This window comes from Haemaphysalis longicornis, unplaced genomic scaffold (genome assembly GCF_048455015.1).
Source record: "Haemaphysalis longicornis isolate Haplotype H1 unplaced genomic scaffold, Haemaphysalis longicornis Haplotype H1 scaffold_10, whole genome shotgun sequence".
Classification (NCBI taxonomy): Eukaryota; Metazoa; Arthropoda; class Arachnida; order Ixodida; family Ixodidae; genus Haemaphysalis; species Haemaphysalis longicornis.
In genome coordinates, this window is record NW_027526204.1 from 145,824,787 (window position 1) to 145,889,807 (window position 65,021).

The following is a 65,021-nucleotide window of genomic DNA, read 5'->3' on the forward strand; positions in this document are numbered from 1 at the left end:
AATAACGTTAGTTTCTTCGGTGCCTTGCAGTCACGCCCGCAGGCAATTTTACCCAGGCTGTTTGTTATACGCCTCAGGTTAGGTTGTTCCCCCCATAGGCTGTTCTGTGTGCTGCCAATAGAGGCAGCTGTGAGGTTTTGTTCGCGCCCTGCGCTCAATGGTTAGGCGGAAACTCGGCTGACTCGTCTTCCGCCATTCTTGCAAGGTTGTTTTCTAACAATGTTGATTCTTTTCCACAGTCAGGATACTGCTTCTTTACGCATTCTACCGCCAGTTCACTTTACAAGGGAACAAATTCATGAGATGGTAGCAATGAGGCGTAATAAAGGCAAAAGTGGGGAATAAGCAACCACCCAAAGTCGCGCGTTAGGTGGAGGTTAGACCTAGCGCCGACCAAGGCAAGCGAGGCTTCCTATCTAGCGTAACTCATCCTTAGAAAGCAAGGAAAAAAAAAGAAGACTTATTAGTCTGGCGGCAGGCTTAAGAAAATGTTGGGGAATACGAGACCGGTCATTGTTGCAGATTTTGTTCTTGTGTTGTTTTGGCAGCTCACCATCATACAAAAGAAGCTTGTAAGCTTGGATAGCCTTGCTTTATTTATTGACTTTCTTCATCTGAACCAGTTATATGCAAAGTAACGGTGACTCATAGATGCAAAGAATAAAAACGTTAGCACGCAACGTGGGAAAATAATCCCCTCTTAGAGCAACCGCTCTGCGCAATGAATAGACAGCTTTCATAAACAGCGCTAGAATCATACATACAAGCCCAGCATCGCAAATTTACATTGTGTCCCAGCTATTATGCACCAATATTAAAAAAAAAGAAGCATCAGTAGCATTACTCGTAGAGTACGTTATGTGCCCGGTCCCGTGGACTAGCGGCAAGTACTGTTTTCTTTGATGATATTTACTTAGTTCATTGTAAATAATTATCTAACACGCGAAGTACTGTTTTAATGTGGCATTGAAGCACATGTAGTTACCCACGAGAGGCACCCGACCACGGTGTTTTTAGCGGTGAACTAATGCGTACTCATGTGTTTGGACTGATAGAGAAACCGCGCGAAACATGAAAAATACCACGTGACAGTGGTCCTGCCCGCTTCATAAACCAGTGCCCTCAAGTCAGCTGATTGAAAGCGACTACCTTGCTTGTCCCACGCCCGAAGAGACAGCGCATCACCTTGATTACAGGATGTATGGGGAAGAGCAGCCATAGAGTTTTTTAATAAGTATACTAGAAAGGAAACTGCACCTGCCAATCCATTTCGTTGTGGGGGTTTATGGGAAGACCCCCCTTTTGGCTTATGCTTGGCTTGACAATTGCATTCTTAAGCGGTTTTGGGGATTGGCTCTCTTCACTATGTATTAGCGCATCTACGAGCTACGAGGAAGCCGAAATCGTCCCTGTTCTGTGGTAGCCCTGTTCGGTAAATAGCCAGGCAGTGCGTGATCGTACCTGACGTTGGTTGTGCCGCAGTCGAAGGACGTACGACCGAGCGCGTAATATGCCGCCGCGAAAGTTGTAGCTGACTGAAAAAAAAAATAAACAAAATGTACTTCGAAGAAGACGCGACAGATACGGGCGCCTGTATCTGTTTTATTCTGGCTTCGTCCGCGACTGTTTAACGTTACGTTTTCTTTTTTCTTCAAGTATGAACCAACTCGTCCAGCAACAAGTTTTGTTAAACTGTCTCTGACAGTCGGTGCACCGGTTCACCACGAAGACAACGTTTTCGCAGGCACGCTCACAAATCTTTCCAAACTCTTCAAACAAACAAAATTAACGATATAAAAGTCTTTAATGAGTTTCCCACAAAATATTGACATTGTTGTTGACTACCAACCTGGCCTGCAGAATAGTCGGCAAAACCACTCCTGCGAAAGTACGCGCTTTACTTTGTTTAGATGCGAAGCATCTCATGCTCGGGGCTGTGTCCCTCCCTCCCTTGTTGTTGTCCGCCGTCCGCACTCTACTGCGCATGCGCGTCTCTTCAGCCTCGTCAGCGCGTCAGCGTTTGGGCTGACGTCAGCGCAGTCCACTAAAAAAAGAAATATTTAGGCGGCGCTCTTCCCACTGCGCTAAAAGCTTTTCTTAGGTTATACTATCAGCCAGTAAGTGAGTAAGCCAATCAATAAATTGCCACTGAAATGGCTGTTGGTTAAAGTGTATCTATTGCTGAATGATAAAGGTAAATAAAATGCCGGATTCGGCAACGATTTTCTCCGAGCCGCAACAATATATTCGCAGTGCTGCTAAGCACGGAAGTCTCACGCAGAAGCGGTCTCTCACGTTTCATTAGCGAGAACATTCATTGTTGTCAGTTGGTTAAATTATTTAGGTGAGTGATTCACCCAAAGAACCTTAAAACAAGGACTTTGATGCGACATCATCCATGAGTAGGCCTCCTGTACAAACACAGCTTCAGTTTTATTGGTTCCGGCTTGACCAAACAGCGAGAACACTGAGGTGACAACATTCTGCTGATGTTTCTTTTTTTTTTACCTTAGTGCTCGCTGCTAGTACCACTTACCTGTAACTTCGGGGACCTGTCACGGCATAGCAACCGTGCGGAGGCACAGCGTCCTTGCCGAATAAATGAAGGGATAAGATCACGTGCAAAAATCTTCTTATACTTTCCAGTACTCCATAGAATTACGGAGATAGGCAAAGACCCATGTACGTTGGTAATATTCCATACACCAGGAAGCATTCTACAGCGCAGGTCTCCAAGGCAACTCATTCTACTATTATTCTTAGTGTTGGAACATAGATCAGAGAAGAACGATTTATATTATCAAAAGTAAAACGTTTGGTAAGAAGTAATGATTTGTGGGCTGCTTCGCAGGGCGTGTTGGGCCGTACCGTCATGAGTAGCAGTTGAAGATTCTAACAATACCTGGGAGAGATGCAAATGGTAAAGCAGGCTTTCAGTATGCCGTGATATGGACAGATCATCGAAATATGGAGGAGTTATCCTCTTGAAATATAGTGGTTTGCACCTTAAAACCAGTTCTATGCTTCAGAATGAGGGCTTTTAGCGACCGTTGCGAACTTGTCAATAAGCATCTGTGGGACGCCTACTTTGGCACTAATGGGCTTCCGTGATGATTTTATGTGCACACGTGACAACAAATCTTCGATAATGATCGATTGTAGAGGTTAGCACGCCAGCGGAACGCAGGCGATTGGGCGTGCGTATTAGGGGGCTCCGAATTAATTTCGAACACCTAGGGATCTTTACCATGCGCCGAATACTCCAACACACGGGCGTTTTTGCTTTTCCCTTCCATGTGAATAGCGGTCGTGGCCGGGAATCGAACTCGCAACTTCTGGCTCAGCAGCACAACGCCTTAGCCACCGAGGCACCGCGGCGTGTTAATCTTACAGAATTCAATGGCGAGAGCGCTTTTTGTTCCGTGAATCATGAGTAAAACAAAGAGGAACAATGTGATCCCAGATGGGTTTGAAGAAATAAGAATTTCAAGCGACAAAATACAATATAAAAACGACTTTTTGGCATAATTGTTATCATCTATTAAATGCTCTTTAAAAAAAATAGAAAAAAGTTGCAATTTTGTCTCTTAACAATTATGGCAAAAATTGTTGTTCCTCTATCTTTCATCCACCTGAAAAAAAGAACTTCACTTTACACTGTCGTTCGTTCCTGAAGCCTTTCATAATTTTTGAGAACTACTTTCATTAGGCTCATTTATATTAATTTGGCCGCCATGCTTTCCCCAGCTAGCTTGGTCGCACACCAGCATTTACGGAAATTAAACCGTGTTTTCTATAAGCACACATTCCCACCTACTTTAAAAAATCGGAATCACACAGAGGGCTCACTTCTAACCTCACTGATGTGTACAAAAGCTTAGTCGCCCGCAACGCTCAGTATCCTGTGATTACCCGTTTTGTACCGTTCAAACGAAACCCTAAACGGCTTCTTCATAAAGTATGGCGAAAATCTCTCCAAACAGCACCCGCGTGCGTTCTCCTCGCCGCCCTCACTGCTGGCGCTACGTTAACAATCCAGATTAAAACCCAATCCAGTTTGGTCGCTTGAATGCTAAGCATTTACTACTCTGAATTATAAGCGTAAGTAAATTTATGCTATACAGATATAAAAAACTCCGTTCCATGTTCCCGTGTATTCTGTGCCACGATAAGAATACGCTGCATGGCCGGAATAAAGCCGAAAGCGTCGTAGGTGATATAAAATTTTAAACAAATAATTGGCGCACTGTACTCTGTTGACTGATTCAGCAGTTTTGTGATGAATGGAAGCTGGATACAGTGCGTATAACGGAGTAAAACTCTGACACCGAAAACCGCTAGACTCAAGCACACACGGGAGCACCTTTTCTCAATCTCTGCTTCGGAGTAAAAGTCATTACTCGCGTGTAGGAACCGTTAGAGAGTGCATAATCGTTCTTTCCTGCAGTTCACTTCTGAACGTGTACAGTATTCCAGAAGAGACGCGTATGCATCGTTCTTTTATTCTAAAGCGGCTATTTATGCATCGCACGTCCTCGCCCCGTCCACAAACAGAGGAAGCCCTGTTGAAGGCAAAAAAAAAAAAAAAACAGCGCAAAAAAGCGGCACGGAAGACGAGAAAGAGACAAACAGCGTCCGTGTTTGCCTCTTTCTCTTCTTCCGTGCCGTTTCTTTGCGCTGTTTTTTGTCTTCAGTATGAACCAACTAGCCCGTGTTCAAACCCTGTTGTCACCTGACCAGTGATGCAGTGATGTGGGGCGACAACCAATTCGTTTGGCACCGAACAACTCATGCGCCACAAATCGTTTCAAGCGTCACAGACGCAACCACAGGTTTTAGGACAAAGCGGACAAAGTTCATGAATCACAAATAAATGAAAAAAAAATCCTCTAGGGTTTTTATTCTGTAGTGCTGTATCCCATATCACGCGTTATGAATAACTTAAGACAGATATTACTAGCGGGAGACGCCTATGAATGCTCAAGCATCAAAACCAACCATTTTTCTCGGCAACCTTGCGCGAACTTACGAGGCCTAATACACGACAAAGTCTGGCTTGTAGCAAAATTTTGAGCCCTCCTGCGAACACACTTATTTCACACCGCAGTGATCAGTCATGCAGGCGCCAATGTAAAGTGTAATTAGTGCTAGAGTTGGTCAACATTTACTCGGGGTGGGTAGGGCCGGCCAAGCCTGGAGCCAGCGTTCTACGCCTTGTGACGCTCCCGGCAATGTCACCTGTACATCTTCATTCAGCCGTATTTGCGTTCCTAGAACGACCAATAGCTGCTCTGGCAAATAGTCAGACCATCCGAGCCTTTCTGGGTGTGGTCGAAGCCCACATGATGTCAGTAGCTCAGCCGGAATTCTATTTAGAGGGTCGTAGTACGGATACGAACATTTTAAACTTTCTTCTATGCCCTTTAACTGTGTAGATGACGAAAAAATAGTGTATTTTGGCGGTAGTGTTGAATAATAATGCACCAACTTGCCTAACATTTGCTGTTTCAATAATAAACACCAACTTGCTGTTTAATGAAGTTCCTTTCACCAGTGCGCACATCCTCCGAAAACATAACAACATCACCGGAGCATGAATCGATAGTTAAGTCCGCGGATTACGGTGATAGAAAGCCCCAAAACCAACGAAAGTGGAGACACGTGCAAGAAGCCCTTTGTAGTGTGGGCGTCCTCGGGAGCGGCCATGCTTCAGCGCACCCATTCTAACACAGCAACTCTTTTATTCCGCATTCTACGTTGAGCCTTGCAATATGTCAGCTGGTGCAGCCGGGGCAATCGATTAAACTCTCCTATGTAACGAAAGCCGGGAAAGAGGATTAATTATCCCGTCCAAGAACAGTCTTATCAGGGGAGAATATTTGGGTGCCAACACAAATCCAATGGGCAATAAAGCGAGTGCGCACTGCGTGAGTTAATAGAGGACATATTGTGCGCCGGGTTGCGCATCAGATCGATTTCCCGAACCTAAATTGGGGCACCTTGTGGGACTCAGCGGCGCGACTGGACGGTGCATGCATTCGGGTGATATTGATCGCTAGCGGGAGTCGAAAGCGCACTTAGCCAAATTACTGCGTAGCGGAGGAGCCTGCTTTCAATTATCTGATCGCACAGGACGCGAAGAATTTGCAGCATTAGGAAGTGCTTGTTGCTATCAACCTGCTAATGGTGCCGTGACAGTCGCATAAAACTTCCGCTTCCCTCTCTTCTTGGTTCTGGTGAATGCTAACCATTTCTCAGCTAGTCAGACCATGGTCATTTCAGGAACGTTTTTACTGAATACCAGGCGGAACGCTGTTTATTGTCAAGGGAGACACTTCTAGTCTTTTACAACCAAACGAAAAGGGCATAAATACAAAATGGTAAAAGGTTATTCAAGGCTCCACCATGGTCCTTAGCGTTACAAGGTATTGGTTTTTGGCAGTGTCGTTCTCCCTTATGGGGTTTAACTTAAGAAATGTGACTGGCTGAGGCATTGTAAACACGCGTAGGAACAACTTTCATGTGTTGCAGAGTGCGGCATCACGATTGTTATAGTATATTACAGTTCTTAATATGCTCTTTCTGCAATAATAGACGCTGTTTCCCTAATTGTTGCAGTTGTTATTGGTGTCAGCTTCAATGAACCTTATTTTATTAGCTTTAAAGGAGCCATGAAGAGAAAACACAAGTTTGGTTCATTCGAAAGATTGCCTCGTTAGAACCATAACGACACCACTTATAACGCAAACTTCGCTCAAATAAGCTACATAATTAGGAAAAAAGGAAATGACCATGCGACCCACCAGCTCATTTTCCGCAACAGGACCTGTGATGTCACTTGGGAACGCTCTGCGATTGGCGGAGGCCGGCAAAAGCAAACGCATGTTAGGCAGGGCTTACAGTTTGCATAGCGAGCTAAATGCCCGTGAAACATACTGCACATTCTTTTTATGACAAAGAACGGTGGAGTAAACGGTTGAAGGTCCGAACGAACTCGCAAGCGTGTGCGCCAATGCGTACGAAACTAGCGCCGGCCGAGCTCGACATCTCGCCGTCGCGCAGACGAATTTTCGGGTTCGAGGCTCTTCGGGGCCAACGAACCGTTCCAGCACGCACAGCCGCGACCTTGCTTCGTATCGTAATCCCTTCACAGGAGGTTGGCCGTCATATCGCCAACCAGCAAAGGTAAAAATAGAAACGAGGGGAGTAAGGAACAGCAAGAAGCGACGAGATAGTGCCAGTCGTCGCGTAAGTTTGGAATGGTGTTGGGTTGCTGCTGTCGTTACGAGCTCGTTTCCAGTTTACAACCACTGAAAACTTCAGTTTGTTCGAGTACTTTACAATGAAATTTCGTTGCTGCGTTTTGAAATGCCCATGTAGTACGGGAAAATCGTCGAGGGAGTGCGACATCCCCGCCGGTGAGGAGATCTCCTTTCATGTGCTGCCCAACGACGAACCTAGGCGAAGCAAGTGGCTACGTTTTGTGAACTTTGCAAACGGAGGAGAAAGAGAGCTAAAGGAAGTACGAGTTTGCTCGCTTCATTTCCGACCACGTGATTACGGCAGGGACCCTTACGTTAGCTCACTCCTGGGACATGCTGGCGCTCGTCGCCGACTTCGTCAAATCGCTCTGACCTTGGGGAAAAAAATGCCGTAAACACCGCGCATTGACGCTCGTATCTTTCTGGTCGAAGCAGAGAGCTCGCGCGAACGGCTTTCCATACACGACACCGGCCAACTGGCATAAGTGATACTGCTACTGAAATTGAACTATTATTAACCGTAATCAAAATACGGCACATACGTACCAGTCTATATTCGTCCGTCGCAACGGGGCTGACGAGGCAGCGGTGCCGACGGCTGGGCGTTCGTCTGTTGTGGCTATCGCGGAATGGTCGCTTTCCCGTCCACCGCGTATCCCACAACTCTTGCCGCTCGTGCACTTAGAAGCATTGAGCGTTTTTGTGGTGTGAGGTTGTTAAATGCAAGCCCGAGCTCCTAAGCGAGAGTTTTGTTCTCCGGATCAGGCGATTCCATGACTAGGGCTGCGGGTGCACTAGGTTTTACTAGTATTTTTAAAATGGCCGCCGTCTCGATCGACTCCCGCGTGTGGGTGCTATATGGAGTCGACATACTAAGTATCTGTTTCATGGACCGGCTCTATGACGCCATTGTACACGTCACGGAATGTTCAATTTTAGCGGGGGATATAAAATTTTGGCTTAAATTGCCTTATTTCTCAGTGAATAAAGCATCATTTGCTTCCGGGAAAGCGCTTGGGGTACTATGAAACACCTAATCTTTCGAATAAAACAAGCTTTTGTTTTCTCTTCATGGCTCCTTTAAGGTCGTAGTTGTTGGCTGTATATTCCTACCTTATTGCCCAACTATGAAAGAGAGCTGGTCGTCATGCCTCTGTTTTTCTTTTCCACTATTCAGATCTTCTTCACTCCTAAGTGCGGGTTTCTATTTCACGATTTGCTGCGTATTGTGCTTAAGCGGGAACTTTTCCCCTGGCTTCAATTTATATTGTTACAAGGCATGGTTATGTTGTTGGCGAGCAGGACCCATGATGCAAGGTGGACAATCTACGCACCTAACTGCGATCATCATCATTTGACCCTGTCATTATCATCACGGCTCGCTCTCTCGCACTCGACCTTGTTCGCCTAGCCCGGTGCTTGCATCTCGCTGTACCAAGCCTCCAAATACAGCCTTTTCCCCGTAACATTTTGGTGGAGGTGCTGGGTAACGCTTTACGCACAACGGAGCTTCGCAGCGGACGTCACCTTGCTCAACTACCAACGACCATGGCCAACAATGGGGCCACCGGCTCAACCACCCCCCTTATCGTGGTTTCTCAACAACCCCGTGAAACTCGTAAGTTCACCGGAGCCGACGACTTGGACGTTGAGGACTGGATCGACTCGTTCGAGCGCGTCAGCGCCTATAATCGGTGGGATCCAACCATCATGCTGGCCAACGTCGATTACAGTCTGGACGGACCAGCCAGGACCTGGTTCCGAACTTATGAGGCGGAGGTAACAAGCTGGGACATCTGCAAGGAAAGGCTGCGCAAATTGTTCGGCAACCCGGCTGGTCACCAACTTGCAGCCAAGAACGCGCTAGCCACACGCGCACAGACCTCCACTGAGTCATACGTGGCCTACATTCAGGACGTCCTGTCCCTTTGCAAAAAAGCTGACGCCCAGATGAGTGAGTCCGATAAGGTGGGACATGTACTTAAAGGGATAGCCGATGACGCTTTCCACCTGCTCATCTGCAAAGACTGTGCTACGGTCGAGGCTATCATTACCGAGTGCCGCCGGTTCGAGCAGGTGAAGAGCCGCCGAATTACGTCGCAGTTCACCCGGCTCCCAAACACTGCCGCCACATCATCTTGCGAAGACATTCCGCCACAAACCCAAACCCGTTCGCCTCCAATTTCATATGGCGTGACCACGGCCACGGCACCACCTGACGGTTTGACAAGGATAGTACGTAGAGAGCTCGAGGCCATGGCCCCCGCCGCTCTGCCCCAATACGTTGCCGAAGACAGCAGGCCTCCCGTCCCGCTAATTCAAGCGGTCGTGCGCGAAGAACTTGCTAAGCTAGGCGTTCAATCCGTCTGCGCCATTAGCCGCGGTAGCTTCCCATCTGGTCTCTTTCCACCTACCAGTGATGGGCGAGCCCCCTATACTCGTACTTTGAACTACCCGATCAGAAACCCTGCGTATTGGAGAACGCCTGACGACCGACCCATATGCTTCCACTGTCATCGTGTTGGCCACGTGGCGCGATACTGCCGGAGTCGTCGATTTATGCCTCCCCGACCCCGATTTCCTGCCTATAACAACCCGGAAGAAGGCCCTGCTCGCTTCTCTCCCCGTCCTCAGACGCCTTCCCGAGACGACGACGCCCGTCCACGCCTCAACAATCGCTCGCCGTCCACGCACCGCCGCCAGTCCCGTTCGCCGCAGCCCCGCCGCTTCCTGTCGCTGACCCCGTATGACCGCTCCTCCCCGGAAAACTAGGCAGTGCAGCTCCCGGAGGTGACGCTGCATCTATGACCCGGCCACCAAATCCTCTGCTAACTTTGCCCACCAGACGAAATTTACTAGACGTTACTGTCGATGGTATTCCAGTAAGTGCTCTCATTGACACCGGCGCCCATATTTCAGTTATGAGCTCAGACCTCCGCCGCCGCCTGCGCAAAGTTCTCACTCCGGCGGTGCCCAGTGTCGTACAGGTCGCCGATGGAGGGACGTCTGCCGTCGCCGGAATGTGTGCTGCCCGAATTCACATTGGGGATCACGACACTGTTGTTCTATTTGCCGTATTGGAGCGATGCCCTCATGACCTTATATTAGGCCATGATTTCCTGTCCGAGCATTCAGCTCTTATCGATTGCTCCACCGGTGTCCTCCGCCTTCACTTGCCTTCTCCCAATTCGTCCCCTGAAGAACCCGTCCAGATGCCTTCAGATGTACTCCACGCCGAAGAACCTTTATGCCGTATTGTCTCCACTCATGATGTTCGCTTACGGCCCCAAGCAGCAACCTCCGTTGCCTTGTTGTCCAGCCCTCCGGTACCTAACGGTGACTACGTGCTTTCGCCTGTTCTGGAGTTGTTGCTATCGCGTGATGTGGCTGTGCCACACACTGTTGTGACAGTTGTGGACAGCAGCATTCACCTACCAGTCCTCAACTTTGGATCATCCCCCCAACTTTTACCGAAGGGTATATCTCTGGCTACACTGCGGCCGATAGGTGACCACCAAGTTTTAGCTTTGTGCGTGGACCCACCTCAACATTCCGATACCCAAACCACTTCAATTCCTTCTGTCGAGGATTTCGCCAACATGATCGCCTCCGACCTTCCCACAGACCAAGCTGCCGCTCTTTTTGAGCGGCAGCTTGAACGCCAACTTTTGAACGCCAACTTTTGAGCACCTACCGAGACATTTTCGACTTCGATAATCGTCCTTTGGGTCAGACTACTGCTGTTCAACATCGTATAAACACCGGTGATGCCAGCCCTGTCCACAGCCGTCCATACCGTGTGTCCCATGCTGAACGACTGGTCATTCAGCAGGAAGTCGAAACCATGCTCCGCAAGGACATCATCGAACCTTCGTCGAGCCCCTGGGCTTCCCCTGTCGTTTTAGTAAAAAAGAAAGATGGCAGCTGGCGGTTCTGCGTTGACTACCGACGCCTTAACCAGATCACAAAGAAGGACGTCTATCCATTGCCGCGCATTGATGACGCACTGGACTGCCTGCATGGCGCCAAATACTTTTCATCTATAGACCTCCGGTCTGGATATTGGCAAATTTCTGTTGACGAATCCGACCGCGAAAATACGGCGTTTGTTACACCCGACGGCCTCTACCAGTTTAAGGTAATGCCTTTTGGCCTCTGCAACGCGCCTGCTACCTTTGAGAGGATGATGGACTCGCTACTACATGGGTTCAAGTGGTCGACGTGCTTATGCTACCTCGATGATGTGATTGTTTTTTCCCCTACATTCGACACCCACCTCAAGAGGCTTTCGGCTGTCTTGGAAGTGTTCCGACGTGCAGGCCTTCAGTTAAACGCAAAAAAATGTCACTTCGGTCGCCGCCAAATTAAGCTTCTTGGACACCTTGTCGACGCCAACGGCGTTCAACCCGACCCCGATAAAGTTCACGCTGTGCAGAACTTCCCAAAACCACAGTCGTCAAAAGATGTCCGGAGCTTCGTAGGCCTCTGTTCCTACTTTCGTCGCTTTATTGCGAATTTCGCCGACATTGCCCGTCCTCTGACAGACCTTCTTAAAAAGAACGTCCCCTACGCATGGGGCCCCAAACAGGATGAAGCCTTCACTACGCTTATCGCTCTCCTTACGTCGCCACCAGTTCTGGGCCACTTCGATCCATCGGCACCAACCGAAGTCCGCACTGACGCAAGCGGCCATGGTATAGGGGCGGTTTTGGCACAACAACAGGCCGGCCAGAACCGCGTCATCGCCTACGCCAGCCGTCTCCTGTCTCCAGCCGAACGCAATTACTCCATCACGGAACGGGAGTGTCTTGCGCTTGTCTGGGCCGTCGGCAAATTCCGCCCATACCTATACGGTAGGCCATTTAGTGTTATTACAGACCACCACGCTCTCTGCTGGCTTTCGTCTTTGAAAGACCCCACGGGCAGGCTTGGTCGATGGGCTCTCCGCCTTCAAGAGTATACTTTCTCTGTGCTCTACAAATCTGGTCGCCTACACCAGGACGGCGACAGCCTGTCACGGCATCCTGTGGACCGTCCAGACCTGAGTGGAGCAAGTTCTGATGTCTCCCTTTTTGCCATCTCCGACCTCCTGAACATTGCTGAAGAACAGCGCCGTGATGCATCATTACGCCTAATCTTTGACGGTCTCGAATCCGCAACACCTGACCCTTCTCTATGTGCCTATGCAATTCGTGATGGCACCCTCTATTATCGCAACTTCCGCGCCGATGGTCCCGAATTGCTCCTTGTTATACCTCAGCACTTGCGTGCGGCCATCTTGCACCAGCTTCACGATGTCCCTACGGCTGGCCATCTCGGGATAACCCGCACGTACGACCGTGTGCGACGTCGCTTCTTTTGGCCCGGGCTATACAAATCCGTGCGACGATACGTCACCGCCTGCGACCTCTGCCAACGGCGGAAAACACCGACCACGCTCCCCACCGGTCAGCTTCAACCGATCGAAATTCCCCTTGAGCCATTTTTCCGTGTAGGTTTGGACTTACTGGGCCCTTTTCCTCTATCCAAGTCTGGAAACAAGTGGGTGGCCGTCGCGACGGACTATGCCACACGTTTTGCCATCACCCGTGCCCTGCCTACGTGTTGCGCGACCGATGTTGCCGATTTTCTCCTTGCCAACGTCATTCTGCACCACGGAGCTCCCCGTCAATTGCTCACCGATCGTGGCCGATACTTTTTATCCAAAGTTGTTGACGACCTTCTGCGCTCATGCTCTACACAGCACAAATTTTCCACAGCATATCATCCGCAAACAAACGGACTCACCGAAAGACTCAACCGGACCCTTACGGACATGCTGTCTGCCTACGTCTCAGCGGACCATCACGATTGGGACGTCGCCCTTCCATACGTTACATTCGCCTACAATTCTTCGCGCCACGACACCATGGGATTTTCCCCTTTCTACCTTCTTTACGGCCGTGAGCCTGCATTGCCCCTGGACACCTTACTGCCCTCTTCTGCCCCCTTGTCCACCGAATACGCTCAAGATGCGATCACCCGAGCTACTTTTGCAAGGCAGATCGCCCGCGACCGTCTTCACGACTCACAAGCCTCCCAGAAGAACATATATGACCAGCGCCACCGGCCAGTACACTTCCCTCCGGGATCATTGGTCCTTCTCTGGACACCATCCCGTCGCGTGGGACTTTCAGAAAAACTGCTCGCGCCTTATACCGGTCCTTACCGCGTTCTCCGCTCGGTTACGGACGTAACATATGAGATCACCCCCGTCCTTCCTTCACCTTCCGAGAGAACGCCGCCTACTAACATTGTGCATGTGTCCCGCCTCAAGCCATACTGTGCGCCTTCGTCGACTACAAGTTAGCGTCAGGACGACGCTTTTCCAGCGGGGAGTCATGTTACAAGGCATGGTTATGTTGTTGGCGAGCAGGACCCATTATACAAGGTGGACAATCTACGCACCTAACTGCGATCATCATCATTTGACCCTGTCATTATCATCACGGCTCGCTCTCTCGCACTCGGCCTTGTTCGCCTAGCCCGGTGCTTGCATCTCGCTGTACCAAGCCTCCAAATACAGCCTTTTCCCCGTAACAATATAGACACTTTCGTATCCTATAAAATTGGGGAAGCAATGCCATTTGCACTGCCGCCGGAAAGGATATGTCTCAACCATTTGTGTGTATTTGGTTCTATAGCAATTTGTTCCAAAACAGCCTGGATATACATGTTCCAGCTAGAGACGCTATCCTGGAAATACCGTGCGAGTTTTTGTTTCTCTTATTTCGGCTGTTTTTGTCATTTCTCTCGCTCTATGGTCATCGCGACGGCTGTGTCCTCCTGCCGCAAGAGGCCTCTTTTCAGTCAAAATGTGATCAAAAAAGGCCTGAATGATCACTCAACAAGGAGATGTCCTTTTAACGACCTACGTTGCGGCCCATGAAACTGAATCACCCTGTAGCTTGAAACTCCTACGCTTCAAATCTTGAGGGCGAGACCTACGGTAATCTCAGGAAATCTCCGGCAATCTCGGAAATGGCAGAGCGCAGCTAACGCTTGCTACGAGTGAGTTTCTCGGAGTGCTATGCTTGTAATGGCACGGTGCTTTAGCTAGGCAGAGTTTTATGGCTCATTTCAGGCGCAAGTCTAGCAGGGAAAAGTAACGGGCTTGAGCTGGACGAGAAAGTTTCGAGTTCTTGTTTTTTTGCAAAGTTGTTGTGGTTTTGTTTTCCAAATCAGCAGAAACACTCGGGAGTAAGTAGGAACAATACCGCTTCTTAACATCGAAGAATACAGTTGTTGGATTCGTGGTACTGCTTAATGGCTTTTTAAGACAAATGTTTACAGCCGGTGCAAAAGTTACGATTTACATTACTATGACGTGTTCCCTCATAATGACTGCATGTGTGAACCCTTAGCCATCTTTCCTCGCCGTTATCATTCATGCAACGTAAAACGCTTCTGGTATCATTCTGTTGGATTTTCTCAAATATTCATAACTCCATCCACGATAGAATGAAATGATCTAACATCGCATATTGTTACAGAGATACGCCTGACAATTTACAGATTCTCTGCAGAGTAACATTTATACCTAGTACATACCATCTAACTACCTCACTTGGAACTTTATCTTTTGCCCTCCTTTTCATTTTTCCCGTCTGCCAGTGAACGTCGCTGTTTGCTGTGTGTGCGTTCTTACGTAATGTACTGTAGCTTATTTAAACCTCATTTTGTTTTGTTTTTTATTTAGATTATTCATTGTAATGCGCTTTAATAATGGATACGTGCACCTTATTTAATAACCTTCCGAGAGGGCATCAGAGTATCGTGGAATAAATAATTAATAGATTAATAATCAACAGAGGCTTAATACCATACCGTTTCTCCAAAACTCATACACTGCGTTTCTGTTGGGCGCATACCCCACGCAATGTTTGTGGTGGTGGTGGACCGTGGTTTTAAATGTGTAAAAGCTTTTTCGCAATTTTATTGAAGGGCAGATGCTGGAAGGTGGGCATAAACATATAAACCTAGCCAAGTATTGCCTATTGCCACAAGAAGTATAAAAATGATTCTCCCGAGCTCTTATGACCATGTAGTTTTTTATAATCTGTTATCTAGCTGAAATATTTTGATTTTAATAAATTCAGTCTAGTCTCTTGTTCAAACTACCTTCGTTGAGCTAATTCCCGATGCAGTACGGAGATTATCGACATTGGAAAGTGTGGGAATAGGCGGTATCCGAGAATGACCTCGGATACTTTTTATCGGTGCTCTGGTGAGAACAAATAATTCTTACAGCTCATGCTGTAAGACGTTTGAACCTAGCGCCTTCCACCCTGAATACGGGTGAGGCTTCTGGTTAAAGGGTTCTAGATTCAAACTTCGCCCTTATACTTCCAGCTTCAGAAACCTACACGTCAATTGGGAGTTAGGAAAGGAGGCCCCAATAAACGATATCGAAATGCTTGCATATCACTTTGCACGACGGGCAACTGGCGCCGACTGCCCAATGCAGTTCAACATGCCGGAAAATGAACGCGTCTGCGAAGGCGCGAATGGTTCCGTAGAAGTGCGGGCTGAACTAGAATGAACGCGAACTTCAGAGTGGCGCTTGTTTTTGCATGTGGAATACGGACTTCGCTACAAGATCCTTCCCTAGTACCTCCCACTATACGGCTCTGCCAAAGTTCCTCCGCCAAGTTCCCTTAAAAAGGGTAGTGCAGGATTCATCGGGATTTCTCGAGGATCCTGCGGACACGTTTTGAGCGAAAACGGTTTAAAGTCCCACGTGGTCTATTACTGAGGCCTAGTGGATGGTGGGGCACATTTGAAGACAATTTCCCGATTCCCCAAAGCCAAGAGAATGCAGGTTAGAGGGCTGCCATGGACACGTTCAAGAAATGGACTACCCTGATATGGCGACACGTCTTATTTGCGTCATTTAAAGAGCGGCGCTGAGAATCGCACAATTAGTTTATTATGCTTTCGAGTTTTCCAAAATGTCGATGGCGTATGCAGATAGTGAATGCCTAAGTCCAGCTCAGTCAAAAATTAGACGAAGATTTATTAAACCGTAACCTATGTGGTTATCCAGTGCTTTATTGGACCTCAATTTGGCTTTCTCATTTACGATTCGCACTCTTAGACCTGTAATTCCTCACTATGGGCAGAACGTTCGTCCCAATTAAGGTCAAAAGTGTACTGACGCGAAATTTTTGTGTTACGTTTTTGTCGCTGCTATGGTGCCCTTTAGCCCACTAATCATAGAATGGACCATTAGATTGTCGATTGCAGCGTAAACAATCATTTAGGGCGTCGTTTATTCGTGTCAGTTTCGGTTTCGACAAAAAGAACGCCGAGCGGCCGCCATGACAGGAGGTAGCACCTGACGTAACCATTCTTATCATACCGGTGCGGGTCTGGGCGCGCGCGCGAGCGAGCGCACACGCTCGCCCAGACCGGCCGAGTTCTTCACCATTCCCGCGCGCCCGGGCAGCATGACGTCCCAAAACCATGACATGTAAACACGGTGTAGCAGCGTGCGCCAACCGCAGTCAGTGCGACGGCTACGTCACGGGAGCCCCGACGTCGGCAGTCTGGGGCAAATAGCAGATGATGTCATGCTGGCCCGCTCTGGGCTTTGTCTTGCGGGCAGAGATTAAAATGGATTTAAAATATGTTATACTGAACGGCTAATGTTGAGACTTGCTGGGAGATATATCCTGATAAAAAGGAAGCATTTTATACAGTTATCTCAACTTTCAAATTTTGTGTCACTACTGGGCAAGACCCGGCCGTTATATCACCATCCTAACAGGCGTTTAACTATCGTAACAGTGCCACAACCACAATGACCCCTCTGTCGCGGTAAGGGGAGTGTGTACAACGTCTTTTTTCCTACCGGCCCTTCTTCAGCTTCAGCAGACTATGCTTACGCAGCAACTGCCACCTTGCTGCACTGCGCCACTCTGACTAAGTTATCGCCAATGACGTCATTATGACAGCGGACCTGAAGAGCGGCTACCTTATTTTTCCCAGAAGCGTCATTGCAATCTGAGATTTAAAATCTTATGGCGTCTACAATATGAAAAGTTGGTGTAATGATCTTTTCTGGCCAGGGGCCGAACCATCCGTCATGTGGTTAGCTTCACCCAGCACGAGGCCTACCTGCCCTCCATCAGCAGAACTCTGCAGGAACCTCCTTCCCGATAAAGGAAACTATTAGAGCAGGTGAACTTGGGTGATCGTGACGGGGCCTCAGTGTTTTCTTTGTAGAACTGACTGACGTTGTAGTCCCACACAAGGGCTGAGCGCCAGGCCGGGAAGCCGCTTGTACCTGTTTTACCGGTAGGTGCCAGGCACCACCAAGGCACTTCAATGCACAAGGTGGCTTCAACAGTCACGGTGAACGCTGAACTCGCCACCGCCTGTGGCAGGACATGCCGCCAGACTCTACCCCCATCCCCCCCCCCCCCCCCCCCAAGTAATGGCGCAACGCGGCATGATGGCCGGGGGCGCCAACAGGTGGACAAGGGTCAGGGGCCCCTCGCAAGGGTAAAGGCAGCTGACCTTTAAATAAATAAATAAAGGTCGGAGTCTTTATTTGATGAAGGATGTGACGTTCATTTGGTGGCTATTAAATGACTTGAGCAGGATGGAGTTTTCCACTGTGTCCACGAACGAAAGGGCCTTTGTACTTCTGCAGTTTCGGATGCCGGAGGGTTTCTCCGAGTAGCTTCACAGCCTTCTGGTCAAATATTTCTACGTTATATGAGATATCGCGCGCGGCTCACGGTTTCAGTTTCGTTATAAATGAATAAATGGCATTGAAATAAAGCGCGATCAACCAAAGGTCGTGTTTAGTTCGCTATAGCCAATAATTCGCTATATAAGTGTTCATTCTAAAAAGTTTCAACTGTACTATTGCTATCCGGACAAATCAGTTTTATTTATGACCGTAACGTGCAGTTTGTCTTTATGGCCCCCTGAAAACATGTGCTGCTTTGCAAAAGTTTGTTGTTCAGCTCTTCTGTGGTGTTGTTATTTTGTCTAACGCAATTTATCGCCACGGCCTTTGACCTGTTTTAACATATGCAAAAGTTTACGAGCGCCAAAAAAAAAGAACAAAAACCAAACTAGAAGCTGCCGGCTTCATTAGATGGGATACATCCGAACTTGTCAAGGAGTAGAGCCCGCGAAGTTTATGGGGAAATCGCATGCACGGGCGGAAATTGGGAGCCGGCCAATGTTCCTCCTTCGTATATTCCTTTCATCGTTTCCATTTTATATTTGTAACAGTGAAACGTGTATGTAATGAAATATTGGCTACGACCTATGTGACGCTAAACTAAGTGCAGCTTAATGTTTGTGTCCACAAAGCTAGAAAAAGAAGACTGCCGACCAAGGAGAAATAGGTAGACAAAAATGGGCGCCTTTTCAAAAGCAACAACGCATAAAAGTCCGCGACTGCTGCTGCTTTTTGCAGCACTCCTTTCTCTGCTCTGAGGCCTCGCTAACGGATGTTCTTCTGCAGCATTCAGCAGTTCGTGTTTCTCCAAAAGCTCTTTTGTTATAAGCTGCCGCCAGTTCCGTTCATGCCTAAAGACAACATCATTTGTCTTTCCTATTATAAAGCTTTTCCGTTGCCTTTTTTTCTGTTTCTTTCGTCGGTAATTTGCTTTACTAACTTCAGAGGTTGCGAACAGAAAAAAGCCTGTTCTTCCTTTTTGTTTTTTCCGATCAACATTGTGATCCCTCTCGTTGAAGGAGGCTTGGTAATGAGATTCGTTTGTAGTGTGGAAACGTTCGTTGTACCAAACTTTCAGGTCACGCATCAAGGCTGAAATGAAGGCTCCATTCACTCGTCTATCACGCAAAGGTTACGTTATTTTTAGCCTCGTCAGACACTCGGTAATGAGGTTCTTTTGTAGCTCGCAAACTTTTGTGTTGCATCCTTGCAACATGTCTTTCGAGCGCTGGCATGTGGGCTGTACGGCTGGGTTCTTTTGTCGACAGCCGGGCGTCTCCGCTGAGATTGGACATCTGAGTAATTAGGTGCTTTCGTAGCCTAGAATCCTTTATGGTTCAGCGCTTACGCCTCGCACGTTGGCACTGGCTTGGGCGCTGTTTACTCTTTCGTGACCAATTGAGTGCAGGGCATATACACTGCACCCTAGGTGTTTTGATGTTGTCGAAGGGGTGTGCTTTCAAAACGGTTGACCAAGTTCGCTTCTATGGAACTTGAAATCGAATATTCAACGTTTTTTTTTTCTCTTAGGCAGATGAGATAATTCCTTTGTCGTCTTTTAAAATCCGAAATTCAATAGGCAACGCGCCGGTAAACGTAGGTGCAACCAAACCGAGAAGTTGCGGCAAGCCTCGCGTTAGTTCGCACTCTCAAAAGTAGGCCCAATAAAGCCGCTGCGTTTAAAATTATTGCAATATTCGGCAATGAAATCATTTCAACCGTGGGTCGCTGTCCACTGCAAGGACAGCAATGAAGGCCATAAGTTTCCATTGCACCCAAAACCACATCTACTAATTCACGAATATTTTTACGGCAATCTTACACTTACCTTTGAGCCACTCGCACACTGGTCTATACGCATATACCTTCGGTACGTTATCACCTTGAAAATCAATCTGTTTTCGCACTTTTTGCAAAGGCAGTTGTATCATGTGTGGGTGGCAGTAAGACGACACATGAAGTGGGTGAGCCAAAGCAGCCCCACGCAGCTTTATTGGTCTTGCTTATATAGACGCATGCGCTGCCAAGGAAGGAAGAGGGGATGACAGCGGGACTCGTTATCGGCTAGAGGGCCGCGATATCCAAGTACGATAGAGAACTCACCTGTTATCTCTCCTCGAGATCAACTTCCCGTCAAATGTTTTTTTACTCAGCATAAAATGTGGAAATTGCTGGGTATTTTCTTCCAATGACGCTATCGAAACACCCTGCGAGGTTCTTAAAAGAAATACAAGCTCACGTCTTCTAAGGGGCACTTACTGCGCTGAGCAGAACTTTAGGTGCCCCTTCTCATATAAACTTCGCCGTAAAAGCGCTGGTGTTTTCGAGCCTTTCCAGCGCTTGCGGATTAAGCTAATAAACGACAATGTTTCGCGCTTTATGCGCGTGGAGGTGGTACAGGGCCAACCGTGAAATTCCGATATCATAAAACTAAGTTTGTAATGACAACGTGCTGTTTTTAATTGCCTTTTTATAGCAACCAGTTACAGGGGCAGGCAAATGATGTCATAACAAGTTCAAGATTAAGTTCCGCCTTTTTTTTGAAAGGGTGCATTTTTTGGGGGGAAACTCTTCCCGAGAAAGTTTTAAGGCGCCCTCGAGGCAGTTCTGTAACATAGCGAGGTTGTGTTGTGAGGTTGCGCAAACTTTCGGTTTGCATCATTACAGATTTCCTGTATTTATAAAAAAGAGGGAATGTATGCATAATGTTAGAGATATATTAGGGTAGGATCTACAACTTGACTACATTCACTGTGGAAGGACAAAAAAATCTGGTTACTGCCCTGTATGGCCTGCGAAAGAATTACTGGCGGAAGTATTCACTGACAAAAACGGAAGCAAGATTGGACAGCCTTTTCACCGGAAACACCAATGACGCTAAGGACTGGAACGGAAACAGAGAGAAAAGATTGGAAACGACATGATGAACAACCAAGAGACGCACAAATCGTATAAAACGAACAGCCGGAGAACGGATGAGAACCAAGCAGAACAAAATAATATTCGGGCAAGGAACCGCCAGCTCCATAGTCAATTCTCTTCCGGGACGCCGTCAATGCCAGGTCAGGATGTCAATCCTTGTTAGAGGTCTCTTAGAAAAACCCAGGGGAAGCACGAACGTAATAGGCTTGATGATGGTTGGATGATAATGGCGCAATGCTAACGGGGGCAAAGAGCGCCAAAACAATGGTAATATATGAGAGATGAAGAGGTAAACAATAAAATCGGTGAGAACAAAAGTAAAATGATTCAAGGACAATGAGGATGGCTAGTGCAGAAGGCCAGGTTGCGAATATGCGTGGTAAGAAATTAGGTCTAAAAATGCTAGTCGCTTACATGTACGCAAGCTTCACGACCATCACGACGGTTTAAGTCTACGATTGCAGCCGATTCTGCTTCTTCTTCGCTGCCGCAACGGCATTTACTCCATCTTTGTTGCTATAACAACGATTGATTGATTGTAGGGTTTAACGCGCCGACGCAACGCAGGCGATGAGGCGCGCCGTAGTGGAGGGCTACGGATTAATTTTGACCACCTGGGGATCTCAATCGTGCGCCGAAATCTCGTACACACGGGCGTTTTTGCTTTTCGCCTCCATCAGAAAAGCGTCCGCCACGGCCGGGAATCGAACCCGCGACCTCGTGCTCAGCAGCAGAACGCCTTAGCCACTGAGCCACCGCGGCGGGTGCTATAACAACGAAGAAGAAGCAAATAGGCTGCAATCGTGGACTACGCGAGGAGGGGATCTTGTTCCACGAAGAACAAACAGAACGCGCACACTTAAGCTAGGCGCCGCAGGTGCAACGTGTACACTATCAGGTGTTCTGGCCCGAACAGGTGGCGTCATTGCTCTGCCCACAGTTGTGGCCGTGTTATTAGGGCGTTGGAGTCTCAGGTATTACCTCACAATCATGGCTGAGTGTCGTCGACGGCGAACGCTGGAGTTTTTTTGGCCAATCTTCGCCAACCTCCATAAGTGGCTATACTTTGCTTGACGAACTTGCGCTCGAGGCACGTGTGCACGAGCGATCGGCATTTTTTTATTATTTTTAACTGGACACCATACACAAACAATTTGCTCAACAGCTCGCTGTTATAATTTCACTTCTGCTAAATCGTAACAGACGTACTTGACAGAAAACATGTGATCGTCAGACAGGAAAAACACTGCATGTAGTGGGACGTGTTGTCTCTAGAGTTGGGCGAAGTGTTTTTGTCGTGTTGTGTGGAGTGCTTTGCATTAGAGTGGTACATGAATTACGGATAGGCCCTCCACACATCTGCTACACAGGGGCCTTGGACACGTCCTGAGGATGTGGAAGTGTGCTACAGGGGTGTGGCCCATTCGTAACCTAGAAAAGGTAACTTCAGTGTGTCTGTTGTTTTGTCAGTAGCGTATGACCCCAAGAGTGGCTTTATTACATGTAGTTTGTTCTGTGTCTGTTCATTCCAACGTGCGTGCAATGACTTGCGAAGCTGCGCTGTCTGATGCGTGTCTGGAGGTCAGTGTAGGGTACTGTTGTTTTGTCCGGTATATATTAAGTGCCGCATCGGCGGCCATTTGATCCGTGGTATTATTTACGGTGATCCCAGTGTGGCCCGGAATGCAGCACACGGTCACTTCGAGATTTAACGTTTATGCTGATATAATGGTTATATATTCTAGAATAACAATACGGTGTTTATCAGAATTCCTGGGCACGTACACGTACATCGGCTTTCCTTTTCGATCCACATGATGCTCCTAGAGCCCGATTCCCACGCCAGAGCAGTACTTGTCAACACCCCTTTAGCCAACTTCAGGTCTATAGTGCTCGGTGCGTAGCGCGCGGTATATACGTCGATTGGCTGCTGCGGTGGTAAATTGCGACACGGGTTTTGTGATGTCGGTAATTTCAGTGCACATGTAATGGAACAACCATTGTTCACAGACACTACTTTTCACTGGACAATCACTGTAGAGGGGCTACATGAGACTAGATATGCAGAAATGTTCGTCGGAATCTGAAACCGAAATTACACCAACTCCTTGTTTGCCTCAAAAATTATGCGGCGAGATCAGTGGGAGAGTCGAAAGTGGCCTGCCGTGCAGCCCACAGCCGACGAATTGTTTAGAATTGCGACATCTGCTTTGTGTAGGTAATTGTAAATATCGAACAGTAATATTGCCTGAACGTTTTTGTATCATAATGTCATAAGCCTAATATCTTGAATGTTGCCTGCCGTGCCTCTCTTTCATCACTGAATGACCGGCATCATCGCGATCATGATCATCATCACCATCATATATTTAAGTCCCCTGCAAGATTAAAGCCTCTTCTATTAACGTGCAGTGACAACTTCATCATGGCCTTTATCAGCGCCATTTTCATCAGTAGTACCAGCCACTTCGCACATAAAACACCCTCTGCACCGGTCCGGAACGCGTATTTTCAAACGCTTCGCTGCACAGCGCCCACAGTGGCACGTGTCTTCACGCGACACAGCACCTTAAATAAACGTGGTAATGGCCTTCGCCCCGGAACTAAAGCGACCGAAAACATACCGGATCACTATTTACAGCAAAAAGAAGATGTAGAATGGAGTTCTTTCGCAATACAAAAATTGAGTTTAGAATTTTTTTGGATTCAAAAACCTTTATTTGTGCCTGCCGTGAGCCCTCGCGAGCTCCGCGGGGGACTACGCCGTCTTCGGGGTGGCTGCCGCAGGGCCTGGGTCCCCGCTCGCCGGGTCCCTGCCGGGCTAGTGCCTCGATGGCATGCTTGGCGACAACACAAAACGCACTTTAAAGTAAACCAATGAATAGTTCCAGCCTCAGCCGGCTGAAGGGGGTGCCTTAAAACTCCTTAAACTGCGATAGTACATTCAGAATGTGTAACCACTCAGGTTTTTCTGGCACGACATCATACACTTCTCTACTATAAGCCACACTTTCAATAAAGTACTCCTGCACTGTGCGAGCATATTCGTCGGCATTTTGAACTGCCATGCTAGTTTTACACATAGGATGTAGACAAAGTGCAATGAACATATCACAGGAAATACCCCATAATTGTTTATGCCATAATAGAATGCCATAAGTCATTAATGGCAGGTCTTTGTTCAACGTTCATTGGAGATTGTCGTAGAGGAACACCACATCCGAACAGTCTAGAAAGAAGGGCTGGATTGCTTCAATGTTTTTACATAAGCGGCAGTTACGTGTCCATGGGTGTACATATAGCCCTTTTTCCTGTAGCCAGGGTTCTACTAGGACAGTGCCGCTATGAAGTTTCGAGAAGAAAGTTTTAACCGATGAAGGTAATGGCATTGGCTTCACTCTTTTTACGACATCTTTGCCTGGTCATATTGCATACATCTGACGAGAAACTCGAACAAATAGACACACGTCAGTCCTATCTGTGTACAAACGCTTCCGTGGTACACTACTTAAATACTCTTAGGAAAACCTAACTTGCAAAATCCTAAAAGCATCCGCGACTTTGCACAAGAAACCACGCACACGTACACAGCGGATTTTAGAAGTTGAAACACCATAATCTGGAATAAGTTCAGGCAGTCCGACTTGTACCACAACACGTAGAAAGCAATAACTGCTCTCTCAGGATCACAAACATAGAAACTATTTGTCGGATAAACAAATTGGCCAGTCCAAAGCCACCAATTTCACGGAGCGAAACAACATAGTTGGACCCATGCGCTCCCAACGTGCGCCTCACCAAAAAACCGCAAACACCCTGTGCAGCTTTTGTATGTTCCTTCTTGACATACCATTCACCTGAAGGGCGTAACATACCTTGGACACGGTACACATTACATACTTATGCACAAGCAAACATTGATATATCCCCCCTGCCACATTTTGTTAATTTCTTACTAACTTTTCTCTAACTTCTTTCTAACTTTCTCTCTCTACAGTTCTATTGTTTTTACAAAACTTTTCACTCAGTCGCTTCAGACTAGTTGCATTCCTGATGACTGGAAAATTGGGAAAATTACACCGCTTTACAAATCTGGTGATCGATGTTCTCCTAGTAACTACAGGCCTGTGTCATTAACTAGTATTCCTTGTAAAATAATGGAACATGTCATTTATAGCCACATTGTAAATTTCTTGGAGTCCAATTCATTTTTCAGCCCAGCGCAGCATGGTTTTAGAAAGAAATATTCTTGTGAGACCCAGCTAGTCTGTTTCACTCATGATGTAACTTGGCGCTGGATCGTGGATGCTTTACAGACTGTATATTCCTAGATTTTTCTAAAGCGTTTGATTCGGTTCCGCATGATTTATTATTTATAAAGCTTTCTAAACTAAACTTAGATGATAATATACTTGCGTGGTTGCGTTCCTTTTTGACTAACCGATATCAGTTCGTAAGTGTGAACAATACAGACTCGTATCCTCCTCCGGTTCATTTAGGTGTACCCCAAGGATCTGTCCTAGGGCCTCTTATTTTTAATTTTTATATAAATGACTTTCCAATTAACATCAGCTCATCTGTCAGTCTTTTTGCAAATGATTGTGTTATTTACAGGCAAATAACTAACCACAACGACGTCCAAATTCTGCAATCAGATATTGACAGTATTTCAGATTGGTGTGAATTATGGAAAATAAAACTTAATATTAAAAAGTGTAAAATCATGCGCATTTTCCGAGTTAACACTACACCTCCCGAATACTCACTAAACAATGTTTGTCTTGAAATTGTGCCGTCGTACAAATATTTAGGTGTTATAGTGTCTTCTAACTTATCATGGAAACTTCACATAGATTATGTTGTAAGTAATGCCAACCGTATGTTAGGATATATTCGTAGGAACTTTAATTCTTCACCTCGCTATTTGAAACTAATTCTCTATAAAACTTTGGTTCGTTCAAAATTGGAATATGCGGCTGCTGTTTGGCATCCTGGTATTGCATCGCTCACCGACGAATTAGAGGCGGTTCAAAATCGTTCATGTCGCTTCATACTTTAAAATTATCATCGCACGTCCAGCGTCACCACAATGAAAACGACTTTATCTCTACCGCTACTCGAGCATCGCAGGCAAATATCGCGTTTGTGCCTATTCCACAAAATATATCATGGCAATTCCATTCTTAAGGACAGGTCACTACTAACGAATCCATCGTACATGTCAGCGCGCGTTGATCATCTATACAAAGTAGGCATTTCATATTCTCATACAAAGTGTTTTCACGATTCATTTGTACCGAGCACATCTGTTAAATGGAATCAACTTCCACATGCAGTTGCCGACATCTTGGACGTCGTGGCTTTTAGGCGTGAAGTTTCCACACTGTTTGAGTGAAAATGTGTATGCCGTTATGCTTTTTTTATGTTCCCTGACATGGGCAGTGTTTATTTGTTTATTTAGCCTTCTCAGGTGAAGGTCCGTTGTATTTGTATTGTCACCGGCCAAATTTGTCTAGTGTCGACTCTGTTAGAGTAAAGCTGGTTATATGAGTGTTTACGCCAACTTGTGCAACGCATGCTTCCTTAGTAAGGAGCTGTTGATATAGCTATCGCAGTGTCTGTAATGTTTGTGTAAAGAGCTGTTGTTATCATATTATTACTTGCTGTATATTCTTCCTATAATTTTGTTATCCCCCACTCCCCTCTGTGATTCCCCTGGGCCCTGAGGGTATGTAAATAAATAAATAAATAAATAAATAAATAAATAAATAAATAAATAAATAAATAAATAAATAAATAAATAAATAAACTTTATCAGTTTGTTCGTCCCAAAACTATCTAGCGACCTGTAATTTTCAAGTGGAATGCCCAGATACCTGGCCGGAGTTGTCGTCCAAGGCATGTTCTCGAAAAACACTGGACTACTTTGCCGGTCGCCATGCCAAAATCGTAGGCCCCTATTTCAGTTAACTGCACTGCCAGACAACTCGGAAAATCGCTTTAGATTGTTCACCATCTCGCTCACATCTTTCCTATCACTGCAGAAAACAGCGATGCCACAGAGCCTGAACAGCAAGATCGTTTTAGCACCAGCTCAATAGCACAGCCCGTGCTGTGTGACGTGTGTGATGCCACAGCGCGTGCTGGGACATCACACACGTCATGTGGAGCCCTGTGCAGCGAAGCGTTTGTAAACAAGCGTCTGGAGAAGAAACCCGTTTCACGCTCATCGTCCTCGCCATGTCACAGAAGTAGCAACCCAAATGAACATGAGTTCGGCCACACGTCGGCCGGCTACAAATGGTGACCCGGACAATGGAATTCGTCAGACAGCTCCCGGTGCTTCCTCAGCCACAACGTGGATGACGCACGCGACGAACGTCATCTGCCTTCCCGAATCTGCCCGGGCTAATCCCACTTAGCTCATTCGGTATCCACGCCGAATGGTTCGTCCTCCCGGAGAGCCATTTTTATGTAAACGACATCCGGTACCCCGAAATCAGGTACCATGGTACCCTGCAGAATCTACCTGATGATTTAGTTGTCCAGATAGACCTGCCAGCCCCTGGCCCGATTCAGTATGATGACCTGAAGGACATTGTCCTCAATCACTATGGCCAGAGTCCTTCAACGCTTTACCATTGAAGGACTCTGCTATGGCATAAAACCCCGGCAGACGACAATGGAAGCACAACCTGCAGCCGTTATCACCACCAGTCCTTCTCCGTCGCCACCCACGGCCCCTGTACCGGAACCCTTTACAAGGTAACGGGGCCTTGATAATCAGCGGACATTCAGCGCTCCCAGGCCTCTACGGTCTTCGGGACTTCCACACAGCTCACTGCGAAATCTTCTTTATTCAGCTCGAGAGCCACTTCTTTATCAACAACGTAAAGAACAAACTGCTGCGCTACCAGCTCTCAACGACGCGGCTACATTGCGGGCTCTTCGCATAGCTACAGCTACCACCATCTGGGCCACAAATATACGACGACCTGAAAAATGCTGTTATTGAGTGCTATTGCACCTCAGGCAGCATCTTTCAATCTCACAGCGACGGTGCTCCTGACCCGTCCACCTCTGTCACGCCTACACCGACGCCATCTTCTACACCACCCCACCGTCCAACGTCAACTGGACAGATGACTTCGTCGGAATGTTCAACCTCGCCTCGCCAAGGCACACGATCCCCGGCTACTACTTGCAGCGCTATAGAGTAGACCTCTCACTTAGTGAGATCGACGCAACACCATGGCGCCTCACCACACGTTGTTGCGTCCGCTGCACCGACCCACGCAGTTGTTGACTTGCCGCTCGTAGCTGTGAAACTTCACCGCATGACACGGGTGAGAGCGATTTGCAAGACCACTCCACTCCCGGTGTACGGCAGCGCTCTTCCTCGCCTAAGGTAATCTAGCCTCGAGCATCTTCCAAACCTCGTCATCTTCTCATGAACAACAATATCTCCATTATTCGTTTGAGCTTGGCGACAAAATTGGTACCGTTGTTATCGGGGCACAGTTGTCCTTCTAACAAACCAAGCATGTGTTTCGTCTTCATGACCCGTTTAAAGTTGGTTCGTGATATCCTGAGCTATAATACAAAAAGATTGGTGATAAGAATACCACCTCGTTACGTCTAAAATTAGATCCACCAGTATGGTGTACGCAAGAAAACCTTCGAGGGGTGATGCACTGGGTCGGTTGGTCTTGGCATCCGACCCTGCCTTAGGGTATTTTTCGGGGTGCCCGCGTACTTTTGTAAGAATGGGAGGAGGCCTTTGCATCACCGAAGAAGTCGTGGAAACGTGGAAACATTCCCTGAAATATTGTAAATACCCAAGCCCGACATTGTTGTGCACCTACACTTCGGTGTAGCAAGCGCTACACCTCAGTGAAGCGCTTGCTACAGGGCAGCCAACATGTGGCGCTTGAGGCGGGAATGAGCAGGACTGAGACGTACTCGCAGAACATCTACCACACTCTCTATCGACCGATGGGAATCTAATTCACCGATTCACCAAATCAATCAATCAATCAATCAATCAATCAATCAATCAATCAATCAATCAATCAATCAATCAATCAATCAATCAATCAATCAATCAATCAATCAATCAATCAATCAATCAATCAATCAATCAATCAATCAATCAATCAATCGATCAATCAATCAATCAATCAATCTTTAAATCAATCAATCAATCAATCAATCAATGGATCAATCAATCAATAGATCAATCAATCAGATACTGCAAACAAATTCGTAGCAACCTAGAGTGGTGGTCCCAGCGGTTTTTACTTAAGTTTTTTCTGCGTTCCCTGGTCACTGTTGTCAGCGTGTGTTGTAAATAAAGCCTGTCTCAAACGCGGACAAGCCTTGTTAGTTACCGAGGATTGCGATACTCAAATATTTTGTTCTCGCGTGAAAAAGCAGGAAGGAGGTCAAGGTGAGTACGAACGTAAATATGATACACTGTAAACTTTTCCCTCATTTTCGCATCCGATCTCAAACTGCTAAAGCGGAAGATTGTGCGAGTTGGTACATTGTTAAAAGCATAACTTGCGCAAAAAGACGATACACAAAAAGAAGGGTACAGACAGTGCTGCGTCTGTTTGCACCATTATTGTGTTTTGTGGTTGCACGCTAGTTATCGTTTTAGTATTGTAGCAACCGTTGATAGATGATTGAGTTGAGGAATCTGAGCACTCTTTTAATGCGGCTGTGTTCTGTAGGCATACTAGGAGGGGAAGCAATCGCCTATAATTTAGTGGGGGAGTATGATGAAAGGTAGTGGGTATTAACGGTACATGTACAATACCAGACCGCGGGATTATAGATCATGTGGCAGCCACTCACCTCAGCTGCTATTTTCCGGACCACAGGTAACAGCAGCCGTGGCAGCGACGTCGCAGCATTCCTGCAGGGGAAATAACGGCGCACACGTGTAATGGGGCCCATCACCCATACGAGCATGTAAAAACACAAACACGTAATCACACCCACGGAAACACGCACACGCCCAGACGTATGCACGCATACAAAAGGTTGGATCCATTAGGGATCCCGTCAAGCCCTTTTTACCAACATGTACTAACTCCATCAAGGACGGCTGCTAATGGGCCCTGAAGGGAAGGCTATTAATCAAAAGGAGTCATTTAGAACTGTCTCGCTTAAACTTAACGCAGAGAAGTGTGACTCGAATGTGTGAGGAAGAGCTATGGCGCCATGCTCGCGAATGCGTCCTAGGATTCAGATTTCGTTTTCTTCGTTATCTTCTTGGACGTCGTAGTTCGTCATACGCCAGGCTGTATTTGCACATTTTTACGCATAGCAATAGGAGTTGGGTTATTAATGGTCGCACGAACCTTGGCAGCTTATTTCGCCAGCAACACTCACGAATCGTAAGCAGCTATATAGGCACTTTTTTTAGTTACATGAGGTTTTCTAAATGTGCCGAGCTGTAGACACCACGTTTGAGGCCAGGTGCCTCTCAGCCTACGTGTTAAAGTCAAGCTATCTATGCTTCACTGATGGCGTATGTCGCATCAAAACACGCGGCATGAAACCAAACTTTCTCAGACGATGATGATTATCGTGGACGGAGTGCAAAAAAAAAAAAAAAAACTTCCCGGGGTCAGAATTGAACCTGGGTCTCTCGCGTTACGAAACTGAAGTCTATACGATTGGGCCAGTCCGTCATGGCCGGACCAGTTTAGATTTAGAGAGTGGTGCATGAACATGCAAAATTAGAAACAACCTGCACCCTCCGTCCAACGGCGACGATGGCTGAACGCGTACCTCTCTCGCTGCAAAATCAAAAGGGAAAAGATCAAAGCCAAAGCCGCTGCGAGCAAAAGTCTAAACTCTCTGTCAGTCAAAGCTTAAACTCAGACAACAATCAAGGAATTGCTAGCTTGGAAGCTTCGCGTTCAACCGTCGTCGTGGTTAGAAGGACGGGTGCATGATTCTTACTAGCGTTACGTGTAAATTCGGAATCGCTATACACATAGACCGGCTTTCGTAATCGACCTCTTGGCCTATTAGAAAATTGACAAAGCTGCTACAGCCCACTGTCTGGTTGCTACCTTGTATTTAGGTGCATACTAAGACTGTTCTTTATAGCCGGAGGCATAACTATATATCAAGGGATGTGGGGCTCAGCGACTTCGTGGAGAAGGCAATTTTCAATGTTGGATGCAATTCCCTCCCTTCGCTAGGTTATGTCCACCTACAGGCTTCGTGACTGCGTTATTTTCTTGAGTGTCACCAGCTTATGGAGTGCTGCCTGATCTGAATAGTGGCATGAGGTTTATTGTTAATGGGGTCATAAAGACAATATACAAGTTCGGTTGATCAACCCGCCGTGGTGGCTCAGGGACTAGCGTTGCGCTGCTGAGAATGAGGTCGCGGGTTTGATTCCCGGCCGCGCCGGCCGCTTCTCTAATGGAAGCGAAAAGCAAAAACACCCGTGTGTACGAGATTTCGGCAGACGTTAAAGATCCCCAGGTGGTCAAAATTAATCCGGAGCCCTCCACTACGGAGCGCGTCATCGCCTGCCTTGCGTCGGCGCTGTAAACTCTACAATCAATCAAATCAAGTTCGGTTGATTAAATAGAAAACGGAGTGCCATTCGTTGCAAGCAGTGCGCAAAATGCGGCGTATCTCTAGCGGCTGGATGTCTGTACGTGGTTTGTACATTTTGTTTTCCCGCCTTGCAAACCAATCCTTAACGTATGTTTGCCGTACGACCACTTAATACCGTCGGGTGCGGGTTACCCTGGAGGTGCTCTCGAACAAGTTAATCAAACCGTGCGGGAGCACCGCGCAATGGACGCGAAGCTGCACCAAAAAAGGCCCAAAACAACCAACGCTTAAGCGGACGACAAAGCCGTACCGCCGACGCCGCCGCCGGCGAGCAGGCACTTCCTCGCGGGGAACGTTGGGCAAATTCACTGCGCCATCTAGAGTGTTCTCAGTAAGTGAAATCCTCCAGCCCTCCCCCCCCCCCCCCTCACCCCTCCTTTTTGCCGCCTCCTCCCGCACGCCACGAAAGAGCCGCGGGCTGGTTGAGCTAGAAAGCTTTGCTTCAAACGTCTGCTTTGTTCGCATAACAATGACGCCACCAATTTTATCGCAAACTTCCGACAGATAGTCTAGATATTAAGGCAAACAGACGAAGCTGAGGCGATTCTCCGGCCGCTTTCCGGCGATTTCTCTGACTTCATCAGATCGTGCATATGGGATTGGCGGCCGTCGACCTGAGGCACTGCCAAAAAAACAGGACTGGGTGAACATTACAGTGCCTGCCTATCGTTCCGTTTGATAAGATCACCTAAACGCTAACTCGTGTAATAATACATTAATAGATTAATAATGTAAGAATTAATACACTGACAACTACGTTTTTTTTCGCTCGCCCATTTTAGGCCGCTCCTGTCGATACCACGTAACAGTAGCCCAAAAATTCCAAGTTTTCCAATATGTCTGGCGTTTTCGTCTGATGAAAAAGTGTGTTTTTAAACAGTTGTACTTTGAATGTAAACGCCCATAAAATGAAGCGACTTTAATGAACCACAAGGATTATTATACGGGTAGACACCGGCTAATTTATCGCAGCCTTGACGCCTCTTTCTGCACCGCACGGCCACAGCTTTGATGTGTGAGGAATGTGCGTCTGCCTTCTTTCCTTTCACGACTTTTTGTCACCCTTAAGAGCTTCGTGATGGATAACCTTCAATTCTCCATCCCGTCCGTCTTGAGTACCGAGCATCGATCTTCGTGCTTAGGCCAATGCCACAAATAGCGACAGGGCTTCCTTCTTCGTCGGTTATATTTGCGGAAGTGAGAGCAGCAACGGCAATGTCCCGATTATTTATTTCGGTGCCAGCGAGGACCGCAACGCCTGTCACAGCCATGCCCGACAGCTTCAGCAAAAAGTGCGGCCATATTTGGCGCGGCTGGTGCGTGACCATGTAGAACCCTTCATGCCGTAGAGCCTTATATCTTGTCCAAGATGCTGGGTCCTGCTTCGCAGAAGTTGGTGCCAAATAGAAAAAGACCTGTTCCATATACGGTATTGTACTGCTACAACCTTGATTCATTAAATCGATTTATTTACAGCGATGAGATGCAGGAACAGCCGAGCGAGCAGATCCAAAAGCGGCCAGACTCAACCACCCCTTCAGGGAGAGGGGGGAGAGAGAGAGAGAGTGAACGCCTTTCTATTTTATCGGCTTCGAATAGAGGTTGCAACTCCTATTCCTCAGGGGACGGTCAGAAACCAGTGGTTCCCAGCTTCATTAAAACGTCTATCTCTCATTCTCCCTCTTTCTCTGTCTCTTTCTGCTGGCTGGATCACTTTCTTCCAGAGCAGGGGATTCTTTCTGGGTTCTGCGGTCTCCAATTCACTGGTCCGGCTATTTCTAGCGATGAAAGGAGCTTTGACGCTCCCTGTTTTGTTGTACTTTCCTTTTCGCGTCTTTGTCCCCCATGTGGACGGGATTTTGTTCTCGAGCTATGTCATCTGATACGCTGCTATTGTCTGTTGGGCTTTGGCAGGTCTCTGAGCATAACCTTCTCCTCTACCAATTCACAGCGCGCTTGGTTAATCCCTTTCTGTTATGAGCCCCTTTTCGAGGGACAACATCACTCGTGGTAACTGTTCTGTAACAATATGTACTGTATTTATACACAGATTACATATACGCAGTATTTTATGCGCATTGTATATATATATATATATATATATATATATATATATATAATGAAATGGTGTTTATTGGGAGGGCAGATAAGGGTACGACGATGAGCTGGGCCAAACCAAGCGGTCGTTTCAGCCGGTCGGAACAGGGCGAGCACGAGACAAGCGGGTGCGATAGGGCGTGACCAAAACTGGACCATGATAGTGCCCTGACCCTGGTGCATGCCCACAGACGGAAGATTGTCCGTTGCACCGTCCTCGCACTGACGCATACCACCAAACAGGAGATTGTCCGTTGCATTGACTCGGTGACTATCTTCTTTACAATCACTCCCCCGCTGAAGAGCAGCCATCCTGGCTGCCTAGGGGCACGATAAGACGAGGGGGTCGTAGTAAGGCTTCAGGCGTTGCACATGAACGGTCTCTTTTCCACGTCGGCGTTGGTCGGGTGAAGGCTGTACTGGCTCGACAAGGTAATTAACGGGCGAGGTACGTTCCAGGACCCGGTATGGGCCGTGATAGTTAGAGAGAAACTTACTGCATTGTCCAGAAGGTGTGGATGGTACCCACAGCCACACCAGTGAACCGGGGGAGAAAGACACATCTGGGAGGCCCTTGTCATGGCGATTCTTTTGCGTGAATTGATCGTCGGATGTAAATGAGCGGGCAAGTTGACGGCATTCTTCGGCATAAGAGGATACTTGAGACGCAGTCGAATACTCAGCGGCGTCAGCTCTGTACGGGAGAATGGTGTCAAGGGGGCGAGTCGGTTCACGGCCGTACAGAAGAAAAAATGGCGAGAAGCCGGTAGTAGACTGCGTCGCGGTATTGTACGCGTACGTGACAAATGGGAGGACTGAGTCCCAGTTAGTATGGTCTGAAGAAACGTACATGGCGAGCATATCACCAAGAGTGCGATTAAATCTCTCAGTGAGACCGTTGGTCTGCGGATGATATGCCGTGCAGGTCCGATGAACAATGCGGCATTCAGTAAGGAGAGCTTCAACTACTTCGGACAGGAAAACGCGGCCTCTATCGCTGAGTAATTCCCTAGGGGCACCATGGCGAAGGATGAAGCGATGTAAAATAAAAGAAGCCACGTCCCGTGCTGTGGCAGCCGTTAATGCGGCCGTCTCGGCGTAGCGTGTGAGATGGTCAATGGCGACAATGACCCAACGGTTACCGGCAGCGGTACAAGGCAGTGGGCCGTACAAGTCAATGCCCACACGATCGAAGGGGCGCTCTGGGCAAGGCAAGGGCTGTAATGGGCCGGCCTGATGATGAGGCGGCGACTTGCGGCGCTGACAGTCAGGGCATGAGCGGACGAACTTGCAGACGAAGGTGTACATCCCGCGCCAGTAGTACCGTAGATGGAGGCGCTGGTACGTTTTCAGTACGCCGGCATGAGCGCATTGGGCGTCGTTATGGAAGAAAGCGCAAAAAGTGGAACGCAAGTGGCGAGGTATGACTAGTAGCCACTTGCGGCCTCTGGGGACGTAACTGCGGCGGTAAAGCAGGCCATCGCGGATGGAAAAGTGACAGGCCTGTCGGCGAAGTGCCCTGGACACGGGAGCAGTAGCTTGGTTGGAAAGATATGCCAGGATGGAAGCTATCCAGGTGTCCTTGCGCTGCTCGTTGACCATGTCCTCGAACGAGGGTGCGTTCAGGTTGCCATCCGACTCATCGAGCGAAGCACTATCAACGGATAGAGGAGAACGTGATAGGGCGTCGGCGTCGTGATGTTTGCGGCCGGAGCGGTAGACGATGTTAACGTCAAATTCTTGGAGGCGAAGAGCCCAGCGACCGAGCCGGCCAGAAGGGTCTTTCAACGACGCCAACCAACAAAGGGCATGATGGTCCGTAACCACATCGAAACGGCGGCCGTAAAGGTACGGGCGGAATTTGTTGATGGCCCATATGATGGCCAAGCACTCTTTTTCGGTCACCGAATAATTAGATTCTGGTTTCGTAAGGGTGCGGCTGGCATATGCAACAACGTATTCATCGATTCCCGGTTTACGCTGCGCGAGAACAGCTCCCAGGCCGATACCGCTAGCGTCGGTGTGGAGTTCGGTCGGTGCTGAGGGGTCGAAGTGTCTAAGTATAGGTGGCGTTGTAAGCAGTTTGCGCAGTCGGGCAAATGCATTGTCGCAGGCTGGCGACCAAGCAGTGATGTCAGTGCCACTCCCGAGAAGGCGCGTCAAGGGGGAAATAATAGAGGCAAAGTCACGAACGAAACGGCGGAAATAAGAGCAGAGCCCAATAAAACTGCGCAGCTCCTTCATAGTTCTCGGCTTGGGAAACTCTGCGACGGCTCGAAGTTTAGCAGGATCCGGTAGAATGCCTTCTCTGGAAACCACATGGCCAAGGATGGTAAGTTTGCGGGCAGCGAAGTGGCATTTCTTTAGATTAAGTTGAAGCCCAGCTGAAGTGAGACATTTCAAAACTTGTTCCAGACGTTGGAGGTGCGTGTCGAAGTCGGGAGAGAACACGACAACATCGTCTAAGTAACATAAACATATTTTCCACTTCAACCCACGCAAAATGCTGTCCATCATCCGCTCAAATGTAGCTGGAGCGTTGCAGAGGCCGAACGGCATGACGTTAAACTCGTATAATCCGTCAGGTGTAATAAAAGCCGTTTTAGGGCGATCGGCGTCCGCCATAGGAACCTGCCAGTAACCAGATCGCAGGTCTAAGGATGTGAAAAACTGTGCGCCTTGCAAGCAGTCCCGAGCGTCGTCTATACGCGGTAAGGGATAGACGTCTTTGCGGGTAATTTTGTTGAGGCGTCGGTAATCGACGCAGAATCGAATGGAGCCGTCTTTCTTTTTGACCAGGACAACCGGGGATGCCCAGGGGCTGCTGGATGGTTGAATAACATTTCGTTGCAGCATATCGGTCACTTGCGATTCAATGACATTGCGCTCAGTAGCTGAGACGCGGTATGGTCGCTGACGTAAAGGAGCATGGGTCCCGGTGTCAATATGGTGACGAACATTCGAAGAACGGCCCAAAGAAGCTTGGTCATGGTCGAAGGAGCCAAGGAACGGGTCCAAAAGCGCGATGAGGCGATCGCGCTGCGAGGAGGAGAGGCCAGGGTCGATGGAAGGTAGGAAAACGCTTGATGTCGATGCACAGGTTGGAGTAAGAGCGCTGACAGCAGGCGGAGGGTTATCATCAGACACGTCCACGATGAAAGTGTTGTCTATAACTTCGACGCATCCAAGGCACTCTCCGGCAGTCAACGTCAGTGGCGATACGGAAGTATTGCAGACGGGATAGGTGGAACAACCATTCTTGAGGCAAAGAACAGCAGTAGGAAGTGTAAGATTCTTGCGTCGTGAGAATAGTTCGGAAGGCGTGAAGAGGATCGTTGAGTCCTCATGCCAGTCCGTTGCATTGACTCGGTGACTATCTTCTTTACAATATATATATATATATATATATATATATATATATATATATATATATATATATATATATATATATATATATAGCAGGTAAGAAGTTCCGGACTACTGTAGTAACATGTCAAAACTTGGGTGCACACACTTGGAAAACACTGAACAAGGGTTTTATTGTTCCCAACAGTTGCGAAAGGAGAACCTTTCTTTTTCAGGGGTTATTTTAGAATCTAAATAACCCCATGAAGAAGAAAGGTTCTCCTTTCGCAACTGTTGGGAACAATAAAACCCTTGTTCAGTGTTTTCCAAGTGTGTGCACCCAAGTGTTGACATATATATATATATATATATATATATATATATATATATATATATATGCATAAGCGTGAAGCTTCGCTAATGCTGAGACATGACTCTTTCCCTCGGTAATGACGTGTCATTGTCCATTCCCACAAAAAAAACGGCGACATAGCATATACCTCATAAATTGCTAAGGTACGTTGGCTCAAATAGCTTTCGGAATTGCACCATCTGGTGGCTTTGATTCGTCATTTGTTGGTTCTGTGGTGGTGTACGCTCGACGGAGTATCATACGCAATTTGCAATCTGCCTTTTATTCTTTCTTTACAATTATGTGTTTCTCTTAATGCATTCGCGTCAGTATCAACCTGCGTTCTTTAGAGCGTCATTAATTTTCGGCTACTCTATTTGTTGAAGTATACCAGGGCACTCTAAAGTGAACTTGTATACGTTTTGCATACCGGGCATAGACTGTACCAGTATGCATGTGATAGGCTGTATGCGTTATGAAAAACATTTTTTCCGACTAAGAAGTGTTCTGGAGGTGTTGAAATAAACTATGAAGGCATAGCGCCGCAGTTCTGAGACGTCGCTGTATTACGGCGTAAGCTTTCTTTGGCGAGAAACCAAATCCCAGCCCCAACCGTGTACTCCCTGCATTTGCAAAAAAGTATATAACCGTTGATGTGAGCAGGTTTAGTGGTTTTAATAGCATAGAGGTAATTGCACGAAAAAAGTACTCAAAAATACCAAAATGAAAATTGTGAAATTATAAAAATGAACTGAAGAAACCAGAAATATGTACCTTATACTGTACACTGTCCTGGCAAAGTGATAACCACTTAAAAAGCAAAAAAAAAAGACAAAACCAAAAATATAAACAAACAATCACGAAAAACGGGCCGACCTTTCAAAGGCCTGTAGTTGCACAGAAATGCATAATTACTGAAATTAACTCATTTTTTCTATTGAATGGCGAAAGTGGAGAAAACTGGTAGAAGAAAATGTTTATGAATAAATATTAAAAAAAGAGAATTAACATTACTGTATGAATAAACTAACGAAATAGAAATACAAAAATATGCAGCTTATACATCGACCAGAAGTAACGCAGTTGCATAAATGTTTTTAGTAGGAAGAAAACATAAGCCCTTAATTGAATATGCGCTGTTAGTGAAATATTCGTGTCAATAATTAACCACAGACAAAGGACCTGGCCAACAATATACTTGTCAGAGGAATACTGCCTTCGTGAAGCAAAACTAAAGCGCACAAGTTAGTGTACGCAGTAAGCATCCTGAAAATACCTCACACTCCAAGTACAGTTCACTCAGTCCCATCTACTGTAGGTCCCGTCCTAGAAAACTTCAGTCAGCGGGGACAAGGCAGTTTAATGTGTTTTTTTATTCATGCGATTTCGGCGAAAAGTCGTTGCCATGGTGCCGGGATAGTCTAATCTAAAATGGACCTTAAACCTCTCTTCGGTAATTGCTCACTGGCTGCTAGGAAGGTCGCTAACAAAAGACTATCTTCAATGGACAACCCGATTTAGTAACAGGAAAAGATTCTATGGCAGCACAGTAAAAGTATAGAAAGGACCAATGTTGTTGTCTCTGTGCTAATATTGTCCGCAGCTGTAAGAAAAATTTGCACTGAACAAATTACTGCCGGAAAACAATTTATCGGGAACAGTCATGCGAATCCCTAAGGCACTGGCAGACAGAGCAATTTGCATAAGAGTTGTATCTTGACAGCCATCCCGAATATGTAAGGCTACATGTTCAGAGCTAAGGCAGGCTACTGAAGCTCTTATACATTTCAGAAGGGAGAGCCTGCAGTGTAATCTCTTTTACCGGCAGGTGACTAAGCTAACTGCGCCATCATGCGACCATGTAACTGCGCCATCATGCCAGTTACATGGTACAAGTGACTAACGAAGTAAGTAGGAGAGCAGACATAAAACAATTGTTATTGTAATATCCATAGTTAAATGGGTTTTGTAGCACTTGAAACATGCTAACTGGAATGGCTGTATCACCAACCCGGTGATATTTACGCATACGTTAAACGAGTGTATGATAGGTACCGTTGACTCCGTTAATATGAAGTCTACGGGGACCGTAAAACACTTCCAAAAAACCAAAATTTCCATGAAACAAGAAGTACAGAACAGCATTGTCATCAGTCCGTAAGATGCCTCCCTTCCTGATTTTTCTCGTAATCTTGACTTTGGTCTCTCTGTTGGACGTTTTACACGGGTTGCCTTATTAGTTGAGTTTTATTGTTAAAATCGAAGCTGGTCACGTCCACCCCACAAACGGCTCACACGGCGGTGTAAGCAACAAAGGTTGAGGTCCTCAAAACAGTGGGGTGGGTAGGCTGGAGCGAGTTTTAAGTGGCCTGCCGCTTTATCAACTGCCTGCTGTCTCAGTTGCAATGGCGTTGACATAGTACAGAGCACGACACTGATTTGGCACTTAATAATTTGGAATATTATGGAGAAGGGACGATTAACGCAATCTTTTTTATTCGAAGTACCTTCCTATTACCCGAAATAATTGTTATCCGCTTCAAGCTATCGTGCAATTTCTTCCATAAATTGCATGGAGAATCGCCGCAACAGGTTGTTACTATTTATTAACCGAAGATGCTAATTAGCAATTTCGAATTGTTAAAAAAATGGGGTTGATCCCTATGTCATAGGAATCGGTAAACCACCAAAGTGAAATGGGCCTTCAGAGGAGCAGTTAAATGCTTATTGTGCATCGATATGAACTTGCCCATTGTTACATTTCAACGGTATGTCACCGTTAGACGGTCCATCAACATTAGACACTGAATTGCACGCTCTGCACCATTGCGTAAATCTTAACTGAAACCGCAGGCGCTCGAAAACTGTGCAGACGAAATTGAACGGGTTGTCAGAGAATTGTTTGGGAAGCCACGGTCGGCTGCAGCGAAAGGAGCATGATATGCGGTCCGTAGCTGTCTTGTGGGTGTGCTTGGAGACCTAAATCCCACTGGTGGGTCGCTTAGGCAAGGTTGCGACCACTTCGCTCCTGCTCCGTGGCGTGCAGAGCAAACGGTTACATTGTGACGAGCTCAGCTTGTGGAACACTAGAGGCAGAGTTCCCAGCTTGAACCATGAATGCGTGAACGCGTTCCGCTTCCAGCTGGCATGTCTCTCGTCGCACCAAAGCAGCCATAAACGCGACATTCCCCAGCTGACGTCGATGCCTTTCTGCCTTAACGCAAGTACTCTTACGCGGGGTCACCACACACGCAGCAGTAGTGCCAACTATGGGCTATCATTAGCGTCACGACGCACAACATCGCTTTCCCTCTTTTAGCGACAGCACCATCGGAATAGAGAATTCATAGGGAATGATATAAGGCGTGTTCGTATAGGTAAACAGGCGTGAGGCATGGCCCAGTTGGCAGAGCATGTCACACCTCCCGTTGCGGCCAGAGCGATTGTGGGCTCGAAGCCTAGCGCCGGCGCGTCAGTGGAACTTTTTCTGGCGATGTCATTTTCGTTACGGGTATAAAGTCGGTGAGGTCTTGCTGTACCCCGCATAAAACACTTTCGTGTTAAAAAAGAAACTAGCGAAAACCCCGAGGAGCACCCCGAATCGCCTAGTAACCAACAACGCCACAGCTGGCGCAACACCTGCTCCACGAAACGTTGAGGCGACCATGGGAACGCGGACCACGTGTCGTGCACGTACGCGCCGCCGCCGCACCCCAGCTATAGTCAAGCGCTACCGCGCAAGTAATGATTTGCAAGAGGAGCACGACGATATCGATGCATATCACAATGACTGCCACTAGAACAGTAAAAGCGGCAATGAAACATGGAAAATACAAATTTTTAGTTGTACAAATGGATGGTGATGTACCCTTCAGTGCTCACGTAGAAAGAGATCGTGCGCGGCTAAGTCCAAGTTTTACCAGTTTTTTTTTTAATTGGAGATATACAGTAATTTTGCACCTGCACTTGTGTTTTTCTTTAAACCTGTCCGGAGCTTGACGTGCGCTTTTTTTTAGGCTCTTTCCCGTAAAGATTTCGTCGCTGTTGTTTTTAGGCTATTACTCTGCTTGAGTAGAGCTCCATCATCATGTAACCATTTTTCTTTTCGAAAGAAGTATTGTTCCTCGCCGCCACCCTAAAGTGGGTAATTGCATTGATGTCTTAAGTGTTAGCTACTGTCTGTCTCGTGTGCGCACAGGTATTATTGAATTTTTTATGCGGTCAGGACCACGATCTCGTGGAGTGACAAGGTAATAATGTTAGTACCTTCGTTGCGTTGCGGTCACGCCAGCAGGCCATTTTACCCAGGCTGGTTGTTAGCCCCTCAGATTAGGTTGTTCCCGTCGTTTGTTCCATTTCTTGCCAATAGCGGCAGCTGTGTCATTCTTATTCACCACCTACGGTCGATGGTTAGGCGGAACTCGGCCCCCTCGCCTTCTTATTCTTGTAAGGCTGCTTTGTAATATAGTTAATTATTTTCTTTGGCCAGGATGATGTTTTCCGTCTAGTTCACATTGCCTGATAGTAATTGGCGATGCATGGCAGTGGTGAAGCACCTTAAACACAAAATGGCGGAATAATCAACCACAGAAGCGAGGGCTGTGCTGTGGGTTAGGCGGAGGTTTGAGCTAACTCCGCCCAAGGAAATGAGGCTTTGTCTCGCGTAGTTGGCAGGGAAAAAAGATTTATCTCCTTGCCGGCAGGGTAAACTGAAGGTTATAGAATAAAAGCCGAGTTAGAGAGTTTCTTTCTGTGGTGCTTGTCGCAAGAGTTCATAAAATCTTACACAGGAAGCTTGTCAGCTTGTGTCGCTTTTGCTTATTGAATAGCCCCAGTCATTTGAATAAATTATATGCGAAACTTACTTTGAGAGATGTAGTAAAAAATAAAAAAAAAAGGTGAAGAGGGAATCGGGGACATTACTACTGCTCGGAGGAACCGCTCTTCGCAATGGCTACACAGCCTTCGCAAACAGCGCTAGAATCAGACATTCAAGGCGGGGATGGCAAATATATACGCACATGTTTCTCATCTGTACCTCGTGCGTGCGAATCAGGCGCTATTTTCGTCAGCTTTTATGCACCAAATGGCCGAATGGCATATTTTGTGCAATTGCAACGAAACCCGCCGCTGACAATCTAAGTAAAGAACGTCCTGAATGGCGATGCAATTTCAGTTTTGGTTGTTTTATTGTTATTCGGAGCCAGCAATGTCGACGTCGCTAGAGAACGCCCTATAACGTATACCTTCCGCAACCCGCATAGATTTAAGTCAGGAACTAGGTGATGGAAGTCAGTTTATCGGAAATGTATTCATTGTAATTTTCTGGCTGCGGTGATCGCCGTTTAGTCACTTTGTACAATACACAAGATAATCTTGAAGTCAAGGATCTGACAGAAGCCCGTCTGGTCCAGATGCATTTTAATGAAGGAAGACAAGGACAATTCGAAGGACAAAGACAATTCCATTTGTGACCAAGGCTTCCGTGTGGGAGCCGAAACGTTTATTTCCTTTAAACTCAACTAACTACTGGTCGGCGTCTTTGTTTTGCTTCATCAACAATGTAATCTTATTTAGAAGCCGTCTCACCTTAGATTTACCCGGATGGTGTCCGTTTATAAAACATTAATATTAAATTGAGAAAGTCGACCGTTTGCACATCGCCGAACCGTGATGAAAAATTGGTGCACTTTGCTCTAGCGGCGCAACGCAGGAGAAACAGCAGAGCTGGTGGTCGACCTAGCTTCTCCCCACACTGAGAGCGCATCCCAGGGGAGAGGAAGCAGCCGCACCCCCCCCCCCCCACCCCCAGTGCAACGCCGTTGCAGACGGCACTCTAAAACAAATACCATTAAAGTGTGTAGAATGTTTTAGTCAGTAGGAATCGTCGCCATTCCTTCGTCGTCGTCTTCCGACGGCACAGCCGCGTAGGGCAAATTTTCTTGTTCGTGTCCTCCCCTCAGTAGACCTTCACTTCTTTGTCAGCTGGTCCCGTGGCAGTGTCCACGTGTGGATTGTGAAGGAATTGCTTGACAGATTTGTCGTCATCGTCTTCGACGCGGTGAACCGTGTCGCACCAGTCGCTACACGACGACGACGACGAAGGCGGGAGCTCCTCAAATGGCGTAAGCCAACGCTCAAGCCTGGAAGGCGCCGGGCGGTCTCCGCCAGGCGCGCTGACGTCTGCTCGGTAGTTTTCTGTAAAGTAACTGCTGGAATGTCATGCCTGGCACCTCGTGCACGGGGCGCTGAGCGGTCGCCGCGAGGCACGCACTCACGTGAGCAAGGGGTCTTCTCTATTCCACCGATGGATTTCTGTCGGCCTAAACAGCTCTGCTGTTAATAGATAGGCACTAAAAAAAGGAAATACAGATTAACGTGTTTTATTTCCTGACTGTGTTTTGTTCCGAAGGCGATCATAATCACGCTCCACTTAGGAATCCACCGTTAAGAGAAAAAGTGTTCATACAAAGAACGTGACATATGAGCATTGACGCTAGATGAAGACAGAGCGCCAGTTCTCGCCTGTCACGTTCTCTGTCTGAAAATGTTTGCTTGTAATTGTGGTGCATAATAAAATACCGACTAGCACGGCCTCATACGCTTAGAAAAGCCCCATTTTTTAGAAGTGCATAGGGGCAACTACAGCACCTACGACTAATTGCATGAAAGTTCGGGTTTCCTTAATTTAGTTTTGAAAGGCACTGTGTGGTTAAACTCATCTCAGCTTGTTTCCGTCTCACTTTCTCGCGAATTCTCTTTGCAAACGGATCAAGCAAAAAAGAGCGTAATTTGTTGGCACTTTTGGCTGAAACTAAGTGTATTGGTTGAAAGAGCCGCAACTCAGATCATTTATCTTGCATCCCATAACTAATGATACGGATACGCTTTCCTGAATTTCTAACGCCAGCCAGGTAGAGACCAAGACAATTATGGGATAATCCCTAGCGAATATTTATTATCGTATATATATCGCTCATGTAAAAATGAAAATGTCTAATACAGAAAACGTTACTTCCGAGCAGCAGAAGCATACCTGCCGGGCGGCTGAGCAGGAGGGCATCGCGGAGAAGCCCCCTCTCGCGTTACAACAATGAATACTTCCCCTGTGATCAACCGGTAGAATTTTTCCGTTGCGTGATGCACATAACAACAAGGTAGAAAAGACCGTAATACGACAATCTCAACAAAAAATATACAACAAAAGGCGGTATAATTTTTTGGCTCCTGCTCGACCTGAAAGCGATAGCACTGAGGTCACAACCTTTTGCTCTTATTTCTTCAGTGCCGATCTTTTCAACTTTGAGCTCACAGATTGTACCATTGAGAGGACCCTTCTTCGTGCAGTAAAAAAGCCAAGGCACAGTCGCCCGAGCTGAAGAAATGGCATGTGAAGTGGGCGTTCAGAAGGCTTCTCAGTTTGCATTAGTAGCCGAAGAACGGGAACAGGCAAAGGCTCAAGTGCCTGAGTAATGAGGCGAACACCAGCAAGCCTTATTTTGTTCAAGCCTAACAAGTGTACTATTATTATTTCAATCGTTAGTACATAAATCTAAAGATGCATTCCAATATTCGCAAAATGATAACGCGTGATAACAAAGGTGTTTGTGCTAAGTCACAACGCGTGCTTGGCCTTGTAGCTCTGAACAGCAGTGGCCGCAGATTCGAATACCAGAGAGGGGATCCAATGGTGACGGAGAGTTTCAGCAGTATGCGTGATCACCAAAATATCAAAATTTCGAGGGGCCCTTTTGTGGCTTCTGTTCGTATACCCTGAATACGATTTTGTGTTCTTAAAATTAAGATTTATATGACAGTTTTCAACGAAAGAAAAAGTATCTGTTGGAAGTCTACGACGGCGCTAATAGAATGCCTTGGCTTCTCTGTGTGCAGACGAGGCAAAAAAGTAGAAATGGGAAGAAAAAAAAAAGGTTTGTAGGGGTAAAAGTATCCCGATTAGCGAATGCTTTCAAGGTGACAATTGGCATTTGAAAAAAAGGCCACGCACTGTCTTGACAACTCGCGGAGATAGAGAATTGTTGAACATATCTTCTTCAAGGTTCTAACGGACGTAAGTGTATAGGTTGACTTTGTGGCGCTCAATATTGAACACAAAATATGGTCGATCTGTCTTTCATAGAAATCGGTAAAACAAGAAAGTGAAATGTGCCGTCACAGAAGCAGTTGAATATTTATTGTGCATCGATATAAACTTGCCAATCGCGATTTATATTTCATCGGTATGGCACCGTTAGACGCAGCAACATTAGACACTGGATTACACGCACGGGAGAATTGGGTAAACCCGACTGAAACGACAGGCGCTCCCAAACCGTTTGGACGAACTGAACTAGTTTTCAGCAAATCGTTTGGGGAAGCCACGGTCCACTGCAGCGAAAGGAGCATGATATGCGGGTCCGCAGCTGCCTTGTGGGTGGGCTTGGAGACCGAAGTCCCGCTGGCGGGTCACTTAGGCAAAGGTGCGACCACTTCGTTCCTGCTCCGTGGCGTGTAGGACAGACGGTTGCATTACGACGAGCTAAGCTTGTGCAATCGCACCTTGAACCGTGAATGCGTGAACGCGTTCGGTTTCCGGCTGGCATGTCTCTCGTCGCAGCAAAGCAGTCATGACCGTGACATTCCTCAGCCGACGTTGATGCCTTTCTGCCTGAACGCAAATATTCTTACGCGGGGTCACCACACCCGCAGCAGTAGCGCTAACTATCGGCACTCATTAGTTTCACGACGCACTACTTCGCTTTCCCTCTCCTAGAAGACAGCACCATCTGAATAGAGAATGTATAGGGAAGGATATAAGGTGCCTTCGTAGAGCTAAACAGGTGTTAGTAATAGCCCAGTTGGCAGAGCATCTCAACCTCCCGTTGCGGCCAGAGTGATCGTGGGCTCGAACCCTAGCGCCGCCGCATCAGTGGAACGTTTTCTGGCGATGTCGTTTCCGTGGTGGACATGAAGTCGGTGACGACTTGCTGCACCCCGGCATAAAACACTTCGGTGTTAAAATGCGACGCCTGAAGTATAAATTGGAGCAGGAATGGGCTGAAACCAAAAATTGAGTTTCAAGTGGCAAAAAACAACAACTAAAGTTTTATATGAATTAGGATATTTTGCGCTGTCCTCTTGAATAGCGAATGTCTACAACTTTTTTCTGTGGAAAATTACAAAAAAAATCAGAGAAGCTCACACTAACGCGTAAGACGTGAAAGTAGGGAAGCTGCACGCAGCCTTTACGACCAGCACGAAGGTATAAGTCCATGACTGCAGCCGATTTGCCCTTTCCTCGTTGCCGCAAATACCTTTAATCCAGTAATGTTGCTATATGTCTGAGCTTCTTTCACTTTTTGGAAGTGATAATCTAGGAGATCACCTTAGAGGGGCGTATATGATGACGTGTCTTTCGTTCCGAGCAAGTGTTGCGACGATTATGGTGAACGCTGGAGTTTTCCGATCTCCCTAAGTGGGCATGCTTGGCTTGACAAGCATGGGCAGGTGACGCCGGGCTGTCGGCGCAATGCACGCACACGCAAGGCCTCGGCATTTTTTTTGTTTAACTGACTGGTGGTCGCCGCAATCTTGACCATTCCCTCTGAGTATGCTTGGATTAAAAAAACATGCGCAGGGGACGCTGGGAGTTTTTCACGAGGCACGCACAGATGAGCAAAGGGCATTTTCTCGGCTTTGTTAACTGCTGTGCGCTCGCCGCTAGGCCCGGGCGAACGTTCGGCGGTCGCAATTTCTTCCCATTTTTAACTGCGAACACAAAAAAATTGGGCCCATCTCCCCGCGAGGGGGACTCGAGTAAATGCGTCGCATAGGGGGTGGGTGTATTGCGTTAACCTTTAGTGTTTGGGGAGTTGGTGGTAGTGAATGCGTTGTATCAGCAGCTTCTTGACGTAGTTTGAATGAGTCAAGGCTATAAGGCGCGTTCGTAGCCTCCCATTCTGTATCGGCTTTGTGGCGCAGTGGGTAGAGCACCATGTACATTGCGTTCCGCCCGCAGGGTCGAGGGATCGAAACCAGGCGCCGGATAGTATTTTTTTATATAGTGTAGGGGGAGGGGTGCGGACTAATACTACGGACGTCAACGCGGGTGACATCGTGAGTTACTGAAATACTCTGCATTTAAAATTACGATTTGCTAAACACCTTAGGTGTTAAAATTGTTGTTCTTTTAACATTTGAACAATTTAAACAAAAATTATGAGCCCTTCATCTTGCTATCGTAACGTTGTAAGTTTTAAATGCAGAGCATTTCAGTAACTCACGATATCACCCGCGTTGACGTCCGTAGGCGTCCGTAGTCGTAGTCCGCACCCCTCCCCCTACACTATATAAAAAAAATACTATCCGGCGCCTGGTTTCGTTCCCTCGACCCTGCGGGCGGAACGCAATGTACATGGTGCTCTACCCACTGCGCCACAAAGCCGACACAGAATGGGAGGCTACGAACACGCCTTATATCCTTGACTCATTCAAATTACTGCTGACGAGCGCTCTCTCGTCAGCAGTTGCCACAAGTGCAACAACATTAACGTAACGCAAACTACTTAACGTCGTGCGCCCCCGGAAATGCTCTGCATTTGATCGTGCCCCTCGCGAGGGGGATGTTTCACTGCGTCGCCATGCGAACAGTTTGCCATTCTAGTTTAAGAACTGATTTCACTGAGCAATGTACCACTTATGCTAGAAAAATGAAAAACACATTGAAGCGAGATTTTCAGCTCGTTGATGCGTATACCGTATTTACTCGCATAATGATCGCACTCGCGTATTGATCGCACCCCTGTAGTTCATCGTCAAAATACGTCGTTTTTATGATCGCACCCTGGAACTTGCCGCAGCCATATGTCGTATGTGTGCCAAGTTTGATGACGATGGTCGTGCTAACTTAGTTTCCTCCTCTTTCAAAGCGGGCATGGCTACGTTATTGCCGCGGAGTTGATGATATTAGCGATATCGGCAAGCATGAGTTCATTATTGGTGCGGAAGAAACTCTGACTAAACGCACATAATACACCTTTGAGACATAAAAACGCACTCGGCTTTTTGTGTCGGCAGCCGTGTCTTGATATCCCACACTGTGACAGCAGCAGCCACTTATTGGTCTTCCTGTTCTCACCTCACAGCAAACACGTTCCGGTGCGTTCCGTCATTCCGTAATTCCGGCGCGTTCCGTAATGAAAAACCTGCATTTTGTTCACTCGGTGGTCATTCGGTGGTCGGTGGAGTTAGGTTTTTATTTGTAATGTTTATTATGTCCATGAGACTTATCGGAAATATTGACCTGCAACTTGCGTTTTCTGTGCTCAAACATTGTTCTCAAAAAATTTACCTCGCGTAATGATCGCACCCCTAAATTTTCATCATAATTTTGGAAAAAAAATGCGATCATTACGCGAGTAAATACGGTAATTGTTTGTGTCGCCAGCATCGCTCAGAAACCTATCATTAACAAAATTGAATGGGAAATGGGTTCATTGTAACGTAGCAAAAAAAGACAAAACTCGATGGAAAAGATGTACACGCGTTAACGCAGCGCTCGTGTGCTTTGATCCTCTCTACCTCCGCTAGATAAATAATAAGTGAAAGTTGGGCTTTTAATTGAAACCCTGTCAAGTTTTTGTCTCTAGTCAGGAGAGTATTAGCGTTCATTAGAGGCTGCAGTAAATGGCCGCTGGAAGAATATGGCGAAAACACTGCAAAAGGCAAATTTTTTTTTCTGCGCTGTGATCAACGTTTGTTCGAAGGCACGAATAAAGCGAACGCGTTTTCTGAAAATTTCATCCAACAAAGAGGTAATATACAAACCATCCCAGGGAAACACTACTTTGAACTATTTTGCATTTTCAATGCACACTTTCGTCTTATAGTTTTCCTTGCACTGCGAATTAAAAACGGAGCTACAACTCCCATCGAGAACAGCTCAACGATAGAACAGACTAAAGCAGATTTATAACCTCTATTCTCAAGAAAAACGTGTTGTGAAATCTCCGAAGTGAGAATTGATACGACGTAAGCGTTCTTTACAGCAGTCTATCTCAGCACTTACACGTGCATATCCGCAGCTAAGCTGCTTAATGATTAGAAGCCACCTTTTAGGAAGCACCACAAAAACCGACACATCCGCACTGCTGTGTACCCTACTGTGTACATCCGCACTGTACATCAGCAGTGTACATCCGCACTGCTGTGCACTGCTGTGTACCAAAATCTAGGCGAACCTCACCTTCACGTTACCGGACTTCTTTTATAGTGATGTGACTACGGTTATTTCTGTGGTTCCTGTGCTCCAGGTTTCATGCATGATGTCGCGTGTTACGAACGGCCAGGCAAATTTATTTTGCTGACGAACCAAAAAATACCTAATTACTGAACTAACTAGACCATGTAAGATATAGGTGCCAAAAAGAAATTAAAATTGGTTTATTTATTTATACTTTCTGCTTGTTTCCCACTGCTTTATTGAGTTGTATGTTATATGTGTAATAACAGTGTCAGTGCTCTTATAGTGTAATTAGAGATGTACACAACCGCTAACGAAAACGTAGTTTTATATATGGTCTAGTCCGGCTCTTCTATTTATTGCAGACTCGTTTTTATTCTTCGTTATTTTCGGAAAATTGAGTAAAGTGTTTTCGTTCCCTTTGTTCACGCTACACATTGTATTTAAAACTTTTGCCATAACGCCCATTGTCTGCTGCATATTATGCATCATCTTATCCACAATGTATTCGGAGGTCCCCCCGACAGTTCTTACTCTGGGACCTCCTCATGTACTCCGCTTATCTGTACATTTATATGTATGCTTACCCTCCAATAAACTTTAATAAACTTCAAAACGCCTAATAAACTTAGGCATTGAAACCACCTATTTTTGATTACAGAATCGTCAACTTTTTGTGCAGCTTTTATACCAAAACTTCGCTTGTTGCAAAAGGTTGCTCCTGCAAACACATTGTTGCTCGAACTCAACGGCGCTCAGTCACGCAGGTGCAAATGTATAAAGCGTAATTAGTGCAGGGCGGCAGTAACTATTTTCTCGGGGCGTTTACACCGTCACGCTTGGAGCCAGCGCTCTTCGTTTGACAACACTCCGTTATTATGAATGCACATTGAGAGATATCCAGCAGTATTTGCGCTCCAACACGAAACAAAAGCGGCTTTGGCGAACAAACGTTGCATCCGAGCCTTTTTTGAGCGTTGTCAACGCCCACATGTTGTCCATGGCTTAGAAGGAATTCTATTCACTTGTTTGGAGTACAGATACGAACAGTTTCCAATATACCTCTAGGCGCCTTAACTATGTAGCTCATAAAAAATAGTGTTTATTTTTGCAGCAAATGTTTTCGTCTCTCCTTACATCTTCCGATAAAACTAAAAACAAACATCAGGACAGCGTGGACCATTAGTTACATCAGCGCTAGAAAACCCCGATAGAAAACAACGAAAAAGACAAGAGTAGACACGCGCGAGCAAAACTTCGTTGTCGCAGCATTCTCTGGTGTACTCATGCTGCAGACGCACCAATCCTAACACAACAGGACATTTATTGTTCTTTCCACGCGGAGCCTTGAGTATGCCTGACGGTGCATGCCATCTTGGGGAAGCGGTTTCTCGCTCTTATTAGACGGAATCCGGGACCAAGGGTTCGTTACGTCTGCCTGGAACAGTGTTTTTAGGAGGGGGTGGGATTTAGGTAGCAAAACAAGCCGAGCTGGAATAAAGGGAGTGCGCATTTTTTTGTTGTAATTGAGCACATCTGTTTGTCATGTTACCCATCCTATGAATTGCCCGTACGAGATCATGGCTATATTGTAAAATTCCGCTGCATTACTGGACGCTGCATGCATTCGGGGACTTTCGACGGCTAACGGCAATCGGAGCGTGCACTTAGCCAAATTAACTTAGCAGCGGAGAAGCCGACTTTCGATTATCTGATCGCCAGGGTCGCAAAGAAGTTGCAGCATTGGGAAGTCGTCGTTGCTATCAGCTCACTAATGTGGCGGTGACAGTAGCATACAACTTCTCCTCCTCTGCCTTCTTTGTCCACGTGAACGCTAGCCTGTTCTCAGCTAGCCAGAGTGCGGTCATTCCTGGAACCAATTTATTAGACACCAGACGGAACGCTGCTTAACAACAATAGCGACATTTCTATAAACAGATGGGAAAGGGACAAGTAAGAAGAAGGCAAAAGGTTCTTTAAGACTCTCTATGGTCCGTACCGTTTCAGGGTGTTAATGGCGTCCTGGCAGCGTCGTTCTTCCGCATGTGACTCAAACGTAAGAATTCTGTCAGGCTTAGGGTGATGTAATGACACGTTTGAAACAACTCAAAGGAGCTGTAGAGAGCGCCAGCACGTTATTATCAGAATAATTGTTCTAAATAAGGTTTTTCTGGAATATTAGGGAGCGTTTACCTGATTTTTGCAGTTTTCTTCCGTGGAAGCTTAAAGAAAGGTTATTGTAGTTCCTGTCATGTCGCAGTTGCTAGTCTGTATTTTCTTCCGTTATTGTCCGACAATAACATTGAGCTCGGTAATCGTGCCGCTATTTTTTTTCCAGTATTCAGATATTCTTCTCTCCTAATTTCTGGTTTCCGTTTCACAATTTACTGCGTGTTGTCCTTAAACGGGGGCGTTACGGCTCGCACAAATTTGGATGGAAATCTTCGTATTCAGTTTCTAATTTATATTAACGACCTCCCATCTCGCGTGCGTTTTTCTATTAACCTCTTCGCAGATGACTGTGTCATTTATCGTGAAATAAGAAACGCTAACGAATCCCTACCGCTTCAGTCAGACCTAAACGCTGTATCTTCATGGTGCAGCGAATGGCTGATGACTTTGAACATCACCAAATGCAAGTAATGCATGTACCACGCACCAATACGCCTTCATGAACGTATACCCTACAGCAACATACTCTTGACGTCGTAAGTTCTTACAAGTACCTAGGAGTCTACATTTCAAATAATCTTTCATGGGATCCACCCGTTACGTAAGTACGTATCAAACAATGCAAACCGCGTATTAGGATACTTGAAGCGCAACTTTTCATCAGTCTCTTCTAGCATCAAGCTACAACTCTACTAAACGCTCATTCGCTCAAAGCTAGAGTATGCGGTTTCAATATAGGACCCAGCCTACGAATTTCTAGTTACAGGGGTAGAAGCAATCCAGAACCGCTCGGCTCGTTTCATACTGCCTATCATCGTACTGCTATTGTCTCTTATATAAAATCAGCATTGCTTCTGCCTAACGTGTCATGGCACCGCAAGATCTTCCGATTATCTTTGTTTAACAAAATTTATTTCCCCGCGCATCTTCACGATTTTCTTTTATCAGCCCCATCTTACATATCCCGCCGTGTCGATCATCGCTACAAAGTTGCGCCGCTCCCCTGCAAAACAAACGCCCTTAGTCATTCATTTTTACCCCGCACGGTGAGTTAATGGAATTGCCCTCCCGAACCGCTAGTGTCAATACATGATATGTAGCAAGTTATTCAAAGCTGCCCCTCTTGCGCATTTCGCTGATTCCTCATAGGTCTGGATTTCATGTTTAGAACGGTGAATATTTTCTTGATTGTTTTGGACATAGTCTTATGTCCGCATTATATGCTGTGCTACTTGTGTATTGTACAATTTTTCCCCACTCCCCTTTGTGATGTCCTCAGTGACACTGAGGGTATTTGAAAATAAATAAATAAATAAATAAATAAATAAATAAATAAATAAATAAATAAATAAATAAATAAATAAATAAATAAATAAATAAATAAATAAATAAATAAATAAACTGTGAGAAGGAACGCCTTTTTCATTGCCGCAGAAGTGATATGTCTCATCGCTGTGCGTATATTTTGTTCTGAAGTAATTCCTCCCAGGACAGCCTTTCAACAGGTTGGAACAACAGTGGCTACCCTCGAAAGAACGTGGAAGTTCTTGTTTACCTTATTTTGGGCTGTCTTTGTAATTTTACTTTTTCTTGCCTAGAGTAATCTTAAAAGCTGTGCCAGTCTGGCGCAAGAGATCTTTTTGCACTGGATAAAAAATGGTCTCAACGACGACTCAAGAAGGACGTGTCTACTTTGAGGTCCCAGGTTGTAGCCCATAAAGCTGAATAGCCTGTAGCTCGAAACTCGTGCACTTCAAATCTACTCAGAACTACCGACGACGTTCGGTGTAGCGAATACCACGGTAATCTAAGTAAATCTCAGGCAATCTTGGAAATGGCAGAGCGAAGCGAACGCTTCCTACGGGCGGGTTAGGAGGAGTGCTACGCTTGTAATGGCATGGCGCTTTCGTAATGCAGCGTTTTATGGCTCGTGTGAGGATCACGTATTTAGGTGAAAGTGTAACCGGCTTAAAGCTGGACGAAGCACTTTTGCATTCTGGCCGGGTCTAGTTTATTGTGGTTTTATCTTCCGAAGCGGCAGAAATGTTGGGGGGTACGTATGAACGATATCGCTTCCTAAATTTGAAACATTACAGGTATTCAGTGCAATGCACTTCTTAAGCGACCCTGAACCTGCGTCCACCGGCGATGTCCGCGCACGTGGAGATGGGCGCGCGCAGCCTGGCCGCTGACATGGCACATACCCACGTGGGGGATTGGCCAAGAATCGGGCGTGAGAAGGGCTAATGCACCTGCTTAAAGGAGTACTGACACGAAATTTCAAAGCTGAGATCCGCTCTAGCAATCAAGTACAACGACAACACAAATAGGTGTCTGTGAATAAATGCATCTTTCTTTCTTTGTAGTTGAGTGTGTGTGTGTGATCTCTCTTTCGCGAACATTACCGAACCGTGCAAATTCAACTCGCGCATTCGCACTTTCACATTCTTCCCCTCGGGGAAATGCGGGGAATTTTTTACGTTAGTGGTACTGCTTAATGGCTATTTGAAAGCTAGAGTGTACTGCTGATTCAAAATTTAACGACCTTGCAAAAGGCACCAATACAGACATTTCTTTTGCCTAAAACAAAACTTTGCGTAAGCTCGATACCGTATTGCTTGCGGAGAACCTGTTTTATTTGTTATTTCTTAGGTGCATACCGCACGGAGTGTTTGTGTCGGTGGTTGACCGTGATAAAAAAGTTCCGAAGTTTTATAAATCCATGGTTAGTAGCTTTAATCCGAGGAATTCTATCGAGATTTGTACAGTAGCCTTGACATCCAGGATAATGCGGAACGAGACAGTAGTTCAGAGGAGATAGACATCCCACCAGTAAATACTGAAGAAGCAAAGGAGGCTTTGAATGAAATGCAAGGGGGCAGAGAAGTTGGTGAGGATAAGATAACCCCAGACCTCTTGAAGGGTTGCAGGCAAATCGTACTTGAAAAACTGGCAAACCTGTATACGCAATGCCTAATGACCGCAATGGTACCGGAATCTCGGAAGAACGCGAACATCATACTAATCCATAAGAAACGTGACATGAAGGACTTGAAAAATCACAGGCCAATCAGCTTACTGTCAGTCGTCTACAATGTACTTAAAAAGGTATTCAGTTAGAGAATTTCTGCCACTTTATATTTTTGTAAACTTAATCAACAAGCACGGTTTCGGAAAGGCTAATCAACAAGCGACCATGTTCACACGATCAATCAAGTGATAGAGAAGTGCGCTGACAATACTGAACCCCTATATATAGCCTTCATAGATTATGAGCAAGCATTTCACTCGGTCGAAACCTCAGTAGTCATTGAGACACTGCGGAATCAGGGTGTAGACGAGCATTACGTTATTTATTTATTTATTTATTTATTTATTATACCTTACAGGCCCATTGAAGAGCATTGAGTAAAGGGGGTTACATTTTTGAAAGAAAAATAAGAAAAATTATGGGGAAAAAGAAGAAAAGACAAGTACACAATATAAAGTTTGGATGATATCCACAATGAGTACACAGCTACCATCGTCCTCCATAAGGAGAGCAGTAAAATACATATAAGGAAGGGGGTATGTCAAGGAGACAATCTCTCAAATCTTATTCACAGTATTTATACAAGAGGTATTAAGAACATCGGATTGGGAACAGGTAGGAGTAAGGGTTAATGTGGAATACCTCAATAACCTCAGATTTGCTGTTGACGTTGTCTTGCTAACTAACTCGGGGACGAATTGCATAGCATGCTTACCGCACTGGACGCGCAGAGTAGAACCGTGGGCCAGAATATTATTATGCAGATATCTAAAATATTGCTCATTAACCTCGCCTCGGGAGAGCACAACGGTTTGATATATGTGGCGAGGCAATGGAAGTGGTAAGCGAGTACATACACTTAGGCCAACTAGGGACCACGGAATCCAGCCATGAGGAAGAGATAATAAGAGGATAAGAATGGGGTGGAGCGCATTCTGGAGGCATTCTCAGATAATGAATGGCAGCCTACCATTGTCCCTGAACAAGAAAGTGTATAACAGCTTTATCTTACCGGTGCTCACCTACTGGGCAGAATCTTGGAGGCTCACCAAAAGGGTTCAAATTAAAGTAAGGACAACTCAGCGAGCAACAGAACGGAATATGATGGGTGAAACATTAAGGGACAAGAAAAGCGCGTAGTGGACCAGGGAACATACGCGGGTTAAGGACATATTAGTAGAATTTACGAAGAAGAAGCGTGTGTGGGCAGGGCATGTAATGCGAAGGCAAGATAACCGTTGGTCATTAGGGGTAACAGAACGATCCCTAGAGAGGGCAAGCGTGGCAGAGGACGGCAGAAAGTTAGGTGGGCAGTTGAGATCAAGAAGTTTGCGGGAATTATTTGGTCGCAGTTAGCACAGGACCGCGATAATTGGAGATGTACGGGAGAGGTCTTTGCCCTGGTGTGGACACAGATAGGCTGATGATGATGATAATTATCCTTCGGTAATGTCCTTTCAACTAGTTTTTTCTTGGTATCAGGAACCAACTCTAACACGAAAAGGCTGTGTTTACAAAGCTACCGCATGTTATGAGTTGATATGTTGTACCCCTGTCACACGGTCACTTTCAATCGCGATTGAAGTGAATCGCGATCGAGTTTTCGAGCGCGCTCGAAGCACTGCCGCTGCTACACGGCCCGTTTCAATCGAGATCGAAAAGTTGCACGGGTTGCATTCGTGTACGCCAGATGGCGCTAACAATGTACTTTTGGCCGGCGTCTGGTAACTTCGCGCGGTCGTAGGTATACGTAACTATGCAGATATTACCTCACGCTTATTTGGGTCAAGTTATTTGACACAATTTGTGGCGTTAGTTGAAGTTGTCACATTCTGTGCAATTACTGAGTGGGGACGAGAGTATCGCCGCTTTCTTTCGATCGCGCTTGGAAGCCTCGATCGCGCTTGAGAAACCAGGATTGAGTTCGAGCGGGATCGAGCTCGATCGCGATTGAAACTGCCGTGTAGCAGAGGCCCGATCCGGATTGAGCTCGATCCGGATCGACTCAATCGCGATTGAAAGTGCCCGTGTGACAGGGGTATTAGGAATGTGTGTGCAATGTATGTTTTCTGGTAATTCGAAGTCTCAATACGTTCCGAAACTCATTGCATATAAATAGTGAGTAAAACATAATTTATTCGAATGCGAGGTGCAATCTCCCCTAGGATTTTTCGAAAACAACAACTGAACGCCCCCTCTAATCGAAATCAACCGAACAAACTGATCGGCCCACTCTCCAAAGGGGGAACTGTCATCAGCGAAGTGTACCGACAAACTAGATAACGATGCGAGAAATTTATTTCACTAAATAGGAAACGGCTCACAATTGCCCTTGCCCAAAAGTGCTCGTGCAGTTCGCCCCCTTGCTAAGTGAGAAGTAAAACTTTTTTTTGCGAAACCACCGCCCTGGTTGTCTTCTGTATGCGTGGCATAGCAATAAAAGATGCAAAAACCCGCATTTGGTTACCATGCCAAACAGACGCACAGCAACACACGTCCGAATTTAGCCACCCGCTATCGCACATGGTGCATGACACCCGGAAGACGCCTTGCGGGAAAACGATTAGCGATGCAAGCTTGGGGCGTGGATGTAGATGACCATTCAGGCACAAGTCGGGGCCCAACTTCACGTATCTTTTCGAGCCTCACCTAACTGTTTTTCAGTTGCTCCGTGGGCGCATCGACGACTAACATGACTTCTCAAATTATGAGCCTACTAGCCAAAATTGCCACCTTAAAGGAGTCCTGAAATACCTTCCGGTGATACATGGATGTAGATATACCCAAATAAAGCAATGTATTAGCGGTCATTTCATGCAACAGTTTTGTTAAAGCGGTGAGTGTTTGCTGAGGAATTGTAAATAAAATCCGCCCATTGTCGCCGCGGCCCGTTTTCTCCTCTCCTCGCCATTCTCCTCGTTGTTGACGGCGCGCCAGTGTTTCCTCCCGTAATGCCTCTCTCCTCAAAGGTGCCGACTCCAGCCATTTCCGGTTTTGTACTTCGATGACTGCACGGTGAGGGTATAGTGAACTACAGTAAAAACCGCTTATATCGAACAGCGCGAGGATTGTAAAAAATCGTTCGATATAGCAAAAATTCGATATAGAAAGTGAAGCAAAAAAAAGCCTACATGAAAGCAATCTTGCCGACGGAGTCACGAGCTAACGCTGAGCTCTTACCAACCGACAGTTCACTATTGATACCACACTTTCTCGGAAAGAAAACAATAATGTATTGAGGCGGAAGAACTGCGTGAGTGTAGCCTGCTTCTTGGAGCACAACGCGTTGCTGGTGACTGCTTGCTCCACGATATCTAAAGCACAAGACCACTGCCCTCAGTGACACTGCAGTTTTGCCGTAGCAGGCCCATGGCAGTGATGGCTTCGCACGTGCTCGGAAGCGGCACGGAGTACTCGGCGTCTTCGACAGAGCGGAGACAAGCCTGGATACAAGCGAATACCGGTGAACCCAGTGAACCGAGCAAGTGCGGGCAGCGAGTGGCGCGGACTTGCATTTGGTTGACACCGCAGCCCGCAGGGCACAATGTGTCGCTTTCGGCTCCAACGGCATGCATGCGTGGAGGCTGCTGGTCCACTCTGCCACGGCTGGTTTGGACGCGCCCGAGCTCGCGCGGGAGTCGCAAGCGACACCCGCGCCACTGCTGCGCGCCGAAGTATTGCGGGAAAGCCTGCCGCATTCCTAAGGAGAGCGAAAAATTCCGCGCGGGAGAGTTCGATATAAAAAAGTTTTAAATGCATGTAATTTTTACCAGAATTATACAAGGGTTCGATATAGGCAATCATTCGATATATCTGTGTTCGATATAAGCGGGCTTTACTGCAAAAAGGCTCGCTAACTGCCTTCGACATGGTAAAAAGCGCACTAGACAGGGACACAAGAAGAGACAGTGACGTCAACTGAGGCTTTACCGACAGGAAACGCAACATTTATAGTTATGTTGCCTTTCCTGTCAGTAAAGCTTTATTTGAGGTCTGGCGATCGTCCCGTGTCACTGTCTCTTCTTCTGTCCCCGTCTAGTGCGCTTTTTACCAAGTTTAAGTCGTGTCACCATCTAGCCCAAATTTTTGCGTTGAATCGGTAACTGCTATCGGCGGCCCATAGAAGCTACAGGTTCAAGCAGCGGAAAACTGATGGCGACTTTTGCATTGGTAAGGAATGCCTTATCAGCCGCTCGGGGGAGATGGTGCAGGTCTTCTTTTATTTCAGGCAGCGCGCGCACTGCTTATTTGAAGAGCACAGCATCGCGTACCACCCCGCCGGTGCGGGGCCTTGTTTAAGATGTTGCGGTTATTCCTGCCGGCAGCAGCATGTCAACAAAAAATTTGAAAGCGGCAGAGAACGCGTGCACGGAACGCGTCGTATTGAACCACTTTATCAGTCACGATAAACGGCCTTCTTGGAAAGCCACCGATTAAACCAACGGCGCAATAAAGCAGGGTGCATGCGTGGTTTGACAATTGCACCCGGGGTTGTTAGGAGACGTGGTAAGAGAGCAAAAAGAAGGTAGATTTAGCTGAACACGACAGTGTATGTAAAAGCGTGCTGCAGGTAGCGTTAATTAAGCAAAGTTGCCGCCGCAACTCGCTGACGCTAAGCAGACGAAGCTGCTCTTCACCGGAAGTGCGACAAAAAGACACGAATAGCAGGACTTTGCTTCATGGCGCGCATGAGAGAATCGATGACAAACATGCGTGTAAGTGTCAGTGCCCAAAAATGCTCATGAAAGGATGGGAAAGGCGCGATAACCACTTAAGTGAAAGTGTGAGCTGTCCGCTACACGTAAAAAAGTTATACCTGGCACACACGACGCTGATCACCCAGCCTAAAGACTGTGCTTCTTCTATTAGTGTGCTGGGAATGCCTTTCCAGCCAATTTAATTCGTTGGTGACTAATAGTTTGTGAACGCGGCGTTCAGAGTTCAGATTATAACTTAGTGTGGGAATGCCCGGCTTCATCGGCATGTCGTGCAACCAACCAGCCTAAGTTCAATCTTTTGTCATCAATAGCATTTCTGAGTCTCACCTGGCACTCGTCTGCAGTTCTGCGGCCTCGAAGTTGTCGACCGGTTTCAAACTTCTGTTGTAGAACTCGTTGGATGCCATTGTCTACCGTTGCTTTGTATCGGCGACACTCTGTGGCTCCGCTTCGCCGTGTTCGCTTTCGAGGCAAGATCTGGCACAAGTGCCTCAAGGTCTGGTCCTATAGACAACTGATGACGTAACCATTGACATCAGCACTACTGCAGTGCGCCACTTCAAGATGAGTTTGGAAAATTGCTTCATATATTGAGCGGAAATATAAACGAGCGGGTAGTGACACCACAAGCATACGCGACGTGGGTTTAGCTCCTTAAGGTGCGTACAGTCGTGTGCGGGCACAGGGGCTACATAAATACACGGCACGGGTGTGCCGCTTGTAGCGCAGATTAGGGTAGGCGTGCTCTAACCACTCTAAAGGGAGTGCGGATACGAAGGAATATGTTGTGCCGCTCTTCAGTACACACTATGTTTGGATTAGCTTTTTTTTTCTTACGAGGCGAGACAGATGCCGATAAGGGTAGGTAATTTTTTTTCACATCAAACCGGAGAATGGCTGTCATGACGAAGACGAATGCCATGATTAGAACCCATCCTACCCAGCGCACTTATCTAGAGGCTGTGCCAATTTTTCATGTCGTTCAATTGACTTTGAATGGCAGGTATGAGGGAGGACGTATATTGGGTCTTGGTCGGTGACAGCCATAAATAGTAAAATATTATAGATCCCTTGGTCTCCAGGCCGGGTCAATTTTTGTTTATCTTCCTTTTCTATGTTTGTTATTTCTTTTTCTTTGAATTCCTACTCTTACTTTTTTCTCCAGTGACGAAAACAAAATTAGGCTTTGAACAGGTAATGTTTATTATATTTTGTAATGTTTTAATTGGGAGCTCAAGATCGGGCGCTAAGACGGAAAAATAGATCGGGCAGAAATAGTTTTCTCAGATGAGGGTGGGACGCCCTTTGGGATGTTCTGATGAAGAAAAATGTATGTGAAATGCCGAAGTTACATAATCAAAACTATGATGAAACTGTGAGAACGAAAGTTGAAGACTGGTACAGCAGGGCTGTTTTACCATGACCAAGTTTATGTCCTCAAAACTAGATATGTTAATCAAAAACCGCAAAATGTGCAAGGGTCCGTGGTTGTGAGGTTAGAGGTTAGAAATCACTCCGTTGAAAAGATAAGTATCAACGAGAAAAGGACGTCAACCTTTTTTCACATTCCAAGTTGCATTATCTGAAGCAACCTTAAACGATAATATTTACAATAGAAGGGGGTATTGTCGCGTGTTTGAGTGAGTTTGATTTACTTAAACAACACCGATGCACGTTTTTAGTTATTCTCACCGAGGTGTTAGAGTCTGCCGAATGCAGATAAAGAAGACAGGGTCGCTTCCTTCCCTGATCTAGTATTTACAGAAACAGGCATTTGTTTTCGGAGCTAGTACGTCTATACTAATTAACTGCACTTTTTCTAGATTTAGAACCGAGTTTTCAACATTTTGAAAACCCCTGACGTTTACCCATTTTTTTCTTTGTGAACACGAAACACTTATGAACAACTCGAGGGTAGAGTTGGAAGCGCTTGAAAAATAATGGTTCCAATTCTACGGATTTTATACATAGGATAAGTTGGGTCGTTGACCACTGCTTTTCTTGAAGCTTCACTGGGTATTTGATTTTGGGGTATTACAAAGAGATAATGTCGTCCTCTCAGCATGACTAACACGAAAACTTTTTGACGGTTACCCAGAACAAGTACACATTTTTTGGCACCGTTTCTTTCATCGTGATGCGCATGCCGCAAAACTTCAGCTAGATAATAGTTTTTTGGCAGAAGTTACATGTCCCTGTTGCTTTCTCCATGCGGATTTCGGTTTTATCACAATTTACGACCGACAACCTTTTTTGTGGACGTCTCTGTACACCATGCCCATCTTGTTCAGACCTCTCGTGCCTTCGCCCGTTGAGCGAAAGTACACTTGGCCGCTCTTGTGTTAAGTAACATTTTTTGACGTCATTGTTGACAAAAAAAAAACAAGCAAGCAGTATGTGATTTAGCGCCTCTCGCCTGAACAAATAGAAAAAATGGACCCCCAATGTTTTAAGGCCAAAACTTCATATGCCTCACCAGTGAGAACTTCCTGAGTTGTTGACCTTTCGCAGAGGATGGCACCCAAGAATACGCGCAGGGCGCAAGGCGCGGGCAAAAATGGGTGAGGTCCCATTAGTAGAGCAGGGGCCACAGGTAAGTAAGGAAAACCGGCTCATACCAGCCCATGAAAAGCTGAGTGTGGAGAAACATTCGCCTGCAGTAAATGTGACTATGTCTATATAAACTGAATAAAATAAAATGGAAAATAATTTCTGTGAGGCACTTAAGTTCGGAATACCCTTAGGAACTGCCAGGGAGATGCCTTTTTGATTTCACATTCAAACAGGTAAGGAGGCTGGATCACCCCAAATAGGTTTTTGCAGTCCTTCTGTAGAGGCCATCTTCGATGACACCAATTAAGGTCATTGACTTGGAAGACATACGATCTTGAATTGTGTACATCATGAGAAAACGATAGTTCAAAGGCGGATCTATTATTAGTGGAACAAACGCGTCGTTCCATTATTGCTAATGAATAAAGCAAATAAAGCACTAACAATTGGCACTTAGCAGGATATTAGAAAAGCAGATGGTTGGTGTTTCAAAAATGGTTATTTTTTTGGGAAGAGGTTTTCTTCTTTAAATGATTACTGCATTAATTCCGTCTCTTTCGTGTGATTTATGAATGCGTTAGGCACATACTATGGGGCGATTTTGTAGGTTACGTGTATCGATTACTCCATTTCTGTGCATAAAAATAAACCCTTGTTTCAAAATTCTTCCATTGCTTGTATGTACCATGTGGTGAGGCTGTGCACTGACCTGAATATTGTCTTTTTATGTGAAACTGTGATTTTTTTAATCACGCAAAAAATTATTCTTTTTACAGCATATCTTACCTAAGTGCATGCTAGAAGTCATCATAACATCGAACTTTTTCTGGGACCCATTGTTGAGCTGCCAAATCTCTAATGGGTGGAACATGCTACCCAGGGGCTTCATGGTGGGGGCTCCTTGAAAACAAATATACCCTGAATATGCTTTTGCTTAAACTGTCTTTGCTGACTTCGACGCATAGTTACTAAGATAATAGGGGTTGCAGGGTTCCTGCAAAGATAGCTGAAAGAGAAAGCCCCTTTACAAACAAAGATGTACTATTACAAGCAGTATGAAAGGGAACATAGGAACGCGTAGAAAACACCCTCAGACCCAGCTATGAGAGATACGCAGCGACCGCGGTCGGAAACAAAGTGGAAAGGGGGACGCTGTTCTAACAACTGCCCTTATTCCCGCCGTGCGTCTTATCGGCTGTCTGACGACGCCATATTATCGGCGAAATGACGTAGGCTGCTGCTTTGTAAAAATGCCAGCGCGGTGGTAGTGCCAGCAGTTAGTGAAAGAGCGCCTTTGGTTTTCACAGCACTTCCGCGTATCGCTCCGAGTCTGTTTCGAGGCTGTTTGCCACGCGTTCCTGTGTTATCCTTTCATATTGCCCATAATAGTACAGTGGGGTCCACTGTTAAAGGGAAACGGCGAGCGCGTGGCCACTGCGCTCCGCGAAGCGCCGGCGCCGAGAAGTGGCGAGAATCGGAGACAGCCGGCACATGCGCACTGGCCGCATGAGGCGGGAGAAGCCACTGTGTCGTCTGCTACGGCGCTTCGCCCCGCCATTCACATCCTTCGAGTGCGAAATCCCTCAGCTTGAGCGACGCAGCGGAGCGCCGTAGCAGACGACAGAGCGGCTTCTGCCGCCTCGTGCGGTCAGTGCGCATGTGCCGGCTGTCTCCGATTCTCGCCACTTCTCGGCGCCGGCGCTTCGCGGAGCGCAGTGGCCACGCGCTCGCCGTTTCCCTTTAACAGTGGACCCCACTGTACCTTTGTCGAGCTGCTGCATTGCAGCGTTTTGTTCTTGCCCTAGCATTCGTGTTCTTTGTTAAATAATGCTGAAATAAAATAAATGAAACAGAATCGACCTCTAAGCATTTTATGCATCTTCCGGCCGGTCCTTTTTCTTGATAGCTTGGCATGTGAAGCGGAAAGTCTTTTTGTCTTTTAACTGTATACCTGATTAAAACCCCTCAGCGTTTTCAAACGGTAAAGCAAGATAGCTGCAGCAAAGAGGCGCTGCGCTTAACGCCAATCCTTCGAAGAGCAACTGGAACTTCATTGTATTTTTATTGATTGGCATGGTCATGTTCTCATGCCCAGTTGTGTTTAAATGCAGCCAGTTCTGTCCTTGGCAATCAGCGTTCAAGCATATCCTTGACCCCATTTATTAGTTTTTAAGTGCCTATCACACCAATCGTTCGTTAAAATTGATAAGAAATTAAACATCCCAAACCCCATCCCTCATACGAATATCTATAACGCCCGAGAACATTTAAGGATCACAAGCGCTATGAATCGGCTTTTCGCACTATACGTACTGCTCAAGTTTTTCGACTGTGAAATCGTGACTTCATGTCCTGCCCACGTCTGTGTTGCATGATGTCGCGTCCTTTGTTCAATCACAGGATTTTTTTTCATTATTTGTCTCAAGCAGCAACTTCATCATACCCCTTCAGAGAGCTTCGTCCAATGGTCATTGAAGGATACCCGCCCACAAGAGCCCACAAGATCCCAAGAGCCCACAAGAAGGATACCCGGCCAAAAGCAGAATAAAAATCAGAGCACATAAAACAAACAAATGTGGTCGCTGTTTCTCTGGTTAAGATTATTCTGTGAAAGCATGTTTACATTGCTCTGAAACAAAAATCCTTTCTTCGATGGTTTGCCAAATCTATCCAAGCGAACCTTGAACGCAACTTCAATTTTTAAAATCGAATCTGAGATGAATAAAGCTCTAGTTTTTTTACCAAGAAGGGCCACGCAGCGGTTGTGCAGATTTGTTGGGGTGAGCACCTTCCATTCTGTAACTTAGTTTACGCCACCAACAACTATCGCTGTTGGCGTGGGCAACCTCGAATTTGATAAGAGTCAGAAGAGCTACTATGAAAGCGTCAATACTACCAATGCTCTCTTTTTTTGGCGTGAAGGTGGAGCAAAGTGCGCCCGTT

At 46.4% G+C, this 65,021-nt stretch overlaps 1 protein-coding gene across 1 annotated transcript; it reads right to left on the minus strand.

Annotated features, from left to right (window-relative positions):
* Positions 1-10,189: 10,189 nt before the first annotated feature.
* LOC144160143 (uncharacterized) lies at positions 10,190-60,237 on the minus strand. The gene is made up of 4 exons (XM_077691742.1): positions 59,853-60,237; positions 29,782-29,842; positions 23,653-23,762; positions 10,190-10,268 (listed from the first exon to the last, which is right to left on the minus strand). The coding sequence occupies exons 1-4, from the start codon at positions 59,930-59,932 to the stop codon at positions 10,190-10,192; spliced, it is 330 nt and encodes a 109-aa protein (XP_077547868.1). The 5' UTR covers positions 59,933-60,237.
* Between the last annotated feature and the right edge of the window lie 4,784 nt (positions 60,238-65,021).

Excerpts from the sequence above, each read along its gene's own strand:
- LOC144160143 (XM_077691742.1), bottom strand. The coding sequence starts at position 59,932 with ATGGCATCCAACGAGTTCTACAACAGAAGTTTGAAACCGGTCGACAAC. Across the intron at positions 23,763-29,781 it reads TCCGGAAAATAGCAGCTGAG|CATGCCATCGAGGCACTAGC; the intron begins GTGAGTGGCTGC and ends GTTGTCGCCAAG. Across the intron at positions 10,269-23,652 it reads GGAGCTCGCGAGGGCTCACG|ACGTCCCTCCATCGGCGACC; the intron begins GCAGGCACAAAT and ends CGGCGACGGCAG.